General features: G+C 41.2%; 1 protein-coding gene and 3 non-coding genes across 12 annotated transcripts; 1 reads left to right on the forward strand and 3 right to left on the reverse strand.

Annotated features, from left to right (window-relative positions):
- Positions 1–7,139: 7,139 nt before the first annotated feature.
- Positions 7,140–52,925, reverse strand: TMPO (thymopoietin). Of its 9 annotated transcripts, none has more exons than XM_067559755.1 (11): positions 52,495–52,922; positions 36,092–36,218; positions 32,395–32,553; positions 20,394–20,494; positions 15,535–15,654; positions 15,327–15,422; positions 14,665–14,775; positions 13,566–13,670; positions 13,360–13,473; positions 13,151–13,245; positions 7,140–9,073 (listed from the first exon to the last, which is right to left on the reverse strand). In XM_067559755.1, exons 1-11 carry the CDS (start codon positions 52,735–52,737, stop codon positions 8,776–8,778), a joined length of 1,569 nt encoding a protein of 522 aa, XP_067415856.1. In that variant the 5' UTR covers positions 52,738–52,922; the 3' UTR covers positions 7,140–8,775. The 9 variants fall into 9 exon arrangements, with proteins under 9 accessions (XP_067415856.1, XP_067415857.1, XP_067415855.1 ...); XM_067559756.1 differs by having other exon boundaries at positions 13,151–13,244; positions 13,383–13,473; positions 14,665–14,778; positions 52,495–52,920; XM_067559754.1 differs by having other exon boundaries at positions 14,665–14,778; positions 52,495–52,920.
- Positions 52,926–63,208: 10,283 nt separating this feature from the next.
- TRNAW-CCA (transfer RNA tryptophan (anticodon CCA)) lies at positions 63,209–63,280 on the reverse strand. The gene has a single exon. It is a non-coding gene; the product is annotated as a tRNA-Trp (tRNA).
- Positions 63,281–64,026: 746 nt separating this feature from the next.
- Positions 64,027–64,098, forward strand: TRNAD-GUC (transfer RNA aspartic acid (anticodon GUC)). Its single transcript has one exon. It is a non-coding gene; the product is annotated as a tRNA-Asp (tRNA).
- Positions 64,099–64,293: 195 nt separating this feature from the next.
- Positions 64,294–64,365, reverse strand: TRNAD-GUC (transfer RNA aspartic acid (anticodon GUC)). The gene has a single exon. It is a non-coding gene; the product is annotated as a tRNA-Asp (tRNA).
- Positions 64,366–72,089: the final 7,724 nt, after the last annotated feature.

Here is a 72,089-nt window from a genome sequence, read left to right on the forward strand (position 1 = left end):
TGTGCCATTCACAAAAAAAACTGGCCTTTTGTATTTAAAGTGCATCAGCCTAACATCACTATTTGGTGACCGCCTTTTCACTGTCTGTCTGTTAGATACAAAACTATGCACAATGGTTTGTGAATCAGTTTCTTCAGTCCTTTCTACATTATAGATGTTATAGTTTGGGGGCAACACATTATGGCACAGTTTAGTTTGCCTATATGGACAGGACCAAACATTTTTTAAATTTATGAAACAACGTAACAACCCTGTAAAGACTTGGGCTATAGCTGGATATGCAACATCATTTTAACAGTTTATCATAACACTCATCCCCACCTCAGTATTATAAACAGTGACCAGAAACAATAACAGTTGTAGCACATAGACAAGTATCACAGGAGGATGAGAGATGAATTGCTAACCTTTCTTCTGAAAACTTCCAGGCAGTTTGATTTTAAATTCTGTCTAATGTTAATTGCCTTAGAATCACAGTGTTACTATTTTCAGTTTTCTTTTGACTGGTGTAAATTTTTAGCTGTTCATTAGCTGGAAATATTATTTTGCAGAGGTATGCTCTGACATGAGCCTTGTACTTCAATTGAAGCCTCGCAGTTTTCTCCTGGGTAGTGAGGAGAAGATAGGAGTTTGTGCATGTATTATTTATACATAACCCATAGATTTCTTAGGTTTTAGGAACAGATAGCTCTTTCTTCGGTTATCAGAAAGACGTATTGAGTTTTTGGGTGTTTGAGCTGACCATTTGAATGCTTTAAGTATAGACTTGGAAAGGCTTGTCAGTGAATTTCAAACATTTCTGTCTGTATCTGCATTAACTTTGTGTATTACAAAGACATTCTTCCAAAATGTAGTTACAGGAAAGGAGGAGATAATATCTGAACAGCTATTATACAAGATTTAAAATAAGATTCTTCCTCCTATTTGCTGCTCTTTACTAAAATTCACATTCTTCTATTACTTTTCACTCTTCTTCCTCCTCCTTAAACAAGTTGATCTTCAGAAGACACCTCTTCCAGAACATTCCTTGGTTGCTGACCAAAATAACTACTAATCATATGTATTCAAATTTGATTGCCTTCAGAGATGGCTTTTATGGACCTTCAAAGTCCAGTACTGTGTCTCAGACCCCCATACCAAATTGAAATTTAAAGGGAAAATCTCACTTATGTTGGGAAGGGGGGAAAAAAAAGAGAAAGAGAAAATTTCTAGCCCTTGCAATGATAACCTTGAAAATGTTAAACAATACAAACCTTGGCCACTGATTTACCTTGAGAAGGTTATTCACAGTCCCCTCACAGCAACTCAGGGCTGTCCTTTGGGAACTGGAAAAACCATAGCAAAAGGTCCCTTAGTTTTTGGCAATACCTCAGTTTAGTTCACAGCTGCAGGAGGCAGTGCCACCCAGGCTACTGCTGCTGGTGGTAGTGTTGCCACAAGCACCCTACCAATTGAGGCATCTCCTTTGCTGAACAGTTATCATGACCACTTGGTCACGAACAGATGCCTTTCCATAGGATGAGAAGCAGCGTGGTCTATGGGCTAAACAAAGGAACTAAGCCCAGTTCTAACACAAATCCCCACTGTAGCCTTTTTGAAATCACATGGAGGTAAAACTTCTCAAGCAAGGGGGCCCAAAGTTAGAATCTTAAATTCAGAGATGCTGAGCTCTCATGGTTCCTACAAGTGTGTGACCAAGCTGGTCAAAATTCCTTTACATTAGGGTGAGGCGATAAAATTTTTCTTTACAAATCCACACCCGGGCCTGCAGTAGAACTATGATGCTAAGACCCTATATCACCTTCAGACGGATGCATTGCAGAGGCTGCCTTGACCCCTCACATTTAGAGAGATGGGTAGGACACAGCTGGTGGACATTCAAGCCATTCCTTGGCGTGGAGTGGTTCACACATCAGCCCTGCAAACTGCTGCAGCCCTGAGGGTGTAGTAACAGCAGTGGCACAGTTGTGCTGCCAGTCTGCAGCAAGACCCCTTCATCTCAATGGCTCTCAGGGAACTTTCCTGTGTTCAGCCTGATTACCTGAGGAAGTGTCCTCCCCTTAGAACCTGGCCTTAGCATTTGATTTAATGCACGAAGTTTAGTTAGGCAAATTCAGACTGTATTGCTTAAGCAAGATGACGTGTAGGTGAACAGCCTGCCAGAAAACATGTGGCAGAGCCAAGCCTATCTTGAGTGAACCAGATTGGGCAGGCTCCAGTGTGCTCCAAGTAAGGGAAGGTCAGTTGAAAAACAGCTGCATTCTGTGCATGGTTCGTGGCATGGAGATGGCGTGACATGCAATTCAGATTGCGAAGTTTAAAATACAGCTGGCTGTTGTGTTTCTCAGTACATGATAAAACTTTGAAATGAACTCTTTTATCCTGTAATGAGTTCTTGCATGTCCTGCTGTATTCACTTGTGTCTAAAGAATGTTACTAAACAGTTTTATCCAAAAGGGAAATGCTGATGTTTTTACTCACAAAACACTGGAATGGTTTAATAACCACTAACTATGATCAATATTAGGGCTGCAATTCTAAGGTAGGTCATAAAGAAGATCTGTGGCAGCCATGATGTTTTCTACAGATTAAGTTTTCATACTAAAAAAGTTCCATTCCTAGCACCTGGTTAAAACTCAGACTATAAAGACGTAGGTTCTTACATTAAAACTCAGTTTGGGCCTGCCTCTCAGTGCCTTTCAAATTGGGAGGTATAGGTACTGCATCTGCTGGTAGCAGAGTCGATGCCAAGGCTGCCGATGTTGACAGTGCCAACTCTTGAGGTCATCGGCTGCTTGAAGATCTGCCTGCTTGCCTGAGCTTTTGCCATGGACAGCCTTCTTGGCTCGTTTGGCAATTCCTGTCTCCTTGGGACTTTCATAGATTTCTCACATAAATTAAATTTGAGCATTGTGTTTCTGTCTTTTCCCACCCCCAAAAATCCAAAATGGCAGATCAAACATCCATCAGAGATATGTCCTTCCCCACAGCAGAAAAGGCATCTGCTATGCCTGTCAATTGGGGACATAAGATCATTGCCTGGTGGAAAGGGTTTAGACCCTGACAGTTGGGAATCTACCCTCATGGCAGTTGTGTGAAGAGCCTCACCCTGCTGCACAGGCAGTGTACAGGGGAGTTGCCAAATTAGACTTTTAAGTGTCCAGTGTAAATGATCCTTGAACGAGGGTAGTCCTCCAAATAATTTGGTAAAAAACCCTGAACTAGAAGCCAAGTTGATGAGTAGCCAGTCAGACTCTCTCCAGGTTTTGTCTCGTTGCCAAGGGGAGTAACAGGGAAGGTTGTGGCTGCTCTGCACTTCATGCCCTCACATAGGAGCACAAGGAGGCATGATGGACACTACTATTCAGAATTGGTGAGCCTGAGTCACATGTGCACTTACAGTGGGATCTATGCAGACACATACATGAAGTGATGCTTATAGTAGATACATATGGGAAGCAAAACGTTCCCATGGCATTTTTACAAAGCTGTCCACATTGAAAGTTTGTGACTCTTATTGCTGCCTGACTTAGGGGTTCACAAAAAATCAGTATATAAAGATACAAAAATAATTCCATACTAGAAACTTATATCAACTGAAGGGGCCTATCTTGTGGGGTGCTGAGTGCTCTGTTTTACTATTAAAGTAAATCGGAGCATTCTTCACTTCCCAGGAATGGGCTCTTATGAGTGTGATAGTGATTTTGAACTCAGTTTACTTCTTGCTTGTTGAGTTCATGAACACAAATTCATTTTTAACCTCTATAAACATTAAGTTATGAGTAGTTCTAGGAGCTCCAGCAATAAGTTCCTCTACAGCAGTTTGATATATAAACAAAGAAAGTGAAACAGTACAAAAGGAAGGAGCAGCACCAGTACAAGATATAGAGTACAAGATATGGCTATAGAACGGTCTTGTAACAGGTTGGGTTTTTTTTTTTAAATTACTCTATTATTTTTATTAAGAAGGGCTTTTTACTTTGTTTTCTGTGACTTAGTGACCAGAGGGAGTACAAGAGATAGTTAAAATAATCCAATGGTAATGACATTTGTTTACTACCTATCTGGTCCAAATTCAAAACCAGTGACCAGTAAGTGAAAGACTACAGTTCCCTAAGCCATTTAGTTCCAAGAATGTTCTTAGGCCTGGCCTACAGTTACCTTAAAATTCAGCAGCAGTTGATGGGAATTACACAGAGTAGCTTGCATAACTCCCATCGACTTCTTAACTTCCATTGTGCGCGGCATCTTCACTGCGCTGCACCACTTGAGGGGTGGTTTTAACAAGTTGACTTCCGGCTCGATTGAGTGGGTCTTCACTGACTGCTCAATCAATCCGGATAGATCAACCTGGCGGCACCCTTAGGGTATGTCTTCATTGATGGCGGCAAATTCGCCACCGTCAGATCGGTGCAGATTAGGAAAAACAAATATAGACCATCCCTAATTTGAAAAATAAAGTTTGTTAGATGTTTATATGAATCATGAGAGTATTCTATTATACCACTTCAATGGCCATTTCATAAGTCAGTTAGACTTAGACAAGTCCTAAATTATATATTTTACTGTGTTTATGCAGTGAAGACTTGCTGTAGCATAGGCAAAAAGCAACCTACCTTTCTTCCTACAGATAAAATACAAAGTTGTAGCAGAAAGGAGCAATATCTAATATTTACCAGACTGGTCAATCCTTTTTGCCCACTAAGGAATAGCATAACTGTGATTGTTTTAAGTCACACGTTACTAAATAAGGATGGTAACCAATATGAACTGATATTGGAAACGAACTGGGGTGTCCTGTAGGACAGACATCCTAACGTACCCCAAGAAACTCATCTCCCACCCTGCAATTGACAAATACCTGTGAGGCTTCAGGACTGAGATTGTATTATTTCAATAGGTCCCAGATCAAATTCCGAGTCCTGACCAGTAGACAAATCTTCACACCCCTAAAATTATTATCCACCATATATCAAAGGTAGCACAAAGTAGTTAGGCTTCTATACAAGACTGAAGATAACTTTTCATAATGGGAGAGCTATGGGATGAAAAGTTATCTTCAGTTTTGTATGGAAATTTAACTACTTTGTGGACTGCTACCTTTCATATATGGTAGCTAACAACAACAGAGGCATGGCAGTGTTGGTCACTGATGACTGGCATCTATGAATAAAAGCCACACCTTAAAGTGGTGCAGTGCCAAGTAAGAGGCTCTCTTCAATTCCTTTATTTTCATATATATTTTTGTAATAGATTTAGAGGCCTAGTCAGTTAGCTGCTTTGGAAAATTTTAACTCTACGCCACATTTGAAAATGGGACTTGGGCACTTAAGTCATCTTAAAAGTCAATGAGTCTGAGAAGCTTAAATCCCATAGCTGTTTCTGAAATTTTACTGGTGTGAAGACTCTCCCTAAAAGCTTATGATTTAAGGAGGAGGACTGGAGCTACAAAAGAACACAGGCACCTAACTGCCACTTTAGGTGCCACCAAGATCCTCCAAACACCTTCTCGGCTACTAACTCTGTAGGCACCTGAGCCCCTTGGTACTTGTTCTTGCCAGTGAGCATGCACACTGCCAACTCAGGTTCAGTGTCCATCTCACTCGTAAGTCCCAGTGGAATCCTTAAATTCCGTGTTTCCCCTGCGTGGGTGGTAGGCAAGAATGCCCATTCCCACATCAAACATCCAAAGTGGTGCCTCCCTTATGGCTTTTAGCCCAGTGGGTAGAACACCCATGTTGGATGTGGGACATCAGGCCTCAATTGCCCCCACTGCCGCATATGGATAAGGGATTTGAACTTGGGTCTTCTCCCTTCTATCTCAGGAAAAATGCCCTATTCTGGAGCAGGCCTCACTCTTTCCTGATGAAGTTGTTCCGCTGTATATAAAAGTAATTAGAGCAGGGGGTATTGAAACTTTGGTCTTCCCCATTGCTGGTGAATGCTCTAACACATGGCTATAAGTTTAAGGGGGCACCACCACTCCAACCTCTTCCTTTTTCTTTAAAAACAAAATGTTGGTTTAATTTTAGTGTATGGGTACTTAGATCATCTATTGGTCCCTTCTGTCCTGAACTCTATGACCAAAATGTTACACGTGCCCAACTTCCTCAGGGGTGGGGCCCAACCCATTTCCTACTGGCTACCTTAACCTCAATCAGTGTTCTGGCTTTTGTGAATCTTCTTTGTAGGTGCTTACTCTCCCCCTGCACTGCACCAAACTAAGTCTAAGCACCAAACTCAGGGCTGTGGATTCCACTGGGAAGTTAGGCATTGCAACTCTCAACGTTGTGACACTTTGTCCCTTTATAGATCTGGCCCATAATCTATTACCAGATGCTGAAGAGATGATACCTATAATGATCAACTTGATCTTAACTGTTTTGATAACTGATCTTTACTGGCCTATTTTTTATAAGTGCTGAGTGACCCCAACGTCCACTGCAATTATTTGAAAGTGCACATGTTCAGCACCTTTAGAAAGGTTACATACTAATGTTATCAGATAAAAGGCACACTCGTCTCGCTAGATAAAAGTGAATATACTTAAAAATGGTTTGCCTTTTATACAGAAAACTTGAATGCCATAAATCCAATATAATGTATAGTTATGCTATTTCTGCTATACCTTTAAAAAGGTTCATACAAATCTCTGCAGCATGCACAATTGACTGAAAAAACAACATTCACTGGAAAATACAATTCAATTTTAACAAATTGAAAGTTTGGAAACAGGTCAATACCCAGAAGAATTTTTTGTAAAGCTATACCATAACAGGTTTTGTATGCCCGAGCAAGTGAAGTAAGTTAAATCTCTCAGTTCAGTAAAAGCAAAATGGAGTAAAGCCCAACTTGGTATATCTAGATAAATAAAATTGGACTCCGTTACACAAGACATTTTCCCAAAAACAAAGAGGGAACTGGGATCTGTTAATGATTACACAGTGAAACTGTATTATGGGAATGTTTAAATTTTTTTACTTCAGTGGCAGAAGGCTTTAAAATTGTTATATATTTCTAAGTTCTAGATTCTATGAACTGCTTTGCTTTTGCTTCTAGAATATGTTCTAGAAATATCACAAGACAGCATATTAAAAATAACTGATAGCACTTATTGTCATAAGAAAACTGAAATAAAATACACATTACATCATCTTTATTTTTTCCACAGACACCAAAAATTAATGTTTTCTTCTACAGTTTTCTAGAGGATGAACACAAGTTTTACTATTGGATTATTAAAAACAGAAATTAAAAGAACCGAAGCACTTATTTTAGACAAAAAACTATTGCTTTGCTACTAAATACAAGAAAAAGTTCCCTCAAGTACATAGCAAGTAAGAGTTTCCGTAAGAATGATTATGAACTAAATATTACATTGTTTTTGGTTACAGTAAAAAAGATACTCAACTATATTAATTTATATCCTAAGCTTTTTAAAGAGGAAGTACCACTTTTATAAGGTTACAATTGTAATTTTGTATAGAATATGAAGTATAAGACTAAACAACTGTATGTTGCAGTCTTATACATTCACTTTGTATTCAATTTGCATTTCAGACTTCACTGGTTGGGGAAAAAATTAGCTGTCTGTAATTAGGTTATGGAATTTAGAATGTTTAGGCATATTTCCACTGAGGAAAAAACATAGTCAACTGCATCCAAAATTAGTAATTTTAATTTAAATTAAAAGTAAAAAAAGCATAACAATGCCCTCTTCACATCTTAAGTATGAAACTTCATGATATAGACAATATCCAAGATGAGTAGAGAAGCAACATACTTTTACATGAACATCTGCAAGGAGTATCATCTTAAAATTGTGGGAAAGACTTGACAAATTATGTTTGAAGAACATAGCCCTGCAGTAATTTTATCTGCAGTCTGAATCATGTTGGTCAAAAATTTAAGATGTAGCATAGTGCTTTAGAATTTGAGTCCTTCAGGCCCCCTCCCTCCCACAAATCCAAATATTTTGGTAGCAAATTATATTTGATGCATATTTTATTTTCCTCACATATTTCTAATAAATAAGTTCCTCTATAAAGATATATCTGTTGCCAATTAGATCTGTAATTATTAGGTTCCTACAACAGTATTAATCACTACAATGAAGGGCTACAATTAAAAAAACTGATGTTCTGCTTAAATGAAGCTACTTATGTTACTAAGACCTTACAGAAATGTATACAACAGGTTTACAGTTACTAAAAAGTTACAGTATTACAGAAGAGATTATTGCCATACTTTCCCTACAAGCTACAATATATCAAATTCAGCTGAACAGTTACAGCAAAATGCATCCAAGAATGCATTTCCCTTTGTCACATGTTAAGATTATTTCCTCCCCCTCACTCCCCTCTCACTGTGTAGTAGAGAAAAAAAGTACAACCTCTTTTCTATACATAGTCAAAGCATTTAAACACAGCTTCACATTTTACTACATTTTTGCCCTTCTCAGTTTCCAAGTTTGCAAAAAACAAATATACAGTTTCTCAAAAATGAATTTAAAGATGTCCACATTAAAAAAATAAAGACTACAAAAAGTCCCAGAGATCTAAAAAATGTTACTCATATGGCACAAAGTGATCTCCTACTAGTCCGGAAAAAGTTACGGATGTCCATTTATATTGTCTTGTTTATTTTTGTTTCATTATTCAATTTGTCAAGTTGCGATCACATTTGTAAGCAGTCCTTGAGACGACAACAGGGCAGAAGAGTTTTTTTTCTACAATTAAAAAACAGGAGACCAAGCTGGGTGTGCCATACAAATGATCAATCAATTGCGGTATCTGCATCAGAGGCACCATTACGATAGCTAGAGAAAGGATTTCCTTGGTTGGTTTCCATAGATTGATAAACCACAAACAAGAAGACTGACACAACAACAAACAGCAGAATCTTTATCCACATGGGAATGGAGCGTTTTTTTGTTGTTGGTTTCTCTGGGTTGACATCTGCTGAGGGAACATATTTTGGAACATATTTAGATGAAAAGCTTTCCTCCATTCTGAAGTCACTAAGCTCTATAGGTCGGCCAGCAGCTCCTTTGATTGGTCTGCGGCAGCTAGCACTGTTAATTAAAAAGAATAAATTAGTCATGTTTAAGTGAGCAAACTGAAGTGTACAAAAGGGTTTTAGTTTAAATGGATTAGAGATCCATCAAGGATCAGAATGCATGTCAGATACTCTGTTTTAAGACATTAAAAGGACAGATTTCACGAGTGCCCACAAAGGTAAGTTTTCAGGAATACAGTTCATATTTTACTTTCTCTTTCCTATCACTTGTGAAGTGTGTCTTTCAACCCTATAGACAGAAAGATTGATAGGATACATAAATAGTCAGACTTAGGTATCAAGCAAAGCAAAACAGGATATAATAATGAGCCTGATTCAAAGCCACTGAAGACTTCAGTGGGTTTTGAATCAGGCCTTATTAAGCAGGATATTAGGGTATCCAATTAATAGAAAACGTGACTGCCTGCAGTACTACCACATATCACTCTTGCATATCACAGTGAAGTTAATTAAAGTTTAAAAGCCACATTTGAAAGTGGCAGTGAATGCAATGTCAATTTGGAAATAGTTTTTAGATGGCAACTCAGAAACCCACTAGAAGATACCTTGCAAATTCCACAAGTCGACATGCAATGTGACCCAAGTCTTGAAAGACAATTTGTAGCCTAAAAGTGTTTGCAGTGCCCAAAGCAGTGACCTAAGAGGCCACTCTTAGGGAGCTCAGTTCTGCCATCTTTACTCATGCTGAATAGTGCCTTGTTCTCAGCAGCTCCACCGACTTCAGTGACACTACTTATGAAGCACGGTGGCAGAATCAGGTCCTAGGTAGGAAGTCTGTAGACAAGTCAGTTTATGCTGAACTCTATCAATAGCATGAAGACTGTATTTACAGTCTGAAACAGCTTTGCAGATTTTAAGTCCCCTACTTTGAGGGAAGGAACTACAGAAAAAGATTAATACATACTTATTAGTTATAAATGCTAATAATATAGCTGCACAAGCATTTAGAATGGTGCTATGTGTGAGAGATTAAATTAAATTAAATTAAAAAAAAGTGACACTAATAAGATTTCCCTACTCTCCACATCTACTGATGGAATTTATATATAATATAAAGCCCAACACTACACATGAGAAATGCCAACTAGGGGAGATGAAGGATTAGCTTTCCAGGGAAAAGTATGTTTCTTATGAGCTGCTTCTTTTTTACTTGTACTAAAATAGAATAAATAGGCTTTCAATGCAACATTTACTTACTTTCTATTTCTAGTCTCCCTGTAAGATTTACAAAAGCTTCAAAACTCCTTTTTAATCCCAAAATGTATACAGTCATGCAAGAAAGAGGACCAATTATAGCCCCTCTATGCTTTCTACCTAGATATAGATGCACATTAGTGTTATAAACACTGCATCAATTTAATCCCACATATTGTTGAGCCGAGGTGTGGAATTAGAGATTTCAAATTGAATTTTGCTTCTGATATGAATAATATGAAATGTATGGCTCCAAGATACAGATTATGTGCTCTGATCTGAAATATCCATTTCATGGGTTTTGAGAAAGCTGGATCCTGTGTGCTCTCTCTGCTATGGCAGGTGCTTATATATGGCTGAAAGCCTGAATGGAAATTGGGGTAATACACTTCATACCAATCCAAAAGAATAGATTGAGAAATGCCTGAACTATATGCATTTTCACTCAGGATGTAATGAAAGAGAGAAGATAATGTGTTTTCTTAATTATGTCTGGTACTTTACTTTTTTGCTTGTTACATTCTCATCGACAGTTTCTCAGTGTTTCACCTCCTCACCACCCAAAGACAGTTTCATTTGTCTTGTTCACCAAGGTGGATTGGATGTGGCTCCAGGGTTGGCAGAGAGATTTGTTAGTGATTAGTGTCCTCTTTACTTAAGGAGCAAAGAGTTTTGGTGGAGATCTTAGCTCTCATCATTGTGCTCTCTCAGGGAAGGAAAAGTAGAGTAAAGAGGTGGAGTTAGCCAACCCAGCAGTGCAAATATCAAGAAAAGCTGCTTTGGGAGAGACTAGTTTCCTTGCCCTACAATGGTATCAGAGCAAGCAGACAGGGTCCATACTAATAAAGAGGAAGTCCCTGATTTTAGGGACCTGGGGGCAGACTCATGGATACATTCTAATAGTTAGGAAATTATACGTGCTTTTGAGGTATGCAATGTTTAAAAATAAAACTGCCCTGTAAGTCAAACTGTCTCTGTTGGACATTTTAAACTCCAGTAATAATGTCAATGCTTCCTGCACACCAGAAGTGAATACTCAACACTTCATTTCAGTGAACAACAAACAACTGTAAAGAAGAGACATGGTCATTAGTGCATGTAGCTCAGTGAAAGCCTATTACTCTAATCCAGGAGTTCTCAAACTTTTTTTTCTGGTACCCTCTTTGAAAATATTTCAGGCTGTGACAACCCCCCCATGCCATGCCACCCACATCCCTATGCCATAGTACCCTTACTTCTGCACTGCTGCAGGGGGGGCCACTCCCTTCAAAGCATCTAGCCAGCAGCCGCTGCTCTCCAGTCAGGCATATCTGAAGAGCTCTGGCTGTCAGCCATCCATGGGGTTGACAGCTGCAGCCACAGCATGTGTGGGAACTGACAGCTCAGCTCCCATAATAATCTCACAACGCTTGAGCGGTCCCAACCCCCATTTGAGAACCCCTGCACATCTCATTGTTATTTTATACTCCCAGTCTGTGCTGTTGCCACTGTTGTCTATTATAAGAGCTCCTGGGCACAGACCACCTGTGTTATATGTTTGGAAGATTGCTACCACAATGGGGCCCTGACCTCTAAATGTTACAGATTACAAGCTGAGAACAAGAATTCTCACTTTATAGCAGCAGCCAAAAACAAAGCATTTGGATACACAAGAATGGGAAATATACTTATTTTAAAAGTCAGTGGTACACTGACTACTGTTTTTAAGTCTGCTCATCCCATCACAAAAGATTTAGCAGAAATTTCAGTGGTTTCATAAAGAAATGATGGGAATCAGGAAGCATACAAAGCTTTTGGTAAGTAGAAAACTCGAAAGAGACTGGGGTTGCTTAGTTTAGAAGCAAGACAAATAAGAGGCATATGATAGAAGAATACGAAATAATGAATAGTATGGGAAGTCAAGTCATATGTTCCTTTTTACCTTCCTACTTTGTACAAGAAGGAAAGGAGATTTATGGAATTCAAAAGTCGACATACTTTTAGAGTAAAATCCCTTTTAAATTAAAAACACAATATCTATTGACTCATGAAATTCTCTGCATCAAGATATTGCAGCCAAAAGCTAAAGAGATTTAAAGTGGGATTTAGGACTGAAATTTCTATTGAGATGAGAACATCTAGTTACATTAGGCAGGATGCCTACACCACCATGCTTCAGTGCATAAACCAATCACTGACTGACAGATTAAGAAATAAGGGAAAGTTATGGACAATTTATTCCATAATTTTCCACCAATTTTTTTGCACTTTCCTTTGAAGTAGTGTACTGACCAATGTCAGTTCAGTATCTGGTCTCTATGTAGACTATCAAGCTGATCCATTATGGCAATTGAATTCAGTGATCTGCTGGAACAGTACTTAAAAAAAAAAAAAATGGGTGTCCTGGACCTGTGCATATCTTTCTACCTGAAACACAAAGCTAACAGGATATTTTTAACTTCAAATAGAAATGGTAAAAAAAACTTTCAAAACCTATTTAAAATCCCAGGGTGGAATACTGGAATTAATTTCAGAAGAAATTAAACTGGACTAATTTGTGTAATTTTTTAAAAGAAGGATTATTAATTCGTTTATAAATGGGCCTATTTACTTCTAGTATCTGCAGTTTAAATCACAGCACATTTCAATTACATTTGTGATACTAGAGTAAACCCTTGTTATCCCATTAGAACTAAAACTGAATTTACCTTGGCTAAGTTAAAATTCATACACCTATATGCAGAAAGGTGTGCCATCTAGCTCTATAGTGTGCTATGAGGTTGAGTTAGAGTACAGATTAATTCTTAGAGATTTCCTAACAATACAACCTAGTTAAATCCGGAAAAAAATGACTTTGTTCTATTAAAATTGAGTGAAACATAAAAAACTTAAATTGTACCTAATTCCTGTAGGTGTTGATGCTTCATATGGGAACATTTCCTTCAGAATATCTCTTTCTACTCTTCGTTCCTCTGCTAGTGTTTTCTCCACCACCTAGAGAAATAAATAAAAGAATTATAAACCTTACCAAACAAGAGGAAAAGCTATAGTATAGATATTTAGAGTGACCATAACCCTAGGTGATTAGGAAGGGAGAATTTGGTTCACCCAGTGAATTTTAAGAAATCTTTCCTGGATTTTCATTGCTGGTTTAAACATTGTTACTGGTGGCTGTCTAGTCATTTTTGGTGTCCAGATGCATTCAGCGTTGTCCCCAGTTTCCTTCAACATGAAGAATACTTTGTTGTTACTTATGCAATACTTATACACCAATCAGACAACAATACAGATGATCAAAAGGGATTATTCATCACCTCTATCATGGCTGTGTTGAGCAGATCACTGGATTGTGTGTGACCAATGTTAACAATACTTTTATGAGGACTACCTGTTTCCTCTTGCTGTGGTAAGCGAAAGTGCTGAAATATAGCAAAACAGTGACTGCAAAGGCTTATTGGGTTTGAGACAGTAAAGCACTAGTTTTTAAATTTAATAGGTATCAGCTCAGTGCTCAGTCAGATCTGTTACCAACATGGTGTCAGATCATCTGTGTATGCAAATGAAGTAGCCCATTTCACATAATACATGAAGATGTGGACACACATCTGAAAACAGAGCCACTAGTTGGTAGTTTTTAGTTAAATCTTTCTCATCTATTTTTACATACAAGTTTTATTTAAAATGAGCAACGCAAAAGTGATACATTCTATTGATTTCTATTTGGAAAATAGTAATGCTGCAGAGTAGTGTACAATATTAGGTCTCAAAACAACGAGAGTCCTGTGGCACCTTAAAGACTAACAAATTTATTTGGCCATAAGCTTTCATGGGCAGAAACGCTCTTCATCAGATGCATCATATTGGGTCTAAATTTTTAGCATAAAAATGTTTCCAGAAATAATATATTCAAGGACTAAAATTTAAAGTCAATAAGCTGATGAAGAGGCAGGGGCATTTTATCTATTAAAACAATAAGCAGATCTACTCCGGTAATATTACCTTGGAGACTTTTGGTTTAAAATAAACCTGCTATTTGATGCTTTAAGTTAAGCCACAGACTTGGATCAATTTTTCAAAATTCAAGAGCCATGTACCCCATCATCTCTACTGAACTAACCTGAATTGTATAAATTGTATAAAAAAGCAACATGCTACACTGATGACAGAAGTAGCACAAAAACTGCAAACATGACTCCAGAAATGCAGACTGGCTCAAAACTAAACAGGTGTTTTATTGGCAAAACTTTTAACCCTAAATTCATGAGTCAAGCCGTTGTACAACACTAGTTTGATCTGTATATCCTCATGCTGTTACAACACTACACCCTCATTCCCACAGAAGTGGGAATGAATAATTATAAGAATTCTGTCCAGAAAGAATAAGGATAGCAATCTAAATTTTAATTCATTTACTTCAGCTGTCAGCAATGGTTTCTTTGGTGTTCTTCTGGGCAAGTCTGAGAATTCACTGATTGACAGTGTAGGAGCTGTATGCTTGAAATTTCCAGGCACCCTATTGACAACCTGCTGAGATTCAAATTGTTCAGACTGAATTAACCAAAATACAATAGAAAAACAAAAATAAGATGACAAAATCTTTGTTAAACATTTGGGTGCTAAAAGTTATTCAAAAAAAGATTTAAGGTGAGCTACTTTGGAATGAACATTCTAAATACATTGCAGATATAGTTTCAGCATTTTTTTTCTTAAGCTGTTTAATGAGAGAGGCTCGCAAACACTCAAGCAGGTTTGTTGCACATAAATTACATAAAAGGGACCCTCCATAAAGGTTGTGGTATTGAAGTCTCCCAACCTCCCACTTTTAAGAAGACAGGAACTGTCATACTGGCTCAGATCAGGCCAGCAGTAGGAGGCTTCAGGGGACGGTGCAAGAACATATGTTCATATAAGACTGATAAATGGAGAGGGAAACATGTTTGACAAAAAGTAAAAATACATTAAGTATTGTGGGTTATTAAGTATAGTTAGATTTGTTTAAACTGAAAACGCTTTCTAGTGTAAGTTAAAAAGGTACATGACAGAAGGATATCACTTGTATAATTAGATATATTTACTAGGGTCTCGTTGCTTGAAGCCACTATAGTTTCAGCTATGGGAGTACTCTCTGACATTACTGCATCATCTACAGGCAACTGTGCTGTAGTTTCCACCTGTTTGTTTAAAAAACAAAACAAAAACAGTGAGTGTAAAAAATAGTCTCTAGGGCCCTGACATCTCAGGAAAATGTAAAACAAGTCTAGATTGCAATAAGCCTCTCATCACCCTTTTCCTTGGTGTTCTTCTTGATACTCTTGTAGACTCCCTAGAAATTGCCTGCAGAGGTCCACTTTTTGAAGATCCACTTGTCCAGATAGCCTCAGTAACTCCATCTTGAGAATAGTTCTATTCAAGCATCAAACACATTAGCAAGCATATGAAAGCCATGTCCCAACACTGAAGTGTTCATAACTAAAAGCCATAGTAGCATGCATATTCCAGATGTATGTGTGTAGCACACTTGCTTTCCAAATATCCTGCCTTCTAGAATAGTGCATTAATGCTGGATATCAAGTGATTGTGCTCAACACTACAATTCCTATTTTTATGGAGTTGAACAGATAATGCATTATGATTATCAGAACAAAGTGAAAGCTACCATCTCTAGTAAGCAGAGTATAAATGATTTACATCATCACTGGCTAAAACCTGATCTCTGGATAAGAACCAATAATGATGACCTGATATGCCATTTTACATTTAACTTGGATATCTCATCTGCCTTGATAAAAAACAAGCCTCTTGGTTATCTGTGGAAAGAGGTGTCACCAAAACTTGCATCTAAGTAAAGGGTTTATCTTTTCTGAACACAAGATGGTGAAGGTTGTCAAAGGCGCACAAAGTTTGAAATTCATAATAAATTATTTGTCTAACTATCATTTTTGCCTTTGAAAGTCTAACCTATAATGGTAACAAGTTTTACACCATAAATTAAGCTTGACCAATTCCTTATAACCAAGACTTTAGACATAATTAATCAAGCCTAAGACAGTCTATTAGATACTAAAAACAAATGCCATACTAGTGTTAGAATAAGATTTAACTTAAGGAGTTTTATAATGGCTTTATAGGTCATTCACCACAGTAACAACAGAACTGTGGTTTAAATCACTGGTAACACCCTCTTCAGGTTAAGTCTCAAAAGAGTGAGGAAAGACCCTAAATCCACAGAAGCAGCATAAAAAGCTGCAATTTTACACTGGCAACCTGAAATAAAATTAGAAATCCCAAATCCAGAAAATAGCCAACATAAAGGGTTAAAACTAGAATTACTATTATTGTATTTTTAAAAAGACAAACAATACTCAAAGAAAAGATGTTTCCACTAGTAAAAGTGAGCAAATAATTTGAAGCCAGTAGAAAAACCAATGTGATGTCCATGTTTTCCTGATTTTTTTTTTTTTTTTTTTTTTTAAATAAGTTCAGAAAGTCTGGTAGTTTGCTGCTATCATTTATAACACAGATCTTCCTGACACATCAGAAAAACCCACTCAGGTTGAGAATATTACCAAGTTCATAGAAAGTTATGGATGGGCCCTGAAAAAATACACAAGAAAAATGATGGATCCTCCTTTCTGTTGTAGGAGATCCCACTGACGCAATGGGAGCAAGGTCAGGCCACAGAACACTTTCATGTTTTGCAAGCCTTTAATGGAAAGGCTGGAAGATAAAATTATCTACTGTTCTTTTCCAGTCAAAAGTGTCATTCAATCAAATAATTCTAATATAGCTAGAAGTTGAATAGCAGGGTTCTCTGCACAGTTCAAAAACTAGAGATTGCTCCGTTTGTTGTTGCTACAAATCCTGTAGAGGGAGCACAAGAGTTTTGTTTAGGTTAGGCAAATTATCATTTTCTAAATTTTTCAGTGATTAAAGTGGCGAATTTTAATTGGATATTGAGAATACAGACATCACTTCCCACTAGATTCTAAATTTCATGTAGTAGGACAAATCTCAGCCTAAACTGTCTGCAATATTTCTTTAAATTGTAAGAGAACTCTAACGAGAAGCCCCTCTCTAATCCCATCTAGGTTTTCAGCCAACATTGGCTTCTAAAAACAAACAATTCTTTCCTTCCAAAACTAATTCCATCTTCCCTTCCCCCAAATTCTGGATTATTTCCTTCCCTAAAAAGCAAGAATAATTTTGAAAATTTGCTTTACATTACTGAAATTCATTCATAAATCTTTGCTTGTTACAGGTTTTACATTATACTGTTTGCAGCTTTAACTAGCTCAGAGTACCTTCAGCCTCTACTGTGGCCATTTAGCAATTCCATTTACTAGATTTTAAAGAATATTAATTGGTTCAGGTCAGCCTAACTAAAAGATGACTATTATAGTTTGAACCAGTGAATATTCATCACTCGGAAAGAACTGTATGGAGCTATTCTGATTCCAAGTCAACCCGCTGAACTGGATAAAATACCAGATCAATTAACACTGGGTCATGAATATTTTCAGGAATATTTTCTAAACTATAGACTATTAAGAAAACACACTATAAAACCATCTCAGAGATACTTAATTGTACATCACTGAGTCTGAAAACTGCACCTATATGACATTATAAAGAAGCTACTGACAGTAAACCTTTATACTTTCATAATTAAAGCAGAGTACTATTTTGGCAGACCAGATACATTTGAAATACTTAGTTTGGGGCCGTAGATACCTCAAATGATCAGGTAAGAAAGTCAGAATAACATCCACTTGTTCAATCTAAGAGACTGTGAAAACAGGTTGTTTTCTGAGGGTGTTCTCTCGGAGATATATTTCTTCTATTGGTCTGACAAACTGGCAAGATTAAAGAGATTCAGGTGACACTGAAAGGCCTATTTGATCTCTTGGGAATCCCGGGAGAGAAGGACTTTGTTCTGAATATAGGTATTTTGCCGAGTGTGTCCGTTCAAGGGGCACATTTTAATAAAATGGTCATTAAGGCAATTACTTCACAATACTCAAAAAGTGAAGTTCTGTGATCATGGATCACATGAACAATCCACTATTTGTCTTAACTTTGTTTCCCTTTATGGTTCTAGAACAGGATGCCAAGCCTTAGTAATATGCAATGTTGTAGTAGCCATGTTGGTCTCAGGGTATAAGAGACACAAAGTGGGTGAGGTAACATCTTTTACTGGACCAGCTTCTGTTGGTGAGAAACGAGCTTACACAGGGCAAGCTTGAAAGCATGTCTCTCTCCAACAGAAGCTGGTCCAATAAAAGATATTACCTCACCCATCTTATCTCTTTATATCTTAGTAATGTCACTTTAGGTTTTCTAGTTTTTTTCCTGCCATTACTTTAATACCTGGTAAGTTATCACTCTATTTGACTTGTTTTCTTAAGTCATATGTTGAAGTTAACAATGTGGGAGAAACTAAACACTACAGCCATTAAATATAAATGATGATTCCCCCCAAAAATGATGATTCCCCCCCACCTTCAAAACTGATGCGCACCCAACAGCTCCCACTGATTTCAACATGACAGATGTTGGCATGCTCACTCTTGAAAAATATATGCACACTCCAGGATAGAGAGGCCTAATTTTTCAAGAGTGTTGAGCATGACAACATCTCCATTCTATCTGAAATCAGTGGGAGCTGCTGGGTGAGCATCAGTTTTGGAGGGGGGAATGGGTGTGGAAATCACACCTCTCGTTTAGGAATCTAACTTGAAGCTTTCATTTAAAAAGAATTCTTGCCTGATGAAATGTTTAAATATCCTTTAAAAGAATATTGTGCAGTCAACGATTTTGAATTTTTGCATCAACTGGAAAGAGTGGAAGTGTTTCAGTATGACTCCTTGATTTTAATTCCCATCAAAGTGAAGTTGTACAGTTGTGACAAAATGTTACATTACCATACGTCTGTGTGCATCCCTGCTCAGACAAAATTATGTGGTGCTTGAATGTCTCTTTCAAAAAGATATACAAAATTAGTAAGCGTTTACCATTTCTGAGACAGCCATTGGCGACAAATTCTAGAGAAAGTAAAGATTTAGAGCAGTGTACACTAGTGTCACTGGCTGAAACACTATTTTAAAAGAAAATGTTCTATTTTTCCCCTCGTACTATCAGGCTACCCCCACTATCATAGCACCAATGATTGTGAAGTTCTGCAAAAGCCTGTTACTCAAATACTTGCTCCACTATCTATCTTCAGCAAAAAAGAAATGTTGGCCAGAGCATTACACCACTACTATCCAAAACTGGATCATCTCATGAAGTACACTAATCTGGACAAAAAGGATATTCACTCTGATATTGTAACTTCACAACGCCTGATTAGCTACAGCTATTTGACAAATCAGACTCCTGAAGTCCACATGATCAACTCACTTTGTAAGAAACCAATTATAGTATATGGGGTGCTTCTACACGCCCCCAAAACCCAAACACAAAAAGCCTTCATCAAGTAAGCTAGAGTATATCTGCATTTCAAAGTCAGATACTCAAATGTGTATGCATTAATAGTATGTGACCATGCAACTGAAGACTGTTTTTCCCCACATAGTATGTTCTTCTCTTATGACAACTTCCCCACTCCAAAGCACAGAGGCACTAAAGTTTCTCAAAACAGATACCAGGATATTTTAATTAAGCAAACAAATTTATTTTTCCTAGCTTGGTTCTGAGAGAACTGCTGAGCTGGTTTTTCTACAGGTTCCAAAAATTTCCCTGGAGAAAACCAGCGAGGAAATTTCAACAATTTGGCAAATTTATAAGTAACTGAAAACAGTTTCATAATGGAAAGCATTATGCAACCTAAACTACAGCAGTGATGCTTACAATTCTATACAAAAAAGCAAAAGCTAACTTTAGTAGACTATAGCAGCTCATCTTAAGAGCTACAGAGTAGGCAAAAATATTAATAAATAGCTCCAGAATTAGCTAAGATTTGGGTTGTGTTTAATACAGTAAGAGTGCTAGACAATTTGTGATAAACAGTTTATCCCACTTAAAATATTAACCATATGCTAATATTAGTCAAGTGCAATATGAAACAAATTCAGTTACTGCAAGCATATTCACAAACTAGAAGTGGCCAGTTGGTAAGAAAATGCCATTAAAATAAAAGATACCTGGTTGTGTTCAACAACTCTTCTTTGTTTGAGTGTTACTGAAGTCTTTGTCTTGGCTTTCAGTGGTTCTCTTGTTTCAAGCCTGAACTCTACCTTGGGATCTGGGAATAAAATCAGTCACCATTACTCTTTGATTTTGGCTCTTGCAGTTGCCAAACAGAAGAGCCTACTAACATTTTACTTAGAATGTTACCTAAGATTACCACATTTTTTAACAGTCAAGACCATAAAAGAACCCAAATAATGCACTTTATTAAAATAAACCATTTAACTGCCAGAATGGGTGAGTTATAACTTGTAATATTTTCCTAATATAACTAATACGGGCTAGTTTACCTTGGGACATACCAGAGTGCAATCCAGGCCAGTGGGGAACTGTCTCACCATTTCCCTGCAACCTAGGGTGCCTTGCAATCCCTTACTGTTGTAACTCCCAACCTGGCCTGCTCACACAGCCACCAGCATGCAGATCACTCCCAGATGTGTTTGTTTAACTGCAGCCTGCCAGTCACACCCTGGCTCTCACCAGCCTTGGTTAAAATGCAGTGTGACCCCAACACTCTCCCAGTCCTGGATTTTCCAGGAAATGTATGTCTTGTACTGCCCAGCCCTCTCCTGGAAAGTAAGTCCATTATTCTTTTAAGGGAATAACGGACATATACAACTTGAAATCTTAAATGAAGTTATCCAGACTTTTCAACTTAAATATACTAGATTAGATAAAACAGGCTTATTAAATACAAAAAAAGATTGCTGTACTCACTTAAAATCTATGAGGTATAAAAGTCAGAAATGGTTAAAAGAAAAATAAAGATAAAATGCTTTCTAGTAACTAACTTAAACCATATCAGATTTAAAAAGTTTCTCAACAGATGCTTCCAGCAGCATTACTGACCAAACTCTTCAGGTCAGGACCCCTCTCCCAGAGTCCAACAACTGCTTCTTTTGGACAAGTCTACACATGAAATGCTGCATTGGCGCAGCTGCATCAGAAGACACTCCAAGCAACTGGAGCGAGATCTCCCATTGGCATAGTTAATCCCCATGAGGCAGTAGTTATGTTGCCAAGAGTAACTCTCCTGCTGATGTAGTGTTGTCTACATGGACGGTTAGGTTGGTATAACTATATCTCTCAGGGGGGGTAGGATTTTTCACACCCCTGAGCGACACAGTTATACTGATACAGGTCTGTAGTCTAGACCAAACCTTTGTCTTTTCAGGTGCAAAGAATAAGATGGACAAGGACAGAGAGGAGAGGTCTCTTGGGGTGTTTGCCTCTCCTTTTTTATAGTTTCAGTCCCACTTTGAAAAGCATTTCCAGCTGAGAACCAAGAGACAGGAGATCTGATAGAGGAAGGAGACCTCATGCTGTTTCTTTGAAGAGATGCAAATCTTTGACCCTGTTCCCCTTTCTTGCCAGAAAATGGCCACTTGATAGATGATGGCCAATCAGCTTTGTTGACACCTGGCTGGACTGTCAGCTTGCCCTCTGTCTTTGGGAAACTGGTTTAGCTGCTCCCCAGACTTATCTGGGAGACATACTTCAGTAATGATTCCAGCTTATGTTCGTAACTTTACACATAATGTTGCTACATGCATATTACTATGGTATTACTAATCAGCAAGTTATGAGTTTTCAAAAGATACCTAACAAGGCATGCTTTGTGCAAACACTATTACAACAGTGTTTAAGGTGTGAATACAAGGGTGCATTCAGCCATATGCCTTTCAGCTGGCAAGAACATATTTTAAGTGTCCAGACAAATCAGTTCAATCATTTCAGACAGTGCTCCAAAAGTGCATTTTCAGAGTATCCTTTAAAATTCTTTGCTCTGTTGGATAGAGGAGGCAAACATCTTTGATTTTTATTAAGCAGTTATGATGTTCCCAAGTAATATACAGTATAATCCTGTAGGTACATTTAAAAGTATATGGATAAGCTTATAAGATTTCACTAGAGGGCCTGTATACTATTTATCTTATCAGTGGATCTGGATACAAGTTAATCAAACCTCCCCAACACTGTATATCTGATCTTCTAGTTTATTTTCCTATTTAAAAATCTAAGACACAGTGTCCAGTGAAACAACTTATGTGCATCATTGTTTCCAGGTTATGAGAGAGATATGGTGGGTGAGAATATGTTTTATTGCATCAACTTCCATTAGTGGGAAAAAGCACTAAACTTTCGAGCTATACAGAGCTCTTAAGGTCTGGGAAAGGTACTCAGTGTCACAGAAAAACACAAGGTAGGATAGACTGCTAATCATAGGAGTTAAACACGTTTCAAGTGACCATTCACACCTCTGTACTTATAGGGAAAAGGAGGGCTAGCAGGTTACAGACTGTTGTAATGAGACACAAAACTAGTATCCCTACTGAGTCCATGATTTTTAGTGTCTAGCAAAATTATGAATTTAAGCTTCCAGAGTCATCTTTTGAAGGTGCTGTGCAGGTTTCCTTTCAGGACAAGGACTGAGACCTCAGATATGAAGGAATTGTTTTGTGGAAAAAAAGTGTCCACTCCTGGGTGATAGGGTGTTTTTGTTTTCTCATTTTTCCACCCACATAGCTGTTGCTGGGGCATTGGATGTGTAGGATGGGGGTACACCACATGTAATATGTATGCCTAAGACCCACGGATCTTGAAAGGTGTGTTGCGAGGTGTACGGATCATTGCAGCAGCGGAGATACGGCTAAAAGTTTATCATCTGTTATTAGAGAGACAAGATGGGTGGGGTAAAATCTTTTACCTTGCATCTGTTACGGGAGGGTCTGGTCCCGCTTTAAATTGGTGCATTCTGGTCTGAGAAGCTTGCTTCTCATGATAAATTTGGGGTGGTGGTAGGGGTTTGAAGGCCAGAGGAAGGGATTCTGGAAAGATTTATTTCAAGATGTGGTCCTCATCAAATATGGGTTTTAAATGTTTGCTGATATCCTGCATGGGTTCCTGTGTGGGGTGTTCAGTCTCTCTCCTCCCTCTCCCCCATACTGAAGCAGTTCTCTGGGATGTTTGGGCGGCCCATTCCCTGATGTGATTTTCTGGTGGAGTATCCTTGTTTGGTAAAGGCGGTTTTATGTACGTTAAAGGGTGCTTCTGAGACTTTCTCATCAGAGCGTATTATGTGGTATCTGAGTGCCTGCTGTAGATAACAGATTTCTGGGTGTCTGAGTTGGTTCCTGGATCCGTGGAGGTATGTGTGATGATCTGTAGGCTTCTTATATATAGTAGTCTGTAGTGTTCCACTACTGAAGTGGATTGCATTGTTCAGGAAGTTGATGCTGGCGTGGGAGTGTACTAGAGAGTATGATGGATAAGTGATGATTGTTGAAGTTGTGGTAGAAGTCTAGGAAGGAGTTTAGGTTATCATCAATGCACCTCAGGTATATAACTGGTTTTGTGGTGCATTTTTCCAGAAATTTTTGCTCAAGGTGGCCCATGAAGAAGTTGGCTTATCGGGGATCCATTCTAGTACTCATGGCTGTTCCCATGGTTTGGACAAAGTGTTTGTTGAATGTAAAGTTATGGGTAAGGATTAAACAAATGAATATCTGGTGTTGTCCATTGTCCTGTAGATATCTGAGGCAGGCAGTGATGCCATCATGGTGAGATATGCTGGTGTATAGCTAGGTGACATCCTTGGTGGTAAGGATAGTGTGCTGAGGGAGGTTGTTAATGGTGTAATTTCTGGAAAGTCAGTTGCATCCTAGAGGAAACCAGCCCTTTGTGGAGTGAGTGGTTTGAGAATGGTTTCTATTAGTATTGATAACCCGTTAGCACTCATCAAGCCTTAACCAGGGGGTAGGGCTACTCTGGAAGAACCAGGATTTAAAAAGCCCAATCCTAAGCAATCAGAGGAGCTAGCGAACAGGGGTGTTTTGCGAGGCAGTAAAACAAAGACAATAACCTTCCCCCCGCCCCCCTATAAAAAACCAAACAATAATAATAAAAAAAAAAAGAGCTTCAGGAGTAAAAAGAGAATGCAAGCAGGAGTCCAACAACAGAGTGGGGGCTATCCAGTTTATTGTACTGAGTGCAACCTGGCCTATGGGCTTTGGAGACCAGGATGGGCTTTGGGCTCAACTCAAGGAGCTAAGGGAGACAGAGAGGTACACAGGTGACACTTTCTGGGACACATTAGAATGGTCCCACCCCTTTTATGAAAGCCTCTGTACTGTTGAGTAGTATGAATTTCTCAGGAAAGGAGAACATCAAACTGGAGCCCAGGGAAACAATCCCACAGTTGGGACCCTCCTTCCAGATGATGTCATGATATCTCAAACTTAGGATACCTCTCTGGGAGGGGGAACTCCAGTTATTAAGAAAAGACACGAAATAGTAACAGGGGGACTTGGTCATTAGAAACAGATAGCTGAGTTTGTGATGACCAGGAGAACCGCATGGTAATTTGCCTGCTGCATGCAAAGGTTGCGGATCTCTTAAGACATCTAGACAGATGTATGCGTAGTGGTGGGGAGGAGCACGTGGTCGTGGTGCATGTAAGTACCAATGATGTAGAGAAGGATAGAAGAAAGGTCCTAAAGGTCAAATTTAGACTGGTAGGTAAGAGATTGAAGTCCAGGACCTCCATGGTAGCATTCTTTGAAATGCTTCCAGTTCTACGTGCAGTGCCCATTAGACAGGCAGAACTGCAGGGTCTCAATGTGTGGATGACATGATGTATGGAGAAGGGGTTTAAAATTTATTAGGAACTAGGGAATCTTTTGGGAAAGGGGGAGCCTATACAGGAAAGATGGGCTCCACCTAAACCAAAAGGGAACCGGACTGCTGGCATGTAAAATTAAAAAGGCTATAGAGCAGTTTTTAAACTAAGGGCTGAGGGAAAGCCGATAGGTGCGGAGGAGCATGTGGTTTGGACAGAGATATCCCTTAGGGGAGGATCTATTAATGGAGATTCTCTATATTCTGGTGAGGAGGAGAGGATGGAAGAGAATAAAATATGGGTAGGATCTGATGAGAAAACAGTCAAATAAAAAAATAAAAAAAAAAAGAAAGACCCATTCAATTACATGACATGGCAGACATTTTAGCAAAAGTGACAATTTTTTTTGAAGTACTTATATACAAATGCTGAAGTCTAAATACTAAGATGAGTGAACTTGAGTGCCTCATATTAAATGAGAATATTGATATAATAGGCATCACAGAAACTTGGTGGAATGAGGATAATCAATGGGACATATTAAAACCAGGGTACAAAATATATCAGAAGGACAAAATAGGTCATATTGGCTGGGGAGTGGCACTATATGTGAAAGTATAGAGTCAAATGAAATAAAAATCTTAAATGAACCAAATTATACCATAGAATCTCTATAGATAGTAATTCCATACTTAAATAGTAAGAATATTGCAGTAGGGATATACTGCTGGCCACTTGACCAGGATGGTAATAGTGACTGTGAAATGCTCAGGGAGAATAGAGAGGCTATAAAAAACTCAATAATAACGGGGAGATTTCAACTATCCTCATATTGACCGGGTACATGTCACCTCAGGACAGGATGCAGAGATAAAGTTTCTTGACACCTTAAATGACTGCTACTTGGAGCAACTAGTCCCGGAACCCACAAGAGTAGAGGCAACCACCACTTGGTAATAGTGACCATAACATAATAAAATTTAACATCCCTGTGAGAGAGGGCGCAGGAGACACCAAAGCAGCCCACTACAGTAGCATTTAATTTCAGAAAGGGGAACTACACAAAAAATGATGAAGTTAAACAGAATTTAAAAGGTACAGTGCCAAAAGTGAAATCCCTGCAAGTTGCATGGAAACTTTTTAAAGATACCATAATAGAAGCTCAATTTAAATATATACCCCAAATTAAAAAACATTGTAAAAGGACCAAAAAGTGCCACCATGACTAAACAAAGTAAAAGAATCAGAGGCAAAAAGACTTCCTTTAAAAAGCTGAAATTAAATCCTACTGAAGAAAATAGAAAGGAGCATAAACTCTGACAAATGAAGCATAAAAATATAATTAGGAAGGCCAAAATGGAATGTGAAGAACAGCAAGACAAAGAATCAAAAAATAACAGCAAAAAAAAAAAAAGTTTAAGTACAGCAGAAGCAGGAAGCCTGCTAAATAACCAGTTGGTCCACTGGACCATTGAGATACTAAAGGAACACTCAAGGAAGATATGGTTATTGTGGAGAAACTAAATGAACTCTTTGCATGTGAAGGAGATTCCCAAACCTGAGCCATTCTTTTCAGGTGACAAATTTGAGGAACTGTCCCAGATTGAGGTGTCAGAGGAGGTTTTGGAAAAAATAGATTAAACAGTAATAAGTCACCAGGGTCAGACGGTATCCATCCAAGCGTTCTGAAGGAACTCAAATATGAAATTGCAGAACTACTAATTGTGGTATGTAACCTATCAATTATTTAAAATGGCTTCTGTACCAGATGACTGGAGGATAACTAATGGTATGCCAATTTTTAAAAAAGGCACCAGAGGCGATCCCAGCAATTACAAACCTGTAAGCCTAACTTCAGTGCCAGGCAAACAAACTGGTTGAAACTATAGTATAGAACAGAATTATCATACACATAGATGAATATGATTTGTTGGGGAAGAGTCAACGTGGCTTTTGTAAAGGGAAATCATTTAATGTAAAGGGAAACCTTACCAATCTCCTAGAATTCTTTGTCAAGAAGCATGCGGACAAGGGTGACCCAGTGAATATAGTGTATTTAGATATTCAGAAAGCCTTTGACAAGGTTCCTCACCAAAGTTTCTTAAGCAAAGAAAGCGGTCATGGGAGAAGAGGGAAGGTCCTCTCCTGGATCAGTAACTGATTAAAAGATAGGAAACAAAGGGCAGGAATAAATGGTCATTTTTCAGAATGGAGAGAGGTAAATAGTTGTGTCCCTCTGGAGTCTGTACTGAGATCAGTACTGTTCCACATATTCATAAATGATCTGGAAAAAGGGGTAAACAGTGAGGTGGCAAAATTTGCAGATGATACAAAACTATTCAAGATAGTTAAGTCCAAAACAGACAGTAAAGAGTTACAAAGGGATCTCACAAAACGGGGTGACTGGGCAATAAAATGGCAGATGAAATTCAATGTTGATAAATGGAAAGTAATGCACACTGGAAAACATAATCCCAACTATACACATAAAATGATGGGGGTCTAAGTTAGTTGTTACCACTCAAGAAAGATCTTGGAGTCATTGGGGAGGGTTCTCTGAAAACATCCACTCAATTTGCAGCGACAGTCAAAAAAGCTAACGGAATGTTGTGAATCATTAGGAAAGGGATAGGTAAGACGGAAAATGTCGTATTGCCTCTTTATAAATCCTTCTGCTGGTGCACCAGGACTGGATGGGAGGAGGCTGCTGCTGCCAGGGTCCCGGCTATGTGTTGGGACCAGCTGGAAGGCGGGCGGCTGCAGCCTGCCTGCCCACCTCCTGGCTGGGAACGGGGATCGGGCAGGAAGCAGGTAGCTGCAGCCCACCTCCCGGCTGCATGCCGGGACTGGGCGGGAGGCATCTGCCCCCCCAAATTAAGCTGTCAAACTCCACCTATGCCTGAAGCAATTAATGTAACAATCAAGTGTGTGGTTTTATTCACTGTGTGGTGTCCAGTTAGCTAGTTTTTTTCCTCTTCTGACTGTCAGTGTGGATTTGGTAGTTGCAGGTGGTATCATTATTGCTGTGAAAGAATTCTTTGAGGCAGAATTGGTGAAAGAATTCTTCTAATTCTCCACATATTATTATGGTATCAGGTTAAATTCAGAACTTTAGTTGACACTAACATCATGGACTCAAAAGGGATACTAGTTTTATGTCTCTTTACAACAATCTGTAACCCACTAACCTTCTTTGGTTCTTGGAGTATAGAGGTATTAATGACCTGCTTCATTTTGCAACACCTGTTAAAGCCTATGCTTAACAATTGGTCTCACCTTGTGTTTAGCTGTGACTCTGATTACATTTCCCAGATCTGAAGAGCTCTGTGCAGCTCGGAATCTTGTCTGTCTTTTACCAACAGAAGTTAGTGCAATAGAAGTTATTCCCATGCATCCTGTTTCTCAAATAAGTTATTCGTAATTTTATCATGTATCACCTTCTTACTTCAGCTCCCATACATCATTACACTGAGCTGTTATGAACTCGTTACCAAGAAGCCAAAGAGCTATAAAAACTCAAATATATGAGTCCAACTTCCATTATTTCTTCCATCTTTGAGCATTTCTTAGTTAGAAGAAATGACTATAGATACCAGTAGGTAATTTCATTCTGTCCTCTCTGTTGGTCATTACTTCGGTTAGATATACAAAAATTTTAAGAGAGAAAGTGTTCTATAGTTTCCTGGAAGACCTTTATGTCAAAATAAAGCTTCTATGTATGAATATAAATCAAGCGTATTATGGTGATAGACGAGGGAGACCTGTCTAACACATAACTGCATTAAAAAATTCACTACTTCAGCTTCAAGCCTCCACTTTGCCAGAGCGCTGGCTAACTGTTTCTGTCAAACACAGCGCTCATTAGCTTTCTTCCAAGAGAACACAACCCTTTAACTTTCGGTAGCATACGTGGCTCCCGCTTCCCCATCCCTCTTTAAAGAAGCCTTATGGCACACCTCTGGGCCCAGGAACGCATATTTATTTTTTTAGATGAAAATTATAAACCTGCTTAAAACGGCCATTAGTCTGTGTGGAACAGAGTCACCAACAGGGATAACGACATCAGATGATAAATATTAAAAGATATAGAATTCGTAAATACAAATTTCCAGTTCCTATACTTCTGATAAGTTACAACCCAGGACAACTCTGAGCACTGGTTGTTTGAAGATTTTAAGTTCTACCCCAAACCTATGCTTGCAAAGTCATGACAATTCATTGGATCAAACTGGCAGAAAAACTGTCGGAGAGCAACGGACAACAGGCCAGTTTAAACTGACAGAATTCTGAATTAAAGACACCCTGCTTTTCTGTCCAATGTCTGTACCAATATTTTTAGCAGATCTGGACTGTTCTGGCAAGACTTTAATAGGTTAGGTGCTTTTAAAAAAAAACAAAAAATACACTTCTATCACTACATATCTATCCAAAGCTAGATATAAAAGCAGGTGCTGAGGTGGGGGTGGCAGCATTGTGCAGGAGTTCCGAGATGTGCATTCTATTTCGGGCTTTGCTGCTGACCTGTAATGTGACCTGTTTCCCCAAGTATAAGAGGAGTATAATTAGACTTACCCTTCTTTGAAAAGTGCTTTGAGAGCTAGAACTGAAAAGCACTACGTATTAGCAACTAGTTAACAGGTTGGAAGCTATTATTGTATTCTACTTACAGAACTGCAATCCCTTCATTCTGGACGCGTGTCTTTTTGTCTGAGGACTAAATATACTTGACAATCACGTAGCTACCATTTGTCTTTAATCTTTGTGGGTTTTTTGCACCAATCAACTCCAAGAAAACATGTTATCACATTTAAGGGAAGGGAGGAGGGGGAACATTGTGTTCCCCTATCTTTTCCAGCTCTCCTTTTCCCTAGAGATTTCAAGACTGGAGACTATTCAGATCATCTCTGACCTCCTGCATAACAGGCCACAGAATGACACTCAGTAATAGAAGCATTAAGCCTCACTATTTGTTGATGAACTAGATAATCTTTTTACAAAAATCAGTATCTTCTAGACACTTCAAGTGATGGGAAATTTACCATCTCTCTTGGTAATTGATTCCAAAGTTAGTTATCCTCACAATTAGAGGTTTGCACTCTGACAAATCTTTCACTACCTTCCACCCATTAGCATGCAGGCTCACTCCTGTCTTCCTCCTTCTACCCTGGCAGTTAAACAGAGATTCATAGAATCACAGAAGATTAGGGCTGGAAGGGACCTCAGAAGGTCATCTAGTCCAACCCCCTGCTCAAAGCAGGATCAACCCCAACTAAATCATCCCACCCAGCCAGGGCTTTGTCAAGCTGCACTTTAAAAATCTCTAAGGATGGAGATTCCACCACTTCCTTAGGTAATCCATTCCAGTGCTTCACCACCCTCCTCGTGAAAAGGTTTTTCCTAATATCCAACCTAGATCTCCGCCACTGCAACTTGAGATCATTGCTCCTTGTTTTGTCATCCACTACCGCTGAGAACAGCCAAGTTCCATCTTCCCCGGAACCCCCTTTCAGGTAGTTAAAGGCTGCTATCAAATCCCCCCTCGTTCTTCTCTTCTGCAGGCTAAGCAAGCCTAGTTCCCTCAGCCTCTCCTCATAAATCATGTGCTCCAGCCCCCTAATCATTTTTGTTGCCCTCGGTTGGACTCTTTCCAATTTGTCCATATCCTTTCTGTAGTGGGAGGCCCAAAACTGGACACAGTAAACAAAATGAGGCCTCACCAGTGCCGAATAGAGGGGAATAATCACTTCCCTTGATCTGCTGGCTATGCTACTTCTAATGCAGCCCAATATGCCATTAGCCTTCTTGGTAATAAGGGCACACTGTTGAATCATATCCAGCTTCTTGTCCACTGTAACTCCCAGATCTTTTCTGCAGAACTGCTGCGTAGCCAGTTGGTCCCCAGTCTGTAGCAGTGCATGGGATTCTTCCGTCCTAAGTGCAGGACCCTGCACTTGTCCTTTGTTGTTGAACTTCATCAGATTTCTTTTGGCCCAAATCTCTAATTTGTCTAGATCATTCTGTATGCTATCCCTGCCCTCCAGCATATCTACCACTCTCCTGCAGCTTAGTGTCATCTACAAAACTTGCTGAGGGTGCAATTCACCCATCCTCCAGATCATTAATGAAGATGTTGAACAAAACCGGCCCCAGCACTGACCCCTGGGGCACTCTGCTTGTTACCGGCTATCAACTAGACATGGGGCTGTTCATCACTACCCGTTGAGCCCGACAAACTAGCCAGCTTTCTAGCCACCTTATAGTCCATTCATCCAACCCATACTACTTTAACTTGCTGATAAGAATACTGCGGGAGACCATATCAAAAGCTTTGCTAAAGTCAAGGTATACCATGTTCACTGCTTCCCCCACATCCACAGAGCCACTCATTTCATCATAGAAAGCAATCAGGGTGGTCAGGCAAGACTTGCCCTTGGTGAATCAATGCTGACTATTCCTGATCACCTTCCTCTCTTCCAAGTGCCTCAAAATGGATTCCTTGAGGACCTGCTCCATGACATGTCTATAGTTCCCCAGATCCTCCTCCTTCCCTTTTTTGAAGATGGGCACTCTATCTGCCTTTTTCCAATCATCCAGGATCTCTCCCTATTGCCATGAATTTTCAAGATAATGGCCAACAGCTCCGCAATCACATCAGCCAACTCTCCCAGCACCCTCAGATGCATTGCATCTGGCCTCATGGACTTGTGCATGTCCTGCCTTTTAAAGTAGTCCTGAACCTGTTCTTTCAGCACTGAGGGCTGCTCACCTCCTCCCCATTCTGTGTTGCCCAGAGAAGTAGTCTGGGAGCTGATCCTGTCTGTGAAGACAGGCCAAAAAAAAAAAAAAAAAAAAATTGAGTACTTCAGCTTTTTCCACATCTAGATTCCTCTCTCACGTTATACATAGAAAGTAACAGTGCCACCTGTTCTACTTTCTGGCTCTTCTCAATCCTCATGAAGTAGTGGTAGTGTCTGGGACACTGTACTCACAGCTGATACTCTTAAAGGAGAAATTCCTGGACTCCTCTGCTGCCAGGCTTGATAACATCTCAAAAAGGAAAGAGCCAGCAACTCAGCTCCGTGGCTTTATTCAGCCCACTCACATGTCCAAATTCCTACTTGCTCCATGCACCGCCCTGATACAGTGGTCAATATTAGTGAGTTCAGATTCAGAGCCAATCCCAATTTTGAGAAAAGTTCATTCTGCCCCCAGCATGTCATTACTATGAAAGAAGTATTTGTTCTCGCTCATAAGTTTCCTTATGTAGGTACAGTTACAAGTACCCATTCCTAAATTAAGTGATTTCTGTTTATTTTGAGTTTTCACTTTAATTTTACCTTCTTCGTTGTCACTGTATTGGTCAGAATCATTATTTCCATTCTGTTTGGTGTTCTCAGCTGATGAGGAAACTGTTGATAGAGGTGTCGAAGACCCCAACTCTGGGCCGTGTTCCATCAGTTTCTGCAATTTCTTCTCATAGAGCTTTCTTGTAGTAGCTGTAACAAGGCAGAAAATATTTTCAAAGAATTAGATAGACCTTGCACCTTTACTTGACTCCAATGTTGGACCTACCTGGTCTACATACCTTTGGGGGTCTCACTAGCTACTTCTGTTATGATTTTCCTGTTTGGCCAAGCAAGTTTAGAAAGTAAAAAGCTACTCAAAACAGGATGTGCCTTTTTCTTGGTGTTTTTTTTAAAGTCAGAGCATTCTACTCACCTATTTTATCTAAATTTGGATTCCATGAGACATGCTATATTATGAAGAAAGCATGCTGGATCTTTTCTTGAGCCATACGCCTCTCTTCCCCAATCAATCATGCAAGTGACAGGTTAGTTTCATTGTTTAACTGTTAGTGGGTTAATAGAAAGATGTATCCATGCTGAGCTAAGCACCTCTTTTCTTCAGGGTCCACAGATCTGTTGGTCTTTAGCTTTCTCAAAAGGTCTGATTCTGCACTCAGAATTAGGCATTGGAAGTAAAGAGTGCCACTTGGGCAAATGCCTGGCATCCAAAGCATGAGAGGAGAAAGTGTGGAAGCAACAAAAGGAATCTGGCCCATTGCTAGGTATCCATACACAAAATCATCCCCTAGAGGCACAATGAGTTTTCAGTGAAATCAAAGGAACCATGGACCTCCTAAATAGCAGTTTTCAGCTTTTGCTTTTCCAGGATCTGGTCTGTACATAGTTGACTGCTATTGCCTAGTCTCTGGGAGAGACCCCTAACTAAACAACTTCCCATAAAAGTAACGGAAATTATTTCCCACCAGGGGCCACTATCAGAAGTATCAGTACTTTCATACAAGTACTCAAGGAGCTGTGGAAAGACAGAGACAAGTGCTGATTAAATGAAGGAACCTCCTGCAAGCTCTACAGATATGCCCTATATACCTATCTCCTTCAGGTCTATGAGTGAGAAAACAATCTCTGGGAGATGGCCACCAAGGTGGACATCAGTGTCTACCTCTCAGAAGCTTATTAAAGTAATTCAGATAAATTACTGCTCTGTTCCTATACGACCAACTGTGAACCAAGATTAGCAAGCAAAAAAACAGTTTCTATTAGAAATATCTAAAAGGAGCATTACTTCCTTCTTAGTCACTTTCTTTTATGGATTGTTAGAAGTTTAAACATGCATTTGAGAGTTTTGAACAATTTCTCTCACGTATCCCTTCTGGGCCATAGCCAGAAGTCATTCATCTAATGTGGTAAGCATCCAGCTTTCTGCAAATAGAAACTACTAGCAAATCATTCTCTCTGCTTCAAAGAATTTTGGGAGTATTCTATGAGTTTGCCCTCAATCTATTTACCCCTGTTGTATTGGTTCTCTTGTTGTATTTGCTTGCTAAGACCTTAGAACTACTGGATTTATAGGATTTTGAGCTTATATTCCTTCTTGTCTTGATTCAGACATTAGGGTCTTCCTAATTTCTTGTCTAGACAGCTTTCCCACATAATATTTGGTGGTGCCAACTGTTTGGCCTGGATGTGCACTTCTACTAGGTGCTATCACAGTATAAATACAAGACAAACACTGTAGACCTTTATTCCAGCTATGAAAAACAGGATATCTAAGTGCATATCTGATATAACTGTAACTACAGAGATCTCAAAGTGGGGCTTTTACCCTTCTCCCTCAAATTTTATAGGCTGAAGAACTATGAGGTCCAGTGCATCCCTTCCATATCAGAACTACTCACACAAAGCATATGGAGGCTGTCAAAGCCCTGAAAGTAGCTAATGTAGCTTTGTTTCTACTCAAGAAAAACTTGGCAGGCTCTTTCTTCTGAGGGAATGGCAGTGTCTTTCTGAAGACAGTATGATTCATTTGTGGTATATTACTAAATCTATTTTATTCTGATTCAAATTAAGGAATCTTCCCAATTATTGCTTAAACATTTGGATTTTGCAGGTGGTTCTTCCTCCACTGTTACATGAAGGGTTTCATATAGGTTGTTGCACTGGCTGTTGATGCACACTTTGGTCATACCAGTCATGAAAATCATACCAGGTAAGTTTGAGAGAGGCCTAACATATCTCTGTGGCTAACAGTTCCATTAGAGCTCTGCTGCAGAGAACACGAAACATGCTATGTATATACCTACACCAGCAATTTAGATGTTTGAATCTATTCCAACTGGGGAAGGAGTCTTCCCATAGCAAGCAGTTTAGAGTAGGAAAATCCAATCCTTCGTGTTTTAAAGAGACCAGTGGCACCCAGACCTCCGTCTCAATGCAGTCGCATTCTGAGATTACTACAGTCTTGGGGATGCATACTCAAAAGGATTTTTCGGGGAGAGGAAAGAAAACAAAGAATTTAGAACAGGGAGTTGCAATGTGAAAGAGTTTATATTTGAGTTCCCATCTCTGCCTTCCATTACTCCTTAACATTACTGTGCATCATGTTTTCTTCACATCAGCTTGCTGAGCAATGCAAATTTTCTCATGACTGGTCAGTCTGCTGTGCAGGTGACCTATGAAAGTTATGAGGCACAGAAAGGTACATAGATTATTGGCGATATGGCAGTCTAATGCCCAGTTTCTCAAACCTACTCCATGAACTGTGTGTTCATATTATAGAAAAGTGTTTTGAACAAAGGTAATGAAAGTGTTTTTTTTAAAGATCAGATTTAATTTTAAATAGGTTTAGATTTAAACATTTTTATAAAAATATCTGAAGGTATGACAACCTATGTTTAGGCCTAAATTTACTATAATCTATTAAAGTAATTTACATTCGATAAAATATTATGCAGTATGTTTGCTGCTGAAGTTTACAAGGTAGTCAAGCCACTGGATAAGCACTTAGAAACAGAGTTTGTTGAAGTGCAGAAGAGGTAGTTTTCTTTATTTCAAATTACTACTTCAAATCTGAGTAACTGATGATGTTGAAAAAGCACCAAAGTTTGTCTTCCGCTTCCAAACTACAAATATGAACTAGGTGGGAAAGCATGAGATCTATAGTTCTAAAAAATCTTGGAAGGACCTGCTGACTGGAAACAAATCAGTTCACTAACTACAGGCAACATTTGTTTAATAAGTCAATTAGTTTTAAATGCAACATATGTTGATAAACTTATTTTACCTTACGTATCTAGCACATTTAAGAGCATGTTTTAATGAGTACAACCACTTTCCTAAAAAAGAGGCTAATTAACTAAAGTACAAGTGCAAAACAATATTAAAATGGATTTAAATTAAGGGTTGTTGATTTAAATCAATCCACTCCAATTCTAAGGCTGTACTCTTAGTCTTCTTATTAATGTAAACTTTAATTTCACATTTGTGGATATTTATAAGTTAAATCGCCTGTTTGAGGTACAAACTCTCTCTAGCAGTGATTGTTGCAAGAACCAGAAGTATACTGTATTTGCTTTACGTAAAATAAAAATACATCTCACAGAAAATTTAGAGTATCTTATGAGCCCTTTAGATTATAAGATCTGGAACACAGATCATATATTATGTGTGAAGCAATATTTGTATATAATTATACACAGTAAATCTGTAGTATTCAACAGCTTTTACCTACCTACAATTGGACCAGGGATCACTCCATATGTTGCAAGTTGCTCTTGAAGGTCTTCATTACTAAGCTCTGATACATCTAGATCATCTTTCTCCTCCAGCCTGGGTTTGTCTGTTTTCTTTGTGGCTTTCTGTAATGGAAAAAAGAAATACACCATTTCTCCACACATTACAAAACCAAAGTGTCTCTCCCTATTGAAGGTGTAGAGAGAATGCATATGGGCAGTACTGAAGCAACAGAGGACAGAAGTTTTGATATTCACTCATTTTTGTTTAATGATCCCTTTAACAATGCCAGATAAAAAAAATATTTCACACAGCACAGAAATCTTAAATGAACATGGACCAGCTGTCCAGTTTTAGAAGTGAAAGCAGTTTTCTAAGCAGAGGCGTACCAAGGGAGAGGAGGAGGGAGCCATGCCCCAGGGTGCCGGCCATGGGTGGGGGCGCACGTGCTGGCCAGGTCCTCCTTGGAAGAACCGCATCCTCTCCTCACTACACCTGGTTGGCGCAGCCACCAGGGATGTGCCAAAAACTCTTACTGGCAGAGTTTGTAACTGGCCCCTCTGCCGGGCACAATGAAGGAGCCACAGGCTGGATCAACACGGCCACTGGGGATGTCAGCAGGGGGCGGCTCTTCTGAGGAGGGCCCGGCCAGCGCCCCTCTCAGGTCAGCACCCAGGTGTATGGCCCCCTTGTTACGCTAATGCCGCAGCACCCACTGCCCCACAGCGGGGAGGAGGAGGATGTGGTGGAGAGCAGGAAATGGGCCCGCAAATCCCCCCCCCCGTGGGGTGCTGCCGCCGATGGGGAGCACAAATACATGTATTGGCCCCTGGGCACCGGAGACCCATGGTACACTGCTGGTTCTAAGGTTCTCTGAGAGATCAGGTCTTACTAGTTTTTCTTATCCTGCATGCTGATTGAGACTAAACGCAGGCCATCAGAAGTCTTATGTCCTACAATTGGATAAATCAGGTTTGAAAACTTTCCCAACTCCTATTTGCCTGAAGACTAAGCCTACTAGCCCAGCTGAAAAATAGCTTATGGGGTGTGATGGCAAAGGTATGTGTATACTTAGTTTCCAGTAGCATATCTTCGTGCCCATCCTCCCCCACCTTGCAGGACTCCATCCTTTTGGAAGTTTTGGGCCTTTGAACACCTTTCTCCTCTTAAAGAAGTAATGGACTCATGAGTTGCTTTGCTCCTGCCTCACCCCAGCACACTGTGGAGAGTTACATACACGTTAGTAAATAAATAAATAAATTCCCAAATCCTGTCTTCATTCCTGTCTCCACTAGTGCTACTACTGATGAAATTTTAAGTTGGTCATTGCAGACAAAAAAGGCAATCAGCAATACACAGTGTCTACAAATTTGATAACTCGCTGCCAAGCTGCACTGTTCCTCAATAGGAAATGTATCTGTGTCTTACCTGAAAATTTTCTTTCTTGAAATAATGAGGCCTGCAGATCCACAACATTGGGTAATCTGCTCTATGCAGCCTTGGAGACTGACCAAATTTGTCAGAGGGAGGGGAGGTGTGGCTCCACTGCTGAGAAACCACCAGTTGCTACACTTCCACAGCCTAAAAAGCTAAATTTTCCTCTATATCTGTGAGGGAAATTAAGTATTAAGACTAAACAGAACAAGCCTCCTGCAAAGCAACGATTTCAGTGAGTAACTGAGTGCCAAGTAATAATTCACTCTTTTCCAATTAACAGAATGTTCAGGATGGGTGGACTTCCTTACTCCAAGATGGGAAGTTTTCAGGTAAATTTTACAGATAAATTTTCCTATTCTTGTTTGTAATGAAGTCCATGGCAAATCAGTGACACAGGGATTTTATAGCAGTGTCCACTCAGAAAAGGATTGGCGACGAGGATCATATACTATTATGTATAGGCGTTAAAGAGGATAATTCTTTCCTGAGATTTTTTGGAATGCTACAGTGAGGAGTGTTTATCTACCAAGGACTGGATGTCCAACTTGTAGAATCTGAAGGTGGTATGACCCGATAGCTGCTTTACAGATTTTCTTGTGTGAGGCAAATGATATTTCTGCTCATGAAGCTACCACAGCTCTAGAGCAATGAGCTCTGATACTGGAAGACAGAGTTAGGCTTGACTTGTATGCTTCTGAGATACAGCATCTCAGTCACCTGGAAATGGAGGACTTTGAAGTTCTCTTTCCCTTGGACACTGGATAATAAAGTACAAAAACATTTGTCATTCTGACCGGTGTGATTAATATGCACTTTGAGAGTTCTGCAGACATCCAAAGAATACCAAAATTTGTCTTTGGAGTGCAATGGAGCTGGACAGAGCGATGGAAGAACGACTTTCTGTGCTATACCAAGCCTGGAGTTAATCTTCAGCATGCAGACAAAGTCAGTTCTGAGTATCACTTTAGCCTTATAGCTCAAGGGAAGAGCTCCTAAATCAGATGCAGTGGTGTACTGAGGGGGGGAGGGGGTGCTGGCCTGCAGGAAGTGGCCTGGCCAGGCTGGCCCGTCACAACGCACAGGGGGCTCTGAGGGGCGACTGGAGGAGGTAAGTGGCATGTTCCCACCCAGGAACCTCCCCAGGGCAGTTGGGGGGGGGGGAGAGCGTCTTATAGCTCCTGCCCTGCGTGCGGGGGGTGGGGTGAGATCCGGAGGGGAGGGGGGCAAATGCAGGCTTGGCCTCCAGGTATTAAAGACTCATGGTACGCCACTGATCAGATATCCTGTGCTCAGACAAGACTGTCATCAACAAAGGCCATTTTAAGGGTTAGACAGTAATGAGACACCTTAATGAGTGGTTCAAATGGAGAGCCTATAATGGCACTGAGAACACCAGGTAAAATTCAATAAGAGAACTTTATACATAGCAGGAAGATGTAAAAGATATTACTCTCAAAAGTGCTAAAATGTTGGACACATGGGTAAGATGAAATTCACTACCTGTCTACTGCACTAAGTATGCTAGACAAAGCAGCAACCTTACCTCTGAGAACCTGAACTGCCAGGCCTAATCCGAGTCCATTTTGAAGAAATCTGAAAACATGTGGTATCGATGCAGATGTGGGAGGCAACATCCTAGCACCAGTGGTTTAAAGCTCAATTGGATCCTTAAATATGCTGAATTAGTCTATTTATGTTTGGAAGCAAAAATTGTGGATACTGGCACTCTGAATAATCTCTTTGGCCTCAGAGGATCTGTTCAAGAATGAGGCAGCTAGGCTCAGACTGTCTGGAGTCTGATGCGTTAGTAGCCTGTGTAAGAGGATATCCCTTCTGGATGGAAAACACATAGGAGGTGTTTGTACCTTGTCAAGGAGCTCAGAGAACCAAGCCCTCCTTGGCCAGTCTAGGAATACCAGAATTTCCAGTGCTAGTTCTCTCCTGAGGCATTCAGGTAAGGAGAGGGAAAGTGGGGGAAAAGCTTGTAAGAAACTTATCTTGTTGCAAAGATGACCAGAAATCTGTTGCCTTGACTGTGAACCAACCAGCAAGAGAACACTAAAACCTTGTGATTCCAGTGGGAGGCAAAACAGATGACTGCTGAGAGACTAATTTTCTTTACTAGGAGATTAGACACCTTTGGGTGTAATTTCCATTCTGGATGATTTAACTCTTGCCTTCTAAACCAGTCAGCTGTAACATTCAATTTTCCCTTTGATGTGAAGGGAGCAAACTGGGAAAAGCAAATGTAGTCAAAGGCATAAAGAGGGGAGCTTCTTTTGGAGGACTGTATCTGTCATTCTACTTCATGGAGTGAACAGGGGAAACAGGTGCTGAATATTCACGCACTCAGAAGATTTATGAAGGGAAGCATGCTCTGGAATGAAGGAAGAGGTTGGGCCCGAGGGCCCCTTACTAGGCTCACCTTGCTTTGTCTCCAGATCCCAGTCAGTACGTTCCTGCCACTGCAGCAATGCAGGGAGAGGCAGGGCAGCTGCTTCGCAGCCAGACAACATGGCTCGGACTGTCGACTCTGGTGACTTTGATGGGAAGCTTTGCTGGCCCTATGATACCATGGTTCAGCCTAGTGGGGCCTGGGGAACCACTGCTTGCCAATCCCAGGGTCACCTGTGTCAGGCCTGTGGGATTTTGCTATTGAAATACTGCCACTGCTTCTTGGGAGCTGCCCCTTCACAGAGGGAGACTGCAAGAAACCCTCCCCCTGCCTGAGCACTTCAGAGACCTGGGTCTCCACAGAACAGGTACAGATATCCATGTAGGCACTTAATCAGCTGGGGAGATGCAGGAGACAATGTCTAGTTTTCCCTCTCAATCTTCTTTGCTAGGCCACACTCTGGTAGCCCCAGCAGCTGAGGAAAAAGCAAATATTCTCTGTTGATAAAGGCAGACTTGGTCAGCCTGGCGATTTTAACTCTCCTCCTTTGTCCCCCAGTCCTCTCTTCCTTAAATCTGCTCTACAGCAACAAGGATCTAGTCTGCCTGGAGAGAGATGAAATCTGTTGCTTTCACAGAGGTAGAGCCACACCTCCTCTACTTTTGATTGACAGGACTTGTCTGCCTCCAAGACTGCATAGAGCAAAGCACCCAATGTCATAGATCTGTGGTCCTCATTATGAGTAAGAATTAGGTATTTTCATTATATCTGAACAGAAAGTCATCAAAATTTGTTTATACTCCACCCTGTGTTTCAGTATCAGATGTTAAATTCCACGCCATTGTTTCATCCTAGGAGATCTTCACTTATAACCTATGGGGTTCGGAAATAGCAAAAGTGTGCTTAGAAACTGCAACCCTGCTTACTTCCAACTAAGAAAGGCCTTATTTTGCCAAGGAAGCTTGTTAAAGTATTGTTACAAAGTTACAGGGTATGGGCAAAGCATACATACACTTTACAGCCACTGAGTTCTCACCTTGTCTTGTCTGGAAGAGCCAGATGAGTACTCTACCATTTAATGAGCATGTTTAGAAAGGTTGCTATCAAGTCTGTAATACAGAATTGATCTTCCTTTGGAAATATTTGAGTTAGTAGCCGTTGAGAACACCAAAAGACCAGGCTGTATTATTGCTGAGCCATGTAACTGTCTAACTGTCCATTCAGAGCAGCTTTTAGCATTGTATAAATTTGCAATTAAATCAGCTCTTATTTCAGGGATCACACTACTTTAAATAAAATTAAATGGGGCATTGGTGACAGGGTTTGATAGTGCCAGCCTCACAATTGAAACTGGCTGGTTATCAGTTGCTATGGATTTTCCACCGAATAATATGCATCTTCTTGGGCTCTGGAGCAGAGATTTGGACTCTTAGCAAAGAAATTCCCATGGCATATTGGTCTCTCTATTCATGCACAAATGAAGCTTCTCAATGGCCAGTTTGAGCCTGATCAGACCCACAGCAAGAATGAAAAGGTATCTTTAGTGGAAACTACCAGCAAACTCCCTTAGACTTTCAGGAATTAAGAAAGGGATTCCAAGCAATCTCAAGGAGACTGGATTAGTGTACAAATGTAATCCAATTAGAGGATTAGTCATATCCCTAAACCATATGTACCCCACTTTTAATTGCCTCAGTATAAACATTTTAATTGCCTCAATAACTAGATCTAAAACAGTTGAAAACTATCAAGCATACAATATAAAAGAACTCAAAAAAGAGGCCTTTTTCACAAGTTTACTTATTGGTTTATCAGCCACACAGTTTATAGAATATTAAATATGGCATACATCTTAAACAGTTTCACTTTTGCTCAATTTTTCTACCTAATCCTTACTGGACAAGGCAATGAAAGAGTTGAAGATTTAAACTCTAGTCAGCATGTGAAACTAGATTCCCTAGTATCTGTTTAGGCTACTACTATATTGTAGTGATGTTAAGGCCGTATCACTGATCAGACTGACACCACAAAATACCTTTGCATGCCAGAGGAGTACAGGTAGGTATGAGGGAAACAATTACATACATTTAACATTCAAAGACAATTTTAGAATGCTACCAGAAACGAAATATGGTTTACTGTGTTACTGGCGAAATCTCAATTCATCTAGAACAAGTAGGAATCTTCCCCAAGAAACTGCTATCAGCTTCTGCAAATTCAGAGCTTTCATTTGAAAAATAAGTTTAAGATGTAAAGGATGCAAGGAAAACCTTCCAACAACAAATAGTTAGGACATCTGTGCCTCAGATTAACCTCTGTGCAGCCAGCTCTAGTGTCTCTGCAGCTACCTGGAGATTCTGCAAGCTACAGCAGAGTGAAAACTGGTACTCTTGCTAGTTTTCATTGCTGTTTTTTCAGATCTCTGTGGGCAGCAGTGAAACGGAGAAGAATCAATTCAATTTCATTCTGCAGCAACTTGGGAAGCTTCTGAGCAACAGCAAATGTAGGGTATTCAATAGGAAGGGGCACTCAAATGAAGGTATGGACAGGAAGAAAGGGTTAAATAGTGGAAACAATACCATCAGTTGACAAGCCAAAAGCCTTAGGGAGGAGTAACATGAGAGCGCTCTACTACTTTCATGGCAATCAGAAGGCTCTGGGATAAGAACATCTTCTTCCATCTCCCCCACTTTCAGCAACATGAATGGGGAGTGGTATCAGATAACCAGAGGTAGAAATTAAGCCATGCCCACTCTCCCTAAGCAGGGCTCACAGGACAGCATCTCTGTAGGAAATATCAGTCTCCTCCCAACAGCTAATGGAGACAAGGATTGGTTTCTCACACAAACAGTGCACTTGAACAGTAATCCTTCCCCATCTTTCATATGCTCCACTGCACAATGGGAAGTTCCAATGTAAACATCCCTAAATTCTGCCGTGTTCATTTTTTTTTATCATCCCCCTGCTCTTACAGAACACAACTATGGCCTATCGAACAAAAATAATCATGGACTAGCTTTATAACACTGACTGACACCAATAATTTTTTTCCAGTGTTCTCAGCTGAGCCATCTTCAGAGGCATTAGCTACTGTGATCCAAGGAAAAAAGGAGATGCTTTTCAGTGGCTCATCTGCTTGACTTCCCAAGCCTTGGCTACTGACCTTTTGTATATACAATCCAGCTGCATCTCTGGTTCCTTCCTCTAACTGTAAACTGGATACCAGCTTTTGCTCCCTGAGACCCTCCTGTCCACCTCCATGGAACAGTGCAGAGCATGCACTATAATCCAGTTAACTCCTCTCATAGGGAAGGCTTGAGAGCAAGAGGCAGCTGCAGGTAGGTCAGAGGGGCAAAAAAAAGTTGGGTGCTGGGCTGAAGCAAAATAGCAAATTCCAAACAAACAGCAGAATTCTGTATGCTGTGGCATCTTGGAAACATACCACATTCAATGATCGAAGTCAAGAGACCACTAACCCCTCACCCAGATGAGAAAGGCATATCATCATGCTGTGCAATACTCTCTGCAGATTTCTATCCATTAGTTTGCACTTGATTCACATTTTCAGAGTTATCTTTGCAACCACCAAGGCTAGCTAGAAGCCTTTAAAAGCTGGGATTCTGGATCACAGTTCTGAAGCAAAAGAGTGAATGTAAAGGCTATAGAACCTATCCTGCCAATAGGCCTGATTCTCTGACAACTAGGTGCAAGACTTCCAAGCTCAATGAGTAGGTGCATAGATAGGAATGAGGTGGGCAAAAGAGACAGACAAGTTAAAGATGCAAATACTACAGGGGCGTTTTTGGGAGAGGAATGGGGAAATAGGAAGTAAAGCATAACAGAGAAAAAGAAAACAGACTGACAGCAGATCAGGAGATAGATATAGCATGATTATGAATAGCAAGGGGAAGCAAAGAGTAGAGTAAGACAGGAAGAGAAAGAAGCAAGGATTAGGTTGGAACATCACTGAATCTTTATCTAATATATGAGTATGTCACACTTCAATGAGCACTATGGATTATCTGACCAATCCTACAACTGGACAAATACTATTAAGCATATGAGATGTTAACACCAGTGAAATTCAAGTATATTCAGTAATTTCTTCCTGACATTTGATCAGCCCTAGTAGTAATACATTTAAGAGAATAGTTGATTGACCATGCTGTAATTCCATGCAGCATACGAAAAGCACACGTTGGTTTTAAATCCTTTACATTGCCTGCGACATGGTTTGAGGGTTGATGGCAGAGATAGAAGTTGTGGCACAGGTATCTTCCACCCTTCCTACTAGGCTTAGTGTTCTGGCTAACAGATGTCAGAAAAACTTTTCGCGCCCCTCCCCCTACTTTTTTTTTTTTTTTTTTAAAACATGTAAATCTAGACTAGAAGGTAAAGTTATCCACTGTACATAACTTTAAACGTTAACTTTAATTTCCCAAAGCTTAGTGGCATGACTATTCTTTACTGAGATTTAGATGTGCCTGAAGTTTAGGAATTAAAACACCTGCATTACGTGAATACAAAAAAAAAAAAAAAAACCCAACCCCCCTCCCCCACGTTAGTGAAAGAGTATTTTATCCATACTACTGTGAGCAGCTGAGTTTTGCTCAAACCTACCACCACCAATTCCTTGAACTTTCATCTGAAAGGCTAAGTCTACAGCATTTGGGTTCAAAGTGGAGAAACATGGGAGTACTTGAAGTGGGGTTAGGCTAGAATTCCCATTTCATCCTTTGTTAGTATTTAATACACCAATAATAAACCAAATTACTGAGTGGGTATAAAGTCTACAGTTGACTAATGCAGTTTTAAAACTATGGTTAAACTGTTGCAGACAAACAATGTTTTGTCAAGGTAAATTGACACAAAGTTCTGGTCTGCACTAAGTAGGGTTTTTTTGACATGTAAATCTAAGAGATTCCCTATGACTGATGCAAGTCCACAACTCTTAGTAATACTAGTGTACACAAGGCTGTTACAGTTATAAGCAGACTTTTTTGTAGACCCACAAAATTTTAAGTAGCTGGATAGGATCAATGATTACCTTTAGCTCTATCTCTGGAGGTTAAAATTTCGCTGTGGCATTGGGAGATAAGGTAGGTAACTACTCCTCATTAGTTCCTTCAGGTTCTTCTGGATTACAAAGAATTCTGTTCATAGCAGGGCCAATTAAGTATTTCATGTTAAAATTGAAGCATTTTGTTTTCAGTGCATATAACTATACATAAATCCTGACAGTAGCTTGGTTAGCAGAGGTCCACTAAATAACTCCAAACAGTAAAACATCTTTCAGATTCTTTAAATTTAAAAAAAAAAAAAAAAAATTGACTAACTTACAGAGTGCATGAATGTAGATATTCCCTTTCTGAGTACATATCTGAAGGCTTGTCACCCAAATTTATCCTAGATCTTTGAACTGATAATAAAATTCTCATTCCCTTTATTAGAGATTTATAGGAAAAACCTTCCATCCTGTGGAAATTGGTGATGGGGGAGAAAGTAGAGCGTTTTTGAGCCAGTATGTGTGTTGCTATGAGGTTGCAACTACGGATCATGATCAACACCTCCAATGAGTTTAACTTTGACGCATACTTCAGGTATAAACTATGTAATATTTTAGATCCATATCACAGAACTGCTTCTTAGCTAAGGGGACCCAGTCTCTCTTGTATTCTTCTACAGTACCTATCATGATAGGGGCCTGACACCTGAGTTCTCTAGGCTATACTTCAGTACAAATAAGTGATAGCTTACAAACACCACAGCTAAAGAGGAGTGTTTCCAGTTCACACGTCAAAACAAAGTCAGTCTCTCTAGTTCTAGACAGATGTAGAACATTAGTGTTTACTATGCACTATCAAGCTTGTATTAGAGAACTAGATATAGGAGATTAATGTTTAGCACTTCCACAGAACTGGTTAGTGGTTTTACATCCTTAGTTGTGCATACTAAAATAGTCAGGCTCAGCCTTCCACTGCTGATGCCTACAGGAATTTTACCACTAATGGCAGCTACTATTCAGCACATTATGCTTACAAGAAACACAATCCAACATCTGATCACACTGACTCCAGTACCCTTTCCATAGAGATACCAGAAATACAAGCAGGGAAGCCCTCACGTGTATTATAGAGCACCAAAAAATAGACTGTGAAGGAACTATAACTGGTGGGGAGAAAAAAAAAATCAGTTGTTTGCAGGTAACCTGTAAATGAAACAGATACACTGAAGGCCCCAAGCAGCAAGTTGGTATTTACCAACAAAACAAAAAACAAAAAACCCACCACAACCAAAACCCCATAAGTCTCAAAGTAGTGTGGAGTGACTTCATCTATGAAAATAAAACTATTATGTCACAGTTCTCATTAAAGTATGGGCACTAGTTCTTAGCAGCATAGGTAAGATGTGGTTTGTTACAGGATGCCGTTTTTACATCCAAAAAGACCTTTGAGATTAAAAAATTGCATATGAACTGTAGAATTTTTATAACCTACTAAGTGGCTATTTAATACAAGTCTTGTCAACAGCACATCTGCGGCCAGAAGTGAAACTATGTATACTGGGAATTACGAATACAAAAAATGCTAATATATGATAGGACAACCATTGAGGGCTGGTCTATGAAGCATGTGAATTTGTATTCCTCCTATGTTTTTTGTTTAATATAACTGGATGTTTTTATACTTAAGTGTCTAATCCTTTACTGAGTCTGACTAAGCTCTTGATCTCAGATACCTTGCAGCAATAATTATTCTAGGTTGCTTTTGCACAAGGTGTAATTATTTCCTTGTCATTACTTATTGTTTGTATACCAGCATTATTGGGCTGCATTAGGAGGGTCATTGCCAGCAGGTCACGGGAAGTGATTATTCCCCTCTATTCGGCATTGGTGAGGACGCATTTAGAATATTGTGTCCAGTTTTGGGCCCCCCACTACAAAAAGGATGTGGACAAGTTGGAGAGAGTCCAGCGGAGGGCAACAAAAATGATTAGGGGGCTGGAGCACAGGACTTATGAGGAGAGGCTGAGGGAACTGGGCTTGTTTAGTCTGCAAAAGAGAAGAACGAGGGGGGTATTTGATAGCGGCCTTTAACTACCTGAAAGGGGGTTCCAGGGAGGATGGGGCTAGGCTGTTCTCGGTGGTGGCAGATGACAGAACAAGGAGCAACGGTCTCAAGTTGCAGGGCAGGAGGTCTAGGTTGGACATTAGGAAAATGTTTTTCACTAGGAGGGTGGTGAAGCACTGGAATGGGTTACCTAGGGAGGTGGTGGAATCTCCATCCTTAGAGGTTTTTAAGCTGAGGCTTGACAAAGCCCTGGCTGGGATGATATAGCTGAGGTTAGTCCTGCTTTGAGCAGGGGGTTGGACTAGATGACCTCCTGAGGTCCCTTCCAACTCTAATATTCTATGATTACCTAAAGGCTCTAATCAGCATAAATTTCTGTACTGTACAAAGATTTTACATATTCTGTCACCCCAAAATATTGAGAACATTAAGGTTGAAAAATCAAACCCTCAAAAGTCAGGAAATGCCAGGTTATCCATGAAACTCTAATTTGGTCCTCTTGTGTATATGCATCATGATACAGTCTTTAATTACATGATCACATCCTTTCCTCCTGCCCCCTTTCAGGACCTCTACCTCATTCAGTACAAAGAATGGTCCTGCTCTGGGGATGAATCAGAGGAGACTTACCTGGAGAGCCCCTGCTTCATTTATTGCAGAAGATGGAAGGTGTATAGTGAATGAGGCATGGGGCTACAGAAAGAGAAACCATGACCTCACAGTTAAGGGAGCTGAATGCTACCCTGGAGACATGGATTCTGTCACTGACTTTGCCGGAGAATTCCTACATGGTGCTAGGCAAGTCACTTAAAACTTTTCATAGTTGATCACTAGTTACAGGTTTCTCATTTTCTGGGTGTCAAGTTACTGGATACTTTTGTGCTAGTCTTTGTTCCTCAGTTTTGCATCTGTAAAATGAGGATAATAATGTCCTCACAAGACAGGGTGTTGTGAAAATAACTTTATTAATCTTAGAACACTCATACTATAGTGATGAGCCCATGAGGAAATTAATAATTCTGTCTTCAGGAGCAAGGTTTGAGTAGTTTGCCATAAAGGCATGGGGCCATACATTGTACAATATTTAAAAAAAAAAAAAAAACAAAAAACAAAAAAAAACAGGTTCTCATTAACTGAATACCATCTATCCTGTGCACTCCTGTCCTCCTCAATCTACAATCACACCCTCCTATCAAACCAAATTCCCCTTCCCCACCAGCTCCCAGTCATAATCTGTGTGTTCACCCCCCAAGCACCTTGTCCCAGTCTCTTTGTTCAGGTCTCCCCCATACCCTCACTCTTTGTAGACCTCTCTATCCTCCACCCAATGGTTCCAAGTCCCAATCTTTTCCCAAACCCCACAGGTTCCTTGTCTCAATCTACTCCCCTTCCACCTCCCAGGCAGGCCTGGCTCTTGTCCCCTTTGCATTAGAATCACACAGTTCTTTCCACCAAGCTGCCTGAACCCAGAAGTCAGGGGAGACTCACTGAAAACACAGGAGAGAGTCTCCCTGCTCTCAGCCTGAGGCAGATATCCAGAATGAAAAATTTTGCTGAACTTTAATCAACTGGGCTGAAGTTGTAAGCATGGGCAATACTGAACAACCTTAACAGGCGATGCTTCCAGCCCTGCCTCTGATATGAAAAAAATCCCTGCCCCAAACACAAAAATTAATTTGAAATAAGATGTAACAGTACGAGGGGAAAAGGGTGAAGGAGGAAGGAGTGTTATGAGATCACAAGTAAGTTATCAAGTTGTGAATACAGCTATTTTAAGTCTGTAAAGATTTTTTTTTAAATCTGCCATTATCAACTGTTGCCCAACAAGCCATCATTAATTGGCAGTTCTCTTTTTCCTACATGTTTTAAGTTTGCCTTTCCACTTTGAGTGTCCCCCTCACTCTTGTATTATCAAAAAGTGAATAGGCACATCTGACTGATCATACACAAATCCAAACACTTGAAGGCAATTCCTGCACCCACCGCACATTAGATTTCTGGAAACTCACTATGTTAACTATGAACTGAAGTCTTATATGGTAGTTTGAATAGAGAGTGGAGCGGAAGGCTTTCACACATTTAGTCTATCCCTGATGGATAAACAGAGCTCAAGTTATTGAACTGATATTAGGACTATGTTCTGCAACTATGTCAGTAAGGCTGCCTGACCCTAAGATGTTAGCTTTTAAGCAGTGCTATTCAAATGCAACAATTACTTTTGGATTCCCAAATTACAATAGATCTCTAGATAGTTAATATTTCAGTCATCGCTAAGACAACCCGCTTCCCCCCACAGCAGGAGATCATTGCTTAAATAGCTCCCTGCTCCAAAATAAGGAAAGATTAGCATGCTCTATCAGTTACCAAGTATTGAAGTATCAATACCACCATGTAAACCTCAAGAAATGGCTTAGTCGCTTTGTATAAAATATGAAATTGCTAGTGTGATCAATACAGTTCTAAGACATGGAGTAGACTTATCCAGTCTCACAAGAGAGACATAGAAGTTCACCAGACCAGACAAAGCCTGCCCAAGTCACCCGCAAGAGAGTACAATTTTACAAGGCTGGCTTAATGAAAATGCATAACCTTAGTGATGCTGTGCACTAGAGCTTGATGATTAATTATCTTCTTGGTATTTTTCTTATCTTCTGCCAACCCTCTGTCTAATGATTTGTTAGCTCGCGTTAAATCATGTCTCATACCACTATTATGCTTCTTGAAGCAGGGATCAGGTGCATCTGTATTGAAGCACTTGGCACTCCTCTGGATAGCCTAAGAATAAGTTATGTCCAAACAGGTATCAAAATAAGGAAGTGTAATATAATAGCTAAGGTACCAGAGTGTTTCAAGACATATAATTTGCCAAAAATCTGTTCAATGGAGTTAAAGTTACACTAGAACTTTGAATGCTTTTGCAAGTTAACACTAGTCTTGGCCTTGTCACCTTTTGCATTTTTATAGAACTATTTGCATTTTCCAAAGTAAATATTGTTTATGTAATATTCAGATTATCACTTTCTTATTAACATTACAAGTATAGAATAGAATAGCTTAAGATAGCTGTAAGAAAATTCTGGAGTTCTGGGCACAAACCACAGTAGTGAAGCTTGTGTTTCAAAGTATTACCAAAATACCCAGATTAAATTAATTTTTAGTAGACAAAAACTACATAGTTTATCCAACTGACTATTATAAGACAAGTACTATACATTTACCCCTCCTCACATACAAACCAATTATACCACTTTCAAACTGGAACATGCTCCCAGTAAGGTCATTTATTGTAATTTTTATGCTAAAAGAACTTCACCTTCAGTCGCATGATAAACTAGAGGTTTATGGTTCTTGCAACCATTATATAACCTGAATAATAATATTCCTCATGATACTCACAGCAGTAAGGTGGGGTTTTTTGGTCTTTTAGGGTAAGTGTTGGATCCATATGTATAGGTTAGAAACATGGTTTAAAAGGTCACCTGCAAAGGATTTTTTTTAAAATGTGATTTGTGATGCATTTTTGTTTCCTTATGATGTACAAAAGAAGACCAAAAATCTTTCTACATATGATATTTTCCTGCTGTTTTTTTTTTTTTTTTTTTTTTTTTTTTTTTGGGATGCCTCAGAATTGTGAAGCATGTCGAGTCTGGCTTTTCCTGGTTTTGTGAGAGATTTTCTGGAAGGTGTCAAAGGATAAATTATTGAGAGCTCAAACGTTAAGCTTCAAAGAAAAGCTGCCTTTCTCCCAAGTGCTACTCAAGCATTTGACTCTGGTGTTAGAACAAAAAGGAAGTTTAATAGTCTGACATAGAAATCCCTTCCTCTTTCAATTGCTTGGCTTTCAGTTTCTTGACCCAAAATGTCCTAGTTTCACCACTTGCTACTCATTATACTACAGTTCTGAATTTCTAGTGTTTAAAAAAAAAAAAAAAAAAAAAAAAGAGAGACTTTCCAGCACAAGTTTAATTTCACCCTTTCACAGGTCACCTTTAAAAGGTACAGGATTTTAGTCTCCTGGATTCAGTATTTTAAAGATATAAAGAACTACAACTTATAAGACTCAACCAACCAACCCCTAGCAGCAATTATTTATTACAAGTCTTTATGAGACCCATCCTCATGGTATCTGGCTGTATTTTAGACTACAAGCAAAAATATTTCCTCTCAAGTAAGTACTGTTTAAATAAAGTTTACCCATTATAGGCAAGGGCTGCATGTCATCATCCCACTCTAGCCTTACATGCATAGTTGGGGGGTGGAGCCAGAGTTCTGTGACTGTCTGTTGTTACTTGAACACATGCTCTTCCCAGTTTAGCATATGCACTCAGATACAGGTAAGTACAGCCACACTTAAAACCTTAGATCGAATTTAAGTATTTTTTCCCTTCAAAAGAAAATAGACTTAGTAGTGATCCACCAAAGGTGAACAAAAATGTTTACATTGTCTCAGCACTATTATTTCAATGCATGTGATATATTCTATAGGAGAGCTGTAGGTATGTTTAGATAAAAAAAACAGTCTTGTGGATAGAAGCCTGTAATGTCTCTTCCTTTGGTGAAGTTTAAGTCGCTGGACATTCAAGTCATGGGCAAACTGTTCTAAAGATTTGTAACGTACTTACTTACTTAGTTCCCTTTTTAAAAATACTTTACACATACAGACCTATCTTTAGCCAACTCGAGTTACAGCGTAAGAACCTGGCATGCTACATGAGAGAGGCTGTTACCATATTACTTTATTCTACATATTATAAGCAAGCATCCATCAGATGGTTGCCCAGTCAGCAACTTTACTGCTAAAGGTTACAGAAGCACTAGTAAGACACCTTGATCCCCCAGCCTAGTCAAACATCCTAGTCAAAGCAGGTGCTCCTTGCGCTGGCAGCCGCCACTCATCAAGCCTTCGAGCTGCAGGGCCGCAAGGCTGTCAGGTGCTCGGCAGCCTGGGCGCAGGGCGAAGCGGGCTGTGCTAGACACACTAGGGCGTGCTCTGTTTGAAGTTACTAGGAAAGGAAATCCCTCTGGCAGAGCGCCCGTCTCCCGGGGCAGGGAGTGTCCCCGGCTGCCGGCGCAGAGCGGTGCACCCAGGGGCCGGCACGTGGGAGAGACCCGAGCGCCCCGCAGACTGGAGAGCCGCCGGGGGAGGCTCCGTACCGAGGAGCTCGTATTGGCCACAGAGAGCCGCTGTTGCCCCAGGCGGGAACTCTGAGCGACGGGAAGGCACCGAGCTCTCCCCGCCCCCGAGTTAAGCCTCCGCAGACAGGCGGGGGCCGCCAAGGCGCGCTCCGGACCTCCGGTAGAGCGGGAAGCCGCGCACGCTGCCTGCTGCGGCCAGCTCGCCGGGGGGGGGCGGGTCTGCATGGGCTGGGTGAATAGGCGGAGGGGCGGGCCCGCGGGGCTCACAGCGCGGGAGCTACTCAGCTCTCGGTCGGGGGGACCGCCAGAGCCCTTTGTACTGAAGCGCAAGGATCCCCGGGGCGGCAAGGGGCGGTCTCTTACCCGGCCCGGGCCGGCTCCGCCTCTACCCCTGGCGCCGAGCGGAGTGGGCTCCCTCTCCTCGTCGCTGGAGAAGTCGGGCGCGGCGGCGGCAGGCGCGTTGCGGGCGGTGAGGTGCTGCAGGTAGAGCTGCACGTACACGTCCTTGCGCTGCTCGCCGCCCGGCAGGCTCACATTGTTGGCGATCAGCTCGCTCTTCAGCTTCTCCTTGGTCAGCACCGACGGGTCCGCCAGGAACTCGGGCATCGCCGGCCTCTGCCGCCCTCCCGGGAGAGGCACAACAAAGGGGAGGGAGGGAAAGGATAGGAATCGCCTCCCCTGCCCAGCTCAATGGACCGTCCAGGACCGTCACCCGACTCGCGGCGCGCTCGGCTAGGCTACTTCGCCCGACCACCTCCAATAAGGCGCGCCCGGATTGGTCGGGCGAGCCATGAAGTTGGGCTGCTATTGGCTGAAGCGGTGAGGGGGGAGCGGCGCGAGGGTTCGACCAGCATTAGTGCTTTGCGCGAGCAATAGTAACGCAGTTTAAATTCGGCTCAGGCGGGAGAGGCGCGGGGGTTGGCGCTATACTGCCTGGCCCGCCCCCAGGAGTCAGAGGCAGGGCAGATGCAAGATCTAGGCTCCGCCATAGTCTCCTCCAGCACCGCATGAACCCTTTCTTCCCCCTTACAAGGCGAAGGTCGAGGCTCTGCTGCTGAAGGAGGGCAAGGGCGAGACGCCTGGCTGGAGAGGAATTGCCGCTGCCAGACACTGTCTGTTGCAGTCGCTTTCGCTGCTCTCTGGGAAGCGGAGCATGGAGGATTTTGCTGCTGAGTTGAGTTTCAGTGAGACATTTAACAGCCTCCTAGAGCCCGGCGTAAAATCGCTTATGGGTCGCGTGGTCCCGCGGCAAGTCGTCTGAAGCCAGCCCCAGTGGTACGATCAGCCCCCCCTCCGCAGCACCGCTTGTCCCACGTGTATCCTTTGCTTGTCAAAACTCACTTTCAGAGTTATTGTGAAGTGCCTCCTCACACACGGGCCAGACCTTCCTGGTGTTCTTCAGGAAACAACTTTGGCCTGGGCACTGATTAGGCAGGGGAGATAAAATCCAGCTAGGACATTGCTCTTGCAAAGCTGTGAATATTATATAAAATTAAAGAAAAAAAAGTCCATTCTACTGTATTGCAAAGTTTGAAAGGAACATTTCCCATTATTTGAGACCTGATATCACAACTTCCCCAGGAGCTCAAGAACTTGCCCAGAGGGAACAGGTAGCTGGATTGGGACCTTAGATTGTAAGATCCTTGAGGCAGTAAGCTTGCCTTACATCTGTAAAGGGGCCTGCATGTCCATGGTGTTGTAAGCAATGAGGTCAAACATCCTGGAAACATTACTAATTAGTATGAATAGAAATATTTTATTCATTTTTTAAAATTACAACAAAAATCTTTTTGCTCAGATCTAAATATACTTAATGCAGTGTTTGCAACCCCAAATACTGCAACATTGTGCTAGTTCATGAGAACCTAAATGTGAAACTCTATTTTCATTTATCCTAAATTAGTGAAATAGAAAATGAAACAGCATAAAAACTGAAAATTAAATCAGATTTCTTATAGCTTTTTCAAAAATTGCACTTCCCAGAGCTAGTGAGAGCTACTTGCACCCTGGTGGATTCATTCCAGGGGTGACAGGCAATGTTTACATGGCCAGCTTTCCTCTGGAGTTCCTCAAGGAGATAGGTCAGCTTTAAATTGCAGTTGAGGCTTCTTAGAAACCTCTCTGTATAGATTTCTGAATCAGAGACTGCCCTGTCCATGATTCCTTCCCACATAGCAAGAGCTACTTTGGGGGCTGGGCTGGCCAGTTAAGGGCTCCCTTTACACAGAACAGGTTTTGAATACCACTTGCACCAACACAGCTCCATCCCTAAACAGACTTTTTGCCATTGATGGATCACTGTTGTGCCAGAAGAAGTCAGTGCTGAAGCTAGCTTGGGAACTTCAGTTACCTCACAGTGCAAATAACTATTAATAAACCAGGACTGTGTGTCTTCATTATTAATAATTTCACATCTGTTGAAGAAAGAGTATCATAGAGCAAGCAAGATTACAGTAATAAGTACACAATGAGGTCAGTTTATAAGAACATTAATTTGAATTGTGGATGAAGATTTTTTTTCCCTTATTGACAGCACTTTAAGCAAGTATTTCTTTAAAAAAAAAAAAAAAGGGTATATTTACCACTGTCATCCATTTCCATGCTTATATGAAACAAATCAGATAGCCTTATGCTTTATTAAACCTTACCCAAGGTTCATACAGCATTTCAATACCACATAATGGGTGTCTTGGAAATGCTTAAGAAAAATAGAATCTCTGCCCCAATTTAACAATAATAATTTTAAATGTAGATAAGTTCTTTCATCCAAAACAATCTCAAAATACTTCAAAAACTATAAACATACATAAACACAGCACTACTGACATACATCTAACTCTGAGATAAAGCAGCAGCAGAGCAGAACAGAGCATACTGCACAAAAGCTGTGTCAGAACACTAGTTCTGGTCTTACACTGGTGTAAACCAGGAATAATTAATTTGATGTCAATAGAGTTACACTACTTAAAAACTTGCATGGAGAAAATTGGCTTTGGAAAATTGTGACCAAAGCCATCAGTGAAAACCCCTAATCTTACAAAAAGTGCCATTGACACTATATAAAGTCTATGCAGACAATACAGGATCTCTATTTAAGATCTTTAGTTTGGTTTCCCCTGCTACCCTTTTGCAGGATTCTGCAACTTCTCATAAAAGACTGTACATATTTTCATAATATGATTAGTCCTCTCTTTTCTTTTTGTGCTTCCTCCAACGGTGAAATAGTTAAAAATGTTGACACATGATATAATTGTTATGCTTCAGTGTTAACATTGCATTGAGGTCAATAAGCACACTTCACACTGCTCAGGGCTATTATTACAGACTGTCTGCAGACTCAAGTCTTGTCAACACTGCCCCACAGTTTGGACTACTGGAGTGTGAATAGCAGTGAGCACCAAAGTGGTGTGCTGTAACTCCTCTGTGTGGATGAAGAGCACTGCATTAACACAAACTAGAAAACATCTAGTTCATGCCTGCAGCATTCACATGGGGAAGTTACAGTGCAACTCTTTGGTGCACATTGCTATTCATATCCCTTTAGTCTGAACTGCAGGGGCAGTGTAGACATAGCGTATGGTAGACATCACTGCATTGGTTTAAACTCTGTTTACAATTTGAAGGTTATTTTCCCAACCATAGGAGCTAGAAGCTAAGGGATTGCCTTCACAAAATATTTTTTCCAGGGTATGTCTACGCTTCAGAGACTGTACCAGCATAGCTACATCACCATAGCTATATTGACACAACCGTAGCATATATGCAGCCTACACCAATAGAAGGGTTGTTTCCATTTGTATAGGAACACCACTTCCCCAAATTATGTCTATGGAAACATGGATTTTTCACACCCCTGAACAATGTTGCTATGTTGACCTAACTTTTAAGTGTAGACTGGGCCCCACTTACATTGGTATAATTATACCAGTATGGTTAAACCACTATAGTTATACCTGTTAAAACTGCCCCATGTAGGGACTCATCCCTGGTTTACACTTAAAATTTAGATAGACCTAGGTACATTACTCAGGGGTGTGAAAAATTCAGACCCCTGAGTGCGATAAACTTAACCACCGGTGTAGACACATCTAGACTGACAGAAAAAATTCTCTGTTGACTTAGTTACTGCTGCTCAGGGAGGTGGATTACCTATCTCAAAGGAAAAACTCCTGTGCTGCTGTAGTGCCTGTAGACATGCCCTTTATTCTGGGATAAGAGTAGCTTTTTTTGGTTTAGCTTAAACTGCTTCCAAGGCAATATAAATTGGAAAAAAGCACTCTTCTACTGCAACAAGTGTCCACATGGGGAGTTATACAGGTATAACTATAGCGCTTTAAATTACATTTTAATGCATAGCAGTAAAATTCTCCATGTAGACAAGTCCGTAGGGCCAGATCCTTGGCCTCTGAGGTGCACCTTGTACAGAGGAGTCCCTCGAGGGCATGAAGATGGAATAGCCAGCTCTGCATCTCCTAGGTGTAACAGGTGTTTAGAGGCATGCTAGGGATAGGGAAAGAGTAGTAGGTGATATGTCCAGAATCTCCTGCCTCAGTTATAATTTATACTGGTCATGAAGGCCTGTGGCTACCTCTGGGATTAGAGATCAAATCTACCTGAGGATCTGGCCCTTATTTTTTTTAAAATGAGATCTTAGATTATGGAATGCCAGATGGTAGCCAGAAAAAAGTACCAAGTCACTACAAGCCAGCCCAAATGGACACTTGCTTCCAATGTTTTTACAGGAACAAACTGCCAGTATGGTTTATTAGCTTACTTGTATCCTATAGAGTACTGAATGCAAAGCTATTGGCTGGTGACACTTTTTGCAAAGTGTTATTTGAAATTCAGGATAAATTTGTGTCTGTCAACAAGTTTTGCTTTTTAAGGACTGAATCAGTAATAATCACATTGACCACTGTTCCTACCTGAGAGACAGATAGTTGTATTTTACCTATTGTCAGTACATACGCTAATAAGAAGAGGAAGACAGAAGAGATACAAGTGTAAGACTGTGTCCATTTTCAACTATTGAAAAATTACTGTAAGTCTGCCTAAACGTGAAATATGTTGAAAGCCGAAGCCAAAAATACTTTCTGTATATGACCCTTCCAAATTACTGGAATTCCTCAGCTTTCCAGAATGTGAGAAGAGATTCCCAGTCAAAGAATCTTCTTTGATATGAAGAGGTCAACTAGCTTTTAAATCATCTCAAATCTTGAGTTTAGTGGGAGCTTCCTCAGCTTTGTGAGTCTGACCATTGTTCTACAGCACCGTGAATAAAAACAAAAAGTACATTTCATGTTGCACTGTAATGTAAGATTTCATTTTCTAAGTTTGTGTATTAAAAGATAATTCAGAATGCACTTCCAGTGGAGATTTTTGGATGCTGATTTAATCTGTTACAAATGCAGATTTTAAAGGTATTTTTTCATATTTAACTCTGAGTACAAAGTAAAGATAACGATAAATGAAGAGCTTTGTGTAAGCTTGAAAGTTTGTCTCTCTCACCAACAGAAGTTGGTCCAATAAAAGATACTACCACACCATCTTGTACTGATGACAAAGTCATTTAACAGGGAGCTTCAAATTCTAATGTTAAGAATGTGATTTTAAAAAAACCACCCTTGACTTCTAAGATTTAGACAGTTCATATGGAAATCTCTTTATCTAAAACATAACTTTAAAAAACATAAATTGAATATTAATTTAATCCAGGTGCATGGCAAAGTTTGGCAAAGAAAATAAAAGTATTCTGCAAGTATGCAACAGAAGATGGGAATCATTATTATAAATAAGAGAAACAGTTACTTAATCATAACCGAGGAGTTCCAGAGGAGTAGACATGTTAGTCTGTTTTCAGCAAAACAATGAGAATTCTGTGGCACCTTAAAGACTAACAAATTTATTTGGGCATAAGCTTTTGTGGGCAGAAACCCACTTCATCAGATGCATGAAGTGGATTTCTGCTCACGAAAGCTTTTGCCCAAATAAATTTGTTAGTGCACGAAGTGGGTTTCTGCTCACGAAAGCTTATGCCCAAATAAATTTGTTAGTCTTCAAGGTGTTGCAGAACTCCTGTTGTTTTGCTAATCATAACTGTACACTGTAATTATACTTTGTTAAGTCACATTGCTTTTCCATTTTCTTGAGTGAATGAAAGAGGTAGTGGAAAAATGAACAGATAACTAGAATTATACACAAGCTTTCTCATCAGAAGGTTTGTTTTTTAATACACTTTGAATGGAGCTTGTGAAGTTATATGAAAGAAACATTTCTAACTATAGTGGGCCAAATGCATCACTGGGGTAACTCCATTAATTAAAACAGAGTTACTCAATGGATGAAGTTGCTTAATCTGTTTTTCTCAAGTATAAAATTTTCGATTTACTCATATGGGAAAATAATCACACAAACTGAATTGTATTAATATAAACCTTTTGCTACTGGCATTATGACAAACACAGACCTACTTTGAGTGAATTGACAGAAATGATGTAAAGCATGGTTACTTTATGGTTTTCCATGCTGACTCATTTCCAAATGTGAGTTTAAACTTGATAATATACAAACAATTATGCAGATATTGTACTCACCAGCTATAAAATTACTATTGTAAGTGTAATTCGGTGATAGTACCTCTTTCTCCCCTTCTGGCACAGAGGGAGGCCAGTGGCTACACCACATCACTGTGTCACCTGGATCATAGTCTGTTGGCAGGGGAATTAGCAAATAGGCAGTCTACGAGAGCTCTGGCCCACAGGCAGGGCAGAGCAACTAAGCAGTCTATAGCTTCTGCCTCTGGTCCTCAGGTAGGGGCAGAGCTAACAAGCACAGGCTGTTCAGCTGCAGGTGGGAAGGTTGCCACATCAGGGGTGGGGTGATAGTAGGGGTAGGAGGACCTGGGCCCACCCTACTGCACTGAGTCCCAGCCCAGGGCCCTAACAGTGGCGTGGAGGAGTCCCCCACTGGATCAGTGGAGATCCCACCGAAACACGCTGACATAGTCGTCCACAGCAAGAACCGGACTAGTTTCCCTGGGCTATTTCCTACCATGATCGAAGGAGGGGTTCCGTTGTCCAGGGGTCCTCTGTCTCGTCAGGGTATTTGGCCTCCAGCAGCTTGGACAGCTCCTCTCAGGTCCCAGTGTCAGTCTCCTTTGGGATCAGGATGCCATCTGACTTGGTAGCAAAGCTAGAGGCCTGCTGCCAGCAAGACATGTCTGTCTCCTTCCCTGGTTCTTCCCCAACAGAGTTGGACGGAGGCCCCAACTTTTATACTTCCCGTCCCGTCTCTCAACTTCCGGTTTGAGGGGTGGGCCTGGCCTGATTCTGCCCACCCTGGCACAGAGAATGGCCCCTGCCCCTCTGACTCAGAGGGAGGCCACAGAGTCTCACTACAGTAAAAGGTCATTAAGAGGTCATTTATTAGATTTTTCCAACTTAGAGAAACATTTTTCTCCATATTAATATAACAACAAAATTGTATATAATAAGCTTTTCAGGCTGATAGTACCATAGCTATAATACACTAACTCCTCCATTCTAAGGACCCATATTTAGATCTGGTCACAATTGACATGTGTTTTGTGGTTTCACCTTAGTTCCTAGGGGATGTTTGTCTACATCACAACTTACTTGTAGTCTGGCAAAACACACAGTCTCCGTTCCAGAGAAGCTATGGACTAGTATCATTAGCTCAGAAGACTTGCTCAGACTATGCCAACCTTCATCTTTCACTTTCATAAGTGTTTGCAAATTCATTTCCATATACCATTTCATAAAAAAGATGATCAATAATGGTTGTTTTCTGAAGATGTACCCTTTGTCAAATTTCAGTGCTTCTCAACAACCAGTCTGTGGACCGGTGCCAGTCTCTGAGAGCTCCCTGACACAGTTTAGGAAGGCAGCAATCCAGCCCTTGGTATCAAAAAGGTTGAGAAATACTGTTAACAGATCACCATTCAAGTCTGAATTCTCAACACATGAACAGATAGAAACTTCCTTAGTTTAATGTTCCAAAGCTGTTAATTACAGCAGAGAGACACAGCCATCATGAGAGTTCTCAAGCATCAGTTCCTGCATACGCAAAAGTTTTAATGTTATGAAATTTGGGGAAAAGTAACAGAATTACTGAACCCTAACCTCAGAAGAAAGGGCTCTGTTCTAGATGGCAGTATTTCTTCAGAGAATGACAATTATAGGCATGCAATTCTCTCTTCTTCAGAGACACAACATATATTGTGAGATGTCTCCATTCTTGGAGAATCCAAAGCTAGTGCCAATAGGCCAACTTTGATTTTTGCCATGTGGCTGAGTCCAAGCAGTAATCCTTTGTAAATGTTTTCAAAAGAGCTCTGGGTGGCCACCTTACAAATCTGGTGCCCCATTCTCCCACTTCAATGGGAATTCCTTGTACCCTTTTGAGGGAAAGTATGCCTTTCAGGTGGCAACTGACAGAAGGTTAGCTGCAGAAGTACATATCCCTTGAACTGAATGTGCCTTGACATGGCCATGGAATTGCAGGCCTGCTAACATACAGCAGTGAGATATAGATAGAGAGCTTAGTTTTTAGACATGGTTCTTTTGGAGACAGAATCTATTGTGTTGCTAAAAGGAACACAATGCTGGATAGACTTTCTGTGATTGTTAGTTGGGTCCAGATAAAAGCTTAGATGCCTAGGAAAAGCCATAAACCTGAATTTGTGAAAAAGGGCCTCGCTGGGATGGGCATGAGAAGGAGGTAGACAAGTTGGTTGACAGATTTAGGCATATTCCATTTTTTTTTTAGATTGATATAAAAAGTGTGCCAATTGCTTATGCCTCTTGGTTCACTTACAAATATTAAAAATACAAACACATTTTTAAAACTATACTGTTTTTGCCAACAATTAAATGTAAAAAAGGCCACTCCCCAAATTTTCTTATACCACAAGAAATATAAACTCATATGGAACAACTCAAGCTTAATATAATGCTGTGTTGTTAAATCTTCAATCTCTTTGAAAAACTTGTAATCCCCTGACATTTTCACTCTTACGTTGCCAGTGAATGACTCCTTGGTACATGAAATAGAGGACACCTAGCCGGAGGTTATAATGCTTGCAACATCACTGACACTAGGCAATCATGAGAGTGCTAGAGTGATATGTGCAGATTTGGCTCCTCCCTATATCCATCTCCTTTTGACTGACAGAGCCAACATACTTTGAAGTTGAGAGAGGAGGACTTTCTCAGGACTGGAGTGGATGGGAAGTTTGTAGCAGAATATGAATCTAGTTTTTCCTCCTTATATTTCTAGAGTAGATTTCCAGATCTTAACTGTTTAGGAGAAGAAGAGAAAATTATTTTCAAAGCAAGACACATGGAACATTGCTATAGTATTAATTTCAGTAACTTCATTTCTATTATACTATCTGAATGATGTAGATTTACAACTCACCCAAATCTGTTATCTCCTACTTTTCTGTCATTATTTATAATGGTACTAAACAATTTTCTCTGTACCTAAGCCTGAAACCTTGTTCTTTGACACCTCTTTCTCCTTCCGCAACATCCAGGCTGTCACCAAATCTTGTAATTTCCTCCTTTATTATAACTTCATTATATGTCATCCTTTCTATCCCAGTTGCTGAAATCATTGCTCTTGGCTTGAGCATCTCATGTCTTGGCTACTGTACCTTTCTCCTCTATGGACTTCTTGTTGTTATCTCCCACTTCAATCTATCCAGAAGGTTGCTCTGAAATCATCTGCCTGTCACAGTACCCTGACATTATCAATGCCTGAAATGCCTTTGTTGATTTTCTCCCTCCATTCACTCCATATTCAATCTTCTTTTGTTCATCTTCAAGGCTCTTTACAACACAGTTCCCATATTTGCTCTCATTTTATCCTACACCCCTTTAGTCCTTAAAACTCTCTTTCTCTCCTTTACTTTCCATCTTCTTTCATGACACTTTCTGTATTTGAAACAGCCTCCTGCTTCCTGTGTGCCAAGCTCCCTGCTTCTCTTCCTACAAATCCCTTTGCAATTTTTTTCTTTTAAAATCAATCATTTTACCTACTCTGCTAGCTCTTTCTTGATTATATCGTTTCACTTTCATGTGTCTGTACTGGTGTCTTTATATATTTGTCTAATTTAATTTTGTCTAATTTAAATTGTAAGATCTTTGGCACAATGACCTGGTCTTTTAAATATGTTGTAAAAAAACACTCTTATACACTTCGAACTCTATACATGAGGAAATATTAACAATTTTAAGTGATGGGATTTTACTATTATGGTAGGGCAGCGATAATCATTGACTATGGCCCTGAGTCAGCTAACCACTTGTGCTTAACTTGAAGAGGATGTTTCCCCCACTACCTGCTGCAGTATATAAAAGAGTTTCAGCAGTTTAACACAACTCAGATGAGTGAGACACATTCACCCCAGCAACATAATATAGCATAAGCCTAGTACTTAAAACCATTAGTTAATGCTCAGTCTCCCTTTGAGGTAGGCATCACCATTTTTGTATCTGGAAAGACTGATCTGGGTGGCTTCCAATTCTTCCCTGGAAGGATGCAAGTAATTGCTATTGACTCGAAGGAAAGTGAGCTGGTATTCTGTGGTGGAAGGAATGTCCAGGGAGGTTAAGAGCCTTGCCCAAGGTCAAGTCATGGGCAGAGCTAGCAGCAGAAATCACATTCCTGTTTCCCTTATGCTCGATACACTGTAGGGGATACTGCAGCTGGAACCTCACCTACCAGCACCTAGTCACAGTGAAAGAAAACCTGAGAAAAGTTGGCTCTTAATATTTACTCCAGAGGTTTAAGATGAGACTCTGGTCGATCTATTTAGAATTTTCACGGGGCAGTATGGCAGGTTCCAGACTAGTGCCTTCACATTGAGATTCACATTAAAATAGGTATTAGAAAATGCCATTAAAAAGCAGTGCTCACAGGGGCCTGGGCTGTGCACGAGGAAGGGCGAGAGGGCTGGGAGGCAGGGATCTGATGCAGGGCGGGCAATGACCGGTGGTGAAAGCGAGAACCAGGCGTGAGAAAAGAATTGAAAAACAAAAAAAAAAATGTACCTTGACCCCGACGTGATTCGAACACGCAGCCTTCTGATCTGGAGTCAGACGCGCTACCGTTGCGCCACGAGGTCCTACTGGGCTCCCCAGCGCACAGCTGCAGCATTAGAACTCACCAACCGCCGCAACCTAACGGCTGTTCCAGGGCGCGCTGGCGTCGATTCCCAACGAGCGGAGGGGAAGTGGACAGCAGCTGGACGCTGACTCCCTCTGCCCCGCTGACCGTAACAAGGAACCCCTCCCCCCCCGGGTGGAAACGACCCGAAGAAGACCCGCTCTGACCCGCGGGGAGCCTCGTAGCCAGGCCGCCCAACGCTCCTCTGCCCGCCCTGCCCGGGGCCGAAATCTCCCTCAGCCTCTCGCCATGAGGGGCTGCCCGTGGCGGGGGTGACAGCGCCAGTGGCTTCAGTCCAGAGCTAACGGGATGGCAGAGCCTGGTGGTAGCTTCCCTCCCCACCATCCATCTCCGGGGCCGCATCGCAACTCGACCCCCCCTGCCCAGCCAGCGCCCAGCCCCCCTAACTCCACACGCTCCCTGACCCCGCACCCGTCCCACGCAGGCGCCTCCCTGACCCAACCGCTTCGCTCTGGCTCGCTCCCCGCCTGCACCGCACGACCCGTGGCAGACTGCCCCCAACACCCGGCCGGTTACTCTCTTGTCTCTCGGCATCCTAGCCCGCTCTGTCCCGTGCCCTGAGCGCTCCCAGTCCCGTTTGCTCTCAGCGGTCGCGCGCCCTGGAGCCCCGCTGCTCGCCCAGCCAGTGCCGGGACTGTTGTTCCAACTGTAAGTGCTGGTACGGGCAAAGCGCCCTCACGCAGCTCCTCGTTAGTATAGTGGTAAGTATCCCCGCCTGTCACGCGGGAGACCGGGGTTCGATTCCCCGACGGGGAGGCGTGAACCTTTTGAAACACTCACCGATGTAAAACAACTCAAAAGAGCGAAACGCACATTTGCAAATTATGAAAGAAATAAACATTTCTAGGGTGGTAACGATGTTTTGTTTTTAGTTTTTAAGTCATCGTTATTAAATAAATAAATAAATAAATAAACAAACCAACTAGTAGAATAAATTAAAAAATATTTAACCTCCCCGTCGGGGAATTGAACCCCGGTCTCCCGCGTGACAGGCGGGGATACTAACCACTATACTAACGAGGAGCTGGGTGAAAGCACATCCGCAAGAGGGCTATTTCAGATCACTTCCCGAGCTGGGTGGCCTTGTGTCTACCAGTCCTCGGGACTAACGAGTTGATTTGCAGCCAGTTAAAGCCAACGGAGTGACTCCCAGTAACTTCACGGGAATTTGGATCCGGTCTTTAATGCACAGTGACCTGCCTGATGCCACTGCGGGAAAGACTTTGCAGAAGGCGGAGCAGCCTGTCTGCCGTCAGGCCCTATTACCGCTGTCCGCTCAAAGGCAGAGCTACGAACACGCAAGGAAAAAGCGCCGTCCCCCTCCCCGGGGCAGCTCGGGTCACCGCGGGGAGGGGGAGCTGCGTGGCCACCGGACCACGTGCAACCCAAGGCTTGTTAGGGCGCCCGGCACGGACTGAGGCTGCTGCGCACAGCGCGGGTCTCCCTCCCCGATGGCTCTGGGCGCCTTTTCCGGCCCCTGCAGCGCACGTGGCTCGCGGGCCAGGCTGGGCCTGCGGCGCCCCCCCGGAGAGCGCGACCCAGGGACTGAGACGTGAAGTGAGGAAGGCATGGCCGCGGCCGCGGGGAAAGAGACGGGACACCGGGCCGCTGTCCGGAGGCAGGACGTTGCCCAGCGGCCGTGGTCTCCACCCCCGCCCTGAAGTCCCCTTGGCCAAGAGCTCCGGATGGGGCGCTCGCTACGCACCAGGCCTCGCTCTCCTCCCACCCCGAGCCTGCGTTTGTGCAGGTGAATGATGCCCTTTAGCACGGCAGGGGCGGGGCACAGGCGGCTCCCTCTTACTTGCCTTGAGAAGCAAACTGCAGTTGCTGATCCCAGCGAGCACAATCTCCCCGGGGCCCCAGGCAGTGGAGGAGGGTCTCTTGTCACTCCAGACTAGGGTGACCCACTGACATCAGTCCAGTTTCAGGACAGCAGGATCTCATTTCCGGACACGGTGAAATTAAAATTAAATCCCTTTAATGTAACCAAGAGCACTTTTAAAACAAACACATTTAACTGCATTCTGCAGCTAGCTATCGCTATCGCTAGCTTGCTAGCAAGATAAACAACTGTCTCCCATGGTTGGCTCCTGCCACATCTGCCAAGGCCTCTTCTCACCTGCTGCTGCCCCTGTGCTCCCCCCTGCACTCTCCTGCTAGCCATCCCCGAGTCCCCCTGAAAATCCCTTCTGAGCCCAACCTGGAACAGAGCAGCCCAGCCAGGCAGCTCCCCTGATTCCGAGGCTGGAGCAGAGTAGAGCAGCAGGGCCTACAGGAAGCCTGTCCCCCACTCCTAGCCCCCCACCTGGCCACACAGAGCAGAGCAGCCAGGCAGGGTAGCCCCCCCTCCGTATTTTGCTGGACATTGTGTAGTCATTGCAGGACATGGGACAAAGGATCCAATTGTGGGACTGTCCTACACTTTGCGGGATGGTTGGTCACCCTATTCTAGAGTGTGATCATGTGTTTTTAAGGCTTAGCATTAAGCTAGGTTTTCTTTTCAGCTGAGCCCCCTAAGTGGGTGTTGGGTGCAGCAATGGCCAGGGTGAATATGTTGCTGTATGGAGCCTTTTGCCAGGGGGCGGAAAGAGGGGAACCCCAGTGGGCCATAACTGGTGGGAAGGCTAAGGACCTCCCCGTGGATGGTCCTAACCTTTCTGGATTCCTTGGAATCTGTTTGGTTTGGGGAAGGGAGGCGTAGATTGTTTCATCATCTTATCCTCGGGTTAATTTATCTTCCTCCCATTTCCCAATGGGATGGATTTGGGGGGAGATCTCTTGAGGGGATCGACAGAGATTTCGTCACATAGGCTTCACGGTGGGAGGGGATGATCACAACCGACTCAATAAAGAGAAAAGAAGCAGTTCAAATGACTTTGCATTTGGAACAGGGGTTGTGCTCTGGTGAGTGTGGAAGAGGATTTTTTAATGAGAATTTGAGAAGCAACTTGAGTCAGCAGTCAGGTCAAACACCTGCTGCCTGACTTTCTAAAAAGGGAAAGAGAAATGGAGACCAATTACTTTGGGATCTGTGAGTATAAAGTTAAAGGACACTTACACAGAGCTGATATTGACTCTCACGCAGTGGTAGGGTAGTTATAAAATGAGTGTGCATGTCTGCATCACAGTGACATTACATCGGGAACTATATTTAATTTACCAATTTGTGTCTGGTCAGATGTACAGTAAGTACCATATATAACCGAGTTACAAGTATAAGCAAAGGTAGTGTCTGATTGCAATAGTCAAGACAAATGTTTTGGCGGGTAAAATGAGCCTACCCTAAATTTTCAAACATGAGTGGCTAAAGGAAAGAACTTCAAGTCATGTTTAGGCACCTAAATAAAAAAGTGATCTGCAGCTCCCATTAAAGCACCTCTGAAAATCAGGCCACTAATTTAGGTGTTTAACCTTTGTAGGTTCCTCATTTTAGGCAGCCAAGTTTGAAAATTTTGAGCTGACAATTGAAAAAGAAAAGTTATAATCAGATACTGATTACATTCTACTATCCTGATGCCCTGTTTAGATGAATCATGAAGTCACCCTAAAATTTGTATAGAGATTTTACAGATTTCCGAGGCTGCCTCCCAGCTAGCCCTGTGCCCCCAATGCAGGGAGTTCCGGGGACAGTTGATATGGGCCAGGTTGATTTAGATGTGGTTGGGGCAGTCCTGCTTATCCTGACCGCTACAGGCCCATAGGAGCCCTAATCTGTGCTGAGGGCCAAAATAGTCCCTTGAAGGCCCAGGATTGGAGCGGGGAAGGGAGAGGCAGGACAAGCCACCCAGTCCCTGTGATGGGCTGTGGGCAAGAATCAAGACCTTCAGTGACTGAAGTGTGGCCTGGAGCTCCTCTGAGCTGTTCAGAGCAGACTGCATTTATTTGAGTGTGTTTACACATTTACAAATATTTCTTTGAACACCTGATTTGATTCTATGATTGCTGCTGATTCACATTAAATCCCACTCTGTATACTTTTTCTGCTATATTTCTGCTTGGATTTTGCTCTGTGCCCTTACATTACAAAGTCTGTAGGGAGTGTGACAGAACAGGTTGGCAAGTATTTACTACTTATATAATGCCATATTAATTTACAGCACTGTCTGCATAACTTGGAGCATATAATTATTAGCCTTGAGGGTTGCTATATAGTGCAATGTACATCTATGGTTCTGGGTAAATGATTTCCTAATAGCAATGTTTCCACACTGTTACACTTTGATCACACTGCAAAGTAAAAGTTTTAGAAATAATCACAAATGATTTGTTAAAGTTGTTTAAGAGAGAAAGGCTGAAGCACGGTGGCAACATCTGAAGGGAGACTCTGCCCCTTTGCAAATGCACTGTTCAAATATATTGACTATGAAACCGCAGTGGGTTAAAAACCCCACATTTACTATTTTGCTTTTAGCAAAACGTAAGCACACTTTCTTTTTAATTTACTTCATTTTGCATTAACAGGTGCTATTAGATGGTGGAAAGAATATTAGAATTTTAATTCGATGATAACAAATACTATGTTAAATAATAAACAATGTTTTATTTCTGTTGTTTTGTATGAGTATCTTTCACTCATCGGGAGAAGAAGCTGGCATTTCAAGTTCTCAGCAGTATTGGCTCCCTCTAGTGGGGCTCAGAACTGCTCAGCTTCCTAGTTAGTGAACTTACCAAGAATGCAAAACGATTTGGAATTCAGACAATAAGGCTATTAATTTATTTTAGTTATTGTGATTAAGAAAATGGGATAATCAACTCCCTTAAACCTAAATCTGTACTGAGCTTAGAGCAAATTAAAACACCCCTCCAAGTCTGGTGCTTTGTTAAATTCTAGACAGCTGGTGAAGAAAATAGTTGAAACATCACCAAGTTTCACACTCACATGCAATGCACTTAATCAATCCATAAATAGCAAACATTTTGTTCATGCCTTGCATCTGGAAACCAGTGGGGGAAATATTAAAAAAAACCCAACCCTTTCCAATGGAATTTGCGGTTTCACTTTGCAACATAAAGCATTAAGGGTTTTATTTTCTTTTTAAATTTAATTATTGTGAAAAATAGCCCTTTTGGAAATTATAGGCACTTCAGAGTCCTTGTCTGTTGCATCTGACGGGTCAGACTGGTCCTTGCCAGCACTAAAACAGAAGCATATTAAATGCCTGCTTTCCCCCCCCTGTGCAATTAATGAGAAGTGGGGACAGAATTAGGTAGAGCCTTTCCTTTACTTTTGGAAGCAGAAGGGATCCAGCTTTAGGGTATTTTGCAAAGGGTGAGGACAGTTCTGCAATATCATTCTTCTGCCTATTCTACCAGCCCTTTTCAGCCCAACAAAAACGCCTGCCTGAGAATAATACGGTGTTTGGATGTACATCATGAGCACCTCCTAGCCCCACAGGGTTGGCAGTCTAGTCACCATGATTGCACACTCACTGTATGCCCCACAAGGGAATGAAATCGAGCCCTTCTCCTCCCTGAGGCTGAGAGAGAAGAGCTATAGACAGGAAGCAGGGGCAGCCGGTCAATTCTGCCCCGCTACTCTGATCAGTTTAAGTGTGTCAAATTTCTTTGGACTGATATACCATGTTACAAAGCCTATGACCAGAGAAGATAGACAAGGGATAAATTCTTATATAACGTGTGTGTGTGGGGGGGGGGAGGAGGGTTAGTAGGTTACAGATTATTGTAGTAAACCATAAATCCAGTCTCTTTATTCAGTCCATGATTTTTAGTGTCCAACAAATTTTGAATTTAAGCTCCCAGGCTCATCTTTTGAAAGTGTTGTGCACGTTACCTTTGAGAATAAAGAATGATAGGTCAGATATTAAGCGATCGCTTTGTGAGAGGTGTTCAATCACAGGTGCTATGGTGTTTTTGTCTTTTGTCATTTTCCTGTGTGAGTTCATTGGAGAGTGTAGTGATAGTCTGTTTTACTCACATAGTTGTTATTGGGGCATTTAGTGCACTGGATGAGGTACACCACATGTTGTGATAGGCATGTGTAGGACCCATGGATTTTGAAAGGTGTGTTGGGGAGGGGTGTTGATCATTGTAGCAGTAGAGATAAGTCTCCAGGTTTTCCATCTGTTGTTCTGACAGGGTTTAGTGCTGCATTGAGTGGGTGTGTCCTGGTCTGTGTGGAGCTCGATTCTGATCATAAGCTTGGAGAGGTTGGGGGTTGTTTGAAGGCCAGAAGTGGGGGTTCAGGAAATATTTTTCCAGATGGGGTCCCTATCGATATGGATTGTAGTTGTCTGATGATACCCCGTATGGGTTCCAGTGTGGGGTGGTAGGTGACAACTAGGGGAAGCAGTTGGAGGGGGGGGGGTTATTTCTGTATTGAAGCAGGTTCTCTCAGGGTATTTGGGTGGCCCATTCCAATTCACTTTGAATGGTCTCTTGAAATATGTGTTAACTCCTTATGCTGAACTGTCTGTTCCATCTTGCATTTTGATGAGAAACTTTTCCCAGACCTGAAGAAGAGCTCCGTGTATGCTTGAAAGCTTCTCTCTCTTACCAACAGAAGTTGGTCCAATAAAAGATGTTACCACACCTTCCTTGTCTCTCTAATATCCTGGGACTGACATGGCTACAACAACATTGCATACAAACTTTCCAGATATATTTGCTTCTGAGCTGAGAGAGTCCAGGAGAAGTTTCAGCCCAAGGGCTCCTTTCATTTATAAGTTAAAAATGACTGCAGCTGGGAGTGCTGTGTCAGCCATAACTCTAGCATCACATGATCAGGAGCTCAGACAGTATATGTGTAGTTAAGTACTGCCCAAAGCAATGTGTGTTAATGAAAGAACCTGACTCTTGCTATTCCTAAATTAGAGGCATACTAATGAGGCCTTTTCAAAGCCTTGAACGAGATGAAGAACGAGCACTGTATTTAAAAGCATGAAAACATGCTTTGAATCTGAATTCACATTATTGTATATAAGCAGAGAAGAGGAATTACAGAGAATACAAAGAGGGACCAGTATTCCCCAAGCGGGGTGTGGGGGGGGGGAAGGTAAAAAACAACTAACACACACTCAGGGGTTTATTATTTGTAATTCTTAGTGATGATGACTGGTAAGTAATGCTTGTAATTTGTAATATGTAATTTGTATTTTTTTAACCAAAATTTGTTTGCAGTGTGGGGAAGCTCAGGTGCTTTGGAAATAACCTATTTGTCATGTATAAGTTTCTGCGTGAAGATAAAAATCACACACTAGTGAGCTTAGAATGATAAGAGAAGCAGATATTCTGTATAGCTTGATCCTGAGGCCCAGCCCCACATTCCCTGCAGCAGAACAGCCTATGTAGAAGATAGGAAATGATGTGAGGTTGTCCTTGGGCAGTCCAGAAGAAACTCCATATTTGTGGAAAGCAGGGTTCCTCCCCCCTGAAACCTATGGTTCTCAGGGGACCTTTTGGAGGTTAAGGCAATCAGTGAGAAATTGTATTTCCATAAGTCCTTGTCTAGATAAGCAAGTTGTACAGGTTTAACTTAAGTTAATTTTTAAATCAGTTAGATTCTTAATAGTCTTAAGCTAAAGTGAAATAAGCCTGGTTTTAACTGAAATCAGTGTCCACGCAGCCTTTTGCAACTTCATCCCTGACTTTAAACATTCCCTTTTTCAGAAGGGAAACCCTCACAAATGTGTCAGGAGGCATTGTCAGCCCCTCCATCACCCAGAGGTACTTACTTAGCAAGGTCATCTGGATCCCCAAAGTAGCTCTGCATCTTGTCTTTCCTTCAACTGTTATAGAGGAGGACTGCAAAGATGCTTACCAGAGACATGGAAAAAGTGTCCAAATGGGAATCAGCCTCTTAGCAGAGGACTCTTTTGAGGATTGTTCAATATGATGAGGCAGTAATTATGGTGACCAGTGGGCTACTGGCTCCTGGTATAGACCCCACGACACCCTTTGGTGAACTGTTATGCATATATGTGACCCAGGGGATCCCTGTAAAACTGTATGCACCTGCTGTGTCCTCTACCAGTTGACACCAAGAAATCCCTGGGTCACACGTCACCCCTTACATGGACACAGCAGGATTAGCCTCTGGGTAATCCATAGGCATTGGCTCAGAATCCTGTTGCCTGGACCACCACATTTTCCTTGCCACTAATGTGTACAATTTCTATATCATATCCTTGGATTGCTGTACTCCGGCATAGCAGTCTAGAGTCAGTATGTTTTGTTGTGTGAAGCTATGCCAATGGAGAGTGGTCTGTTAGGACTTTGAACTTCCTGTTGAATAGGTAAGGCCACAGCTGCTTGACTGCAATTGCATATCATTCTATGATATTTTGTTCAGTGGGGGTTGGCTTTATACTTAAGAAAGCAATGGGATGCTTTTTGTTGCTTTCACCTGTTTGCATTAGCTTGGCCCTCAGGCCTGTGTTAGACGCATCCGTGCAGAGTTTAAACATCGTAATTCCAGTTTTTTAAGCTTATGCTGCCTTTCCTTCTCTCTTCCTTGGGCTGTTGCTTCCAGCTCTTTTGCTTGGGCAAGTATTTCCCTTTCCTGGTTCTTGCCACTATTTACAGCTTTATCATCTCCATTTTGGCCAGTTCTGATCACAAGGCTGCCTCAATGGGATCGGGGTCAGGCTGGTTTCCTAACCCTGGACCCCCTTCAGACTCAAGCACTTTCAGTGGATTGACCAGTTCTACCTGATGCTTATCCTATTCCATGAGAAAATTTTCATCTGCTCTTCTGTTTTTCCTGTAGTTTCCAAGTCACAGTCTGCACA

The sequence above is a fragment of the Emydura macquarii genome, unplaced genomic scaffold (assembly GCF_026122565.2).
Source record: "Emydura macquarii macquarii isolate MOO-44397 ecotype Brisbane River unplaced genomic scaffold, CSIRO-AGI_Emac_v2 contig_2205, whole genome shotgun sequence".
NCBI classification, from domain to species: domain Eukaryota; kingdom Metazoa; phylum Chordata; order Testudines; family Chelidae; genus Emydura; species Emydura macquarii.

Excerpts from the sequence above, each read along its gene's own strand:
- TMPO (XM_067559754.1), bottom strand. The coding sequence starts at position 52,737 with ATGCCCGAGTTCCTGGCGGACCCGTCGGTGCTGACCAAGGAGAAGCTG. Across the intron at positions 20,495-32,394 it reads ATACAGTGACAACGAAGAAG|ATCCCAAGGTAGAGTTCAGG; the intron begins GTAAAATTAAAG and ends TTTTATTCCCAG. Across the intron at positions 13,474-13,565 it reads TCAACACAGCCATGATAGAG|GAAACTGGGGACAACGCTGA; the intron begins GTGATGAATAAT and ends TTCATGTTGAAG.